At 33.9% G+C, this 56049-nt stretch overlaps 1 protein-coding gene and 1 long non-coding RNA gene across 2 annotated transcripts; one reads left to right on the forward strand and one right to left on the reverse strand.

Annotated features, from left to right (window-relative positions):
- Positions 1 to 25531: 25531 nt before the first annotated feature.
- Positions 25532 to 27889, reverse strand: LOC120080938. The gene is made up of 2 exons (XR_005482686.1): positions 27747 to 27889; positions 25532 to 26047 (listed from the first exon to the last, which is right to left on the reverse strand). It is a non-coding gene; the product is annotated as an uncharacterized LOC120080938 (long non-coding RNA).
- LOC120080937 (loganic acid O-methyltransferase) lies at positions 27388 to 30442 on the forward strand. Its single transcript, XM_039035623.1, has 3 exons — positions 27388 to 27543; positions 27678 to 28355; positions 29931 to 30442. Exons 1-3 carry the CDS (start codon positions 27406 to 27408, stop codon positions 30288 to 30290), a joined length of 1176 nt encoding a protein of 391 aa, XP_038891551.1. The 5' UTR covers positions 27388 to 27405; the 3' UTR covers positions 30291 to 30442.
- The last annotated feature ends 25607 nt before the right edge of the window (positions 30443 to 56049 follow it).

The raw sequence follows: 56049 nt of genomic DNA on the forward strand, positions 1-56049 counted from the left end.
GCTCGTGGTTGCCGTTGTTCGATCAGAGTCGCGCATTGGAGCGTGGAGACGTTTCTGCCTATGTACGTAGAGTTTTACTCTCTGTTCCTTTGTATTTTTTCATGCTGTAATTTCTGTATGAATCGCATAACTGTTTGTTTGAAGTTGACTGTGAATGATTTGTTGATTCATGATTGTAATTTGGAATAGTCTTGTTCCGCTGCTCATGGAAATCTCGCTTCCGATTTCCTTCAAACCCCTCACGGGCCAAGAGAAAGTATAGCACCACATTGTTAAAGCTTCAGAATCAACCTTTAAGGGAGCAATTTATCTACTTACCTAGACGTTAGGGAAGGAGTGAATTCTGTCTTGTGTAGCTGTGTTCCCAGCTCCCAATCAGACGAATTTCCAAAATGGTAGACTTATTGAGTCGACGATCTGGCAACTCTCACCCATACAAATCAAAGAACCGCCTTCATAGGCAGGAGTTCACAACTTAGTCAGGATTCAGGTCACGTCACCTATGGTCATCCTAGTGAAATGTAAGTTTCTATTATTAATGATGTTATATAACGAGACTAGTCATTTCGTGGTCCGGTATTATTCAAAGTCCTTTGTATAGAATACCCCCGCTTACATGTCTTCACATGAATGATCAGGATCAGATGATTTGTGACACTTTACAACAATTGTAACATCTACAAAACGGGCCGTATTCGTAGTGTTACCAGGATAAAGTACCCAACCTTATCCATGTAGTACAGACTATTTACGTTATCACTTAAACATGATCCACTTGTATCTATATACATGTTTAAGCTACATAAGATAACCTTAGATGTTAGTTTATTGGTTTGTGGGTTAATGCTACTAAATGTTGAATAAAACATCTTGTATTTTATTAAATAAATAAAATGTTTGTACACTACAATTACAAACTACAGAACCCACGAGATTTAGGACATCAACCCAAACATCTCCCACTTGTCTTAAAGCTAGTGGGTTATACAATATAAAAGTCATGCTAATATAAAAGTACACACAAAATAATAAACTAGCGTGCCCAGTACAAAATCTCCTACTTGTCCTAGACTAGACGTGGCCTGTCCCATAGAACCATACTTTGTAGGTGACCCTGAAACACCTTAGCCGTGAGGGCCTTTGTAAATGGATCAACAATATTGTGCTCCGAAGCTATTTGCGTGATGATCACATCCCCTTGATGCACAATATCTCTGATGAGATGATACTTATGCTCTATGTGCTTCCTGCGCTTATGACTCCTAGGATCTTGGAAATTAGCCACATCACCACTATTATCACAATAAAAAGTGATAGGCTTAGACATATCTGGAACCAATTCCAAATTAGTCAGGAATTTCCTGAGCCACACAGCTTTCTTATCAACTTTACAAGCCGCTACGTACTCAGCCTTCATAGTGGAGTCAGCAATGCACCCCTGCTTGGTGCTCCTCTAGACTACTGCCTGTCCATTAAGAGTGAACACTAATCATGATGTAGATTTCTTAAAATCCTTATCAATCTAAAAGTCAGAGTCTGTGTTTTCTATAAGGATCAGATCCTTAGAACCATACACGAACATGTAGTCCCTCGTTCTCTGTAGATACTTAAGGACGTTCTTAACGGCGGTCCAGTGATCAAATCCTAGATTAGACTGATATCTATTGACTATCCCCATTGCATAATAGATGTCAGGTCTAGTACATAACATTGCGTGCATAAGGCTACCAACAACCGATCCATTGGGGATCCATCTCATTTTCCTTAACCTCTTAAGGTGTTTTAGGACATTGTTCCTTATACAATATAACTTTATGCCTGAATGGGAGTAAACCTCTATTGGAGTTTTGCATCGAAAACTTGACAAGCATCTTGCCAATGTACAATGCCTAAGAGAAGGCTAATGTTTTGTTCTTTCGATCTCTAAAGGTCTGAATGCCTAGAACAAACTGCATCTCTCTCAAATCTTTCATTTGGAATTGGGTTGCTAGCCAATTCTTAATTTCATTTAGTAGAACTACATCATTTCCAATGAGTAGGATATCGTCTACATACAACACTAGAAAAGCTACTGAACTATTAATGATTCTCATGTATACACAAGGCTCATCAACATTTTGATCAAAGCCATAAGATTTGATTGCAGTATAAAATCTTATATTCCAAGATCGAGAAGCTTGCTTCAATCCATAAATGGACCAATTAAACTTGCAAACCTTTTGCTCTTGACCTTGGGTTATGAATCCCTCAGGCTGCTCTATATAAATGTTCTCCTCAAGATTAACATTCAGAAAAGCAATCTTGACGTCCATTTGCCAAATCTCATAGTCATAATACGAGAAAATGGATAGGAAGATCCAGATAGACTTTAACATGGCAATAGGTAAGAAAGTCTCCTCAAAGTCAAGTCCCTCAACTTGGGTATAACCCTTTGCCACAAGTCTAACCTTGAAGGTTTACACCTTCCCATCAACACCCTGTTTTTTCTTATAGATCCACTTGTAACCTATAGGTTTAACACCATCAGGTTGATCTACAAGATCCCAAACCAAATTGAAGTACATAGACTCTATATCGAGATCCACAGCTTTGATCCATTCATCTTTATCAACATCTTTTGTTGCCTTCTTATAAGTCAACGAATGCTCAACATCTCCGTCAGCTATGATAACTAAGGTTTCTGTTAAACCCATATAATGAACAGGTGGGTTCGCAACCCTTCCACTATGTCGTGGCTCCTTCAACACTTAAGGTGGATTTGACCTACTAGATGATCCAACTTCAATAACTCTTGTTGAGGTATTGAGTTGTTCAACAACTCTTGTTGAAGGTTCAGTAGTTTCATTGGAACGTTCACTCAACACAATCTTACTGCGGGGCTTATGCTCCCTTATGTGGTCCTCTTCTAAAAAGGTAGCATTTTTCGACAAAAACACCATCCTTAGGATCGAAGAAGTAACCACCTCTCATTCCTTTAGGCTAACCTACAAATAGACACAATTTTGAACGAGGATCCAATTTCTTAGGATTTGCCTCAAGCACATATGTTGGGTAACCCTAGATTCTGAAATGACGTAAACTACCTTTACGACCATACCATAATTCTAAAGGTATTCTAGTAATGCTTTTTGAGGGAACATAGTTCAAAATGTAAGCTGCAGCCTATATTGCATAACCACGAAACGAGTCAAGTAAGGAAGCATTACTCATCATAGACCGAACCATATCCAATAGGGTTCAATTTCTCCTTTATGATACACCATTTTGCTGAGTTGCATCAGGTGCTGAGAGTTGGGATACTATTCCATGTTCTATCAAATAGTTTTGGAATATAAGATCCAAATACTCTCCACCTGGATCAGATCAAAATATTTTAAATGTTTTATTTAATGCATTTTGAACTTCAGCCTTAAACTCTTTGACTTTTTAAAAGTTTCAAACTTATGTTGCATTAAATAAACATACTTATATCTAGAATAATCATCAGTAAAAGTGATGGAATATTCAAACCCTCCTCTTGCCTTAACGTTCATTGGACCACAGAGGTCTGAATGTACAAGTTCCAAGAGTTCCTTGGCTCTATGACCTTTTCCAATAAAAGATCTTTTAGTCATTTTTCCTTCAAGGCATGACTCATATATAGTAAAGAATTTTTTTCTAACTCGCATAGAAGTCCATTCTTAACCAATCTCTCAATTCTATTGAGATTTATGTTTCCTAATATTAGGTGCCATTGATGGCCATTTTCCTTATGAGAAATTTTAAGTCTTTTATTTTGAGTTACCGTAGTTTTAAACAGCTCAGTATTTAGAAGGGCTTTAGTTGCTAATTGTCTTAGCACATAAAGATTATCTTCCAGCTTACTAGAATAAATATTGATACTATTTTTGTAAATAAACACTTTTTTTTTACATTAAATGAAACAGAATATTTTTGTTCTAGTAAACACTTTACAGAAATTAAGTTTATCTTAAATTTAGGAACAACATATACATTTTCTAATAAAATATAACTATTCTGTAAAGTAAGTCGGAGTCCTCCCACTGTCGTAGTTGAGACGACATGCCCAGTTCCAACACGTGTCACCATCTCCTCAGCCTCCAATTGCCGCCTAGAACTATCCCAGAAATGAAGAACAAATATGGTTAGTAACGCTTGAATCAATTATCCAGGCTGAATCATCATTCTCCACTAAACAAGTTTTCAAAATAAGTAAATCACATTTACCTTGCTTGGCCTTCTACTTTTCTGCCAAGTATTTGGGATAATTCCTCTAGTGTCTCTCATGGTTGCAATGGAAATAGATTCCCTTTGCAGCTTTGGCCTTCTTACCCTTCTGGGTAGTAGTTGGTGGGTTAGCATTCCCCTTTCCACCTTTCTTCTTCTTCCACCTTTTGGTGCTGGAAGAAGAAATCACAGACTTAGTTTCAGAGGACGGTCCTTTGTAAAACATTTTAAAGGACATGGCAACATTTTCCTCACCCTTCTATTCCTTGGATTTCATCAAGGATTGGAATGTTTGTAGCTCGTTGAGCAAGGTGGTCAAGTTGTAGTCAATCCTATTCATAACCACATTGCTACGAAACTGCAGGAAACTTTCAGGTAAACATTCCATGATGAAGCTAACTGGACTGGCCTCATCGATGACAGACTCATTCATCTCCACCACGTTGAAGTGGACGATCATGTTGAGAACATGTTCTCTAACAGATGCCCCTTCTTACATACAGACATTGAAGATGTTTTTTAGAGTATCATTACTGAGTTATGCGGACGGTTGTCCAAACATCCCCCACAGGGACTCCATGATCTCACGAGCAATGATCATGGGCTCATGCTTCTTGGCCAAGACTTCAGAAAGGCTTCCTAATATATACGCTCGAGCCTTCTCATTTTCCCGTATCCAACGCTCATATGCCTCCCAAACGTTTTGAGAAACATTTTGAGCATGAACAAGAGGACAGTCCTTCATTAGGACAAATCTCAGGTTATCAATGATTAATATTATGTTGATTTTGTTTTTCCATGTAGCATAATTTTTTTCGATAAGTTTGTCAGCGGGTGTTGCAGAAGTCATCATGAAATTTGCTGAAACATATGATTTATTTATATTAGTATTCAAACATTACCTATTGGGAAAAACCGATCATATTTACAAAATAAGTTTAAAGCACCCTATGTGACATCTATTTTGCAATGATGTTTCAGTGAGGCAGGGTAAAAGCCACCGTAGTTTGATCAGGTACCCCTTCACTGAAATGAGACCATCTCAACCAATATTCAGAACAAATCCTTCTTATCATAAATATCAGTCACTGTTGTTCATTCCAGAAACTGTTAACTAGCTTAAAATTTTCTTGTAAGTGTAACCCCTCATTTTAGATTTCTAGAGTTCCGCCCGAATGAGCCAACCGTAGGGAAAAACCGATTGGTAAAAGAGTTTAATTAATTATTTAAGTACCATTAGAGTTTCAATCTACCGATCCATAAGGTCCCCTCTATAGCTCAATAGGGATTAATGAGAATTAATTTTGGGTTAATTTAAATTGTTCAAATTAATTGAGGAAATTAATTATATGTGATATAATTAATATAATTTATTTGATACATTATAACATAAAGTTTATTTGAGAGGAACTAAATATTTGAATATGATTCAAATATTAATTATGTGAATTGGATTCATATAATTAAATTTAGTATAAACGCGATTTATATTAAATACTCCAAATAATCGACAGAATTAAAACTATAAGTTATATTGTATTTGATACAATATAAAAGCTATAGGCTATGTGTTATATTTGATATAACATATAGTTTAATATATACTATATGATAAGNTTATTAAATAATTTTTGTTTATTAAATTTAATTAATTGATTTTTTAAAAATTAATTTTGGAGGGAGTTGTAACTCCCTCCACCTATTTTCTCTCTTGATTGATCGTGGTTACGTGAAGTGGTTTTTCATCTTCTTAATAAAAGGTTCATTGAGAACAATCACTCTCTCTAGCTTTTCTGAAGAACTCACTGCAAAAGAAAATTGCTCTCTCAAATCTTTCTCCCTCTCCCAAAAGATTACAAAGCTCACTCCTGTAAATTCTCATTCTTTAGAGAGAATAACGAGGAAGATCTTGTGGTGGTGACCATTATGTTTTTCCTTGATTGTGATCAATTAATTTGGAGAAGAAGATTCATGAACGGTTCTTCAAGTGTATGTTATTTCTAACCCTAAATTTCTTCTTCAATTGGATGCTCTAATTTTTCTGAAAATTTACATAATCTTGTTCTGTGATTTTTTTGTATTCTATGAAAATTAAAAAATTGGGACGATCCCACTTCTGCAATAGAACTTCACCATTCCTTCAATTGGTATAAGAGCAAGGTTTTGGTCCCAATTTTTTTTCCCGAATTGTTTTTACAGATTTGGTGGGTTGCATTATACAAATTTTTCATATGATGAATGGGTTTGGATTGCGAATGGTTTGCAATTATGGATAATTTCGGGATTGGACCTTAGACCTTAGATTTATCGCTTTCTTTTACAAATTGGTTTGTAATGGCCCGATGTTTTGGGCATTTAATTGCAATGGAATCTGTGATTTAAATGTTTTGAGTCGTTTGTGATCATTTCAGTGAATTTTTAGAGAAAATGAGGCCCAAATCGAAGAAGGATCGATGGATTTCGCAATTGTACAGTGGCTACTATACAGTAGTGTTGCAATGCTGTGAATGGCAAATAGAAGAATTTTTCGTAGTGTTGCAACGCTTCGAGATGGAGTTTTTTTTTCGGTTCATGTGCGGTTCGACTCGATTTACATCTAGTTCGCATTCAGTTCGCTTGGTTCGAGCAGTTCGTTTTACGTGAGATCTCTAGTGAGACTGTCGAGTATAATTGATTGTGGTTGTGATCAATTAATCGAGCATCGAGTATTTACCTGAATACTATCGAGTATAATTGAGTAAGGTTGTCGAGTCATCGAGTAATTACTAAAAGGTCATCGAGTAAATGCTACTGAGTAATCGAGCATCGTGTATCGAGTAAAGGACCATCGAGCATTGAGTATCGAGTTAAAGACAAAATGCTCGCTTTTTGTTGCAAAAATTCGATGCGTCGCAACGCTCCTCACAGCGTTGCAACGCTACGGATTTAGACGCAATTCATCCCCTGCGCCTTGCGCAACCAAGCATCAGCGCAACGTTGCAACACCCAACGCTTCTTGGCTTTTCTACGATTTTGCATTGCAACGCTGGCCTTGATATCGAGACGCTATCCTTGCAACTATAAATAGTTTTCTTTCATTTTTGTTGAAAGAGGAAGCACGATTTCAATGGAGGCTGGAATTTCTCCCTGTATCAATTAGTCGCTATGGTAATTTTATTTCCTACCTAGGTTAGATTTTGATTTTTTTTTTTTTATTTGTAATCAATAACTTGTAATTCTTCATGAATTTGTCTATGGATTTATGAAGTAATTGAATCTTGTTTCTATTTCAAGAATTTGTCTATCTATTATGCACTTGGATTATATATCATGTTTATAAAATGAAATACGCATGTTTTACTGATATACTCACTTTTAGGTATATCAATTATATGACCTACTTTCACATCTTAATATTAAATATATAAACTTACTAATACACTTTGATAATATATCAGCTTATTGATATACTTGGGTTATTATATATGTAAATTTTTTTTTTTTTTAGTTAACATATCAATTATGTAACTCATACATTTGAATATTGTAAAATTTTGTTCCATTGGATCATCAATTATGTAACTCATACACTGGATCTCGGCAGTGACTGTTCCATTGAAATTGCAGGCGAAATTGATTGAAGTGGAGGTCATATATATATATATATATTTTTTTTTCTTCTTCTTTAAACACAAAGTTGAGGTAAGTTTATTAAATGGGATAATTTTGGAACAACGAAAAAAATGAAATATCAAAACAAAAAATTTCTACCTTTTCAAACGTAGGAGATTACAAAACCATATTCTTAAATTGCCACTCGATTCAAATTTTCTTAAAAATAGGTGATTTTTGTCGATACTTGTTTTAGAATTTTACTATGAACTCAAATGGGACTTTTAATATTAATATTATTGTTTTCAAAACTTATTAGAGAAATATTGTTGTTTTGAAACTTATTAGAGAAATATTGTTGATTTTGCTCACTCCTCTTCCCTTGATTTGCTTACTGCCCCTTCATAGCTCACTGCCCCCTCGTTGCCTTCGAAAATAAGCCTTCAAAATCATCTTCCTCTCCTCCCATTTCCATTTCCATTTCTCTTTTTGTATTTCATTTAATACAAATTATTCTCACACAACTATACTGGTTCATTACTCTACTAAATTTTTATTTTTTAAGAATAATTATAAATTTTATTTTTGTTCTATATATTATTATTTTTAATTTTTTTTTTTTTTTTTTTGTAGTTGTAATCAGATAACAAATAACAGGAAAAAAGGGTGAATGTTGTCACTTTGAAGGAAAAAAGAGAACTACCGTCGAATCTGTGAGTTGAATTTATGATATTTGAAAAGTTTAGTTTATTCTTATGATATTTGATTTATTTAATATTAACTTTGATGTTTATAGTGTTAAAATATTGTTAATTGTTATGTTTAAGAAGTTGATATTTATAGTTTAATACAAAATTATTGTGATAGTTAACAAGTTTAGTATAGTTTCAAAAGTTTAATATAGTTTGAAAATTTTAGTTTATTTGTATGAAAATTATTGTTGTTATGTTTATTGTGATAAGTTAATATTTTCTAGTATTAACTTTGAAAATATAGTTTAAAATAGTTGGAAAAAGTTTAATTTAATTTAATTTTTTATTTGTATTAAATTTGAAAAAATAGTTTAAAAAAGTTTACCTCATTTTAATTTGTCGTTATTTTAAAAATAGTTATAAAAAGTTTAATTTATTATTATATTTAAAAATAGTTATAAAAAGTTTAATTTATTGTTATGTTTAAAAAGTTGATTTGTTCATAAAACTTAAAAAGTTTATGTTTATAAACTAAAAATTTTAATATTTTTTAATATACTTCTTGAATACTATCGCTACTGTGCACATCTGGATTCTGTAGGGTTGCCAGATTAGGATTTATTCAGTTGGACTGGCATCTGATAACAGCCTTGGTCGAGAGATGGAGGCCCGAGCCACATACATTTCATATGTCTGTTGGAAAGTGCATTATCACTCTACAAGACATAGAAGTGTTGTTGGGGTTACCTGTTGGCGATGAGCTGGTCATTAGAGTGATGTACGATGACTGGTCAGAAGTTTGTCAATTGTATCTCGGTGCGACCCCACCTACCTATGGTTAGGAACACAATTTCGTGAGCTCACAGATGATGCAGACGAGGAAACCGTCATAAGATATGCGCAGCATATATACTACAAATGATGGGTGGAAGTCTGTTTTCAGATAAATCAAGTCATTTTGTTCACTTGATGTTCCTATCACTGTTAGCTAACGTCCATGATGTGGGGCGGTATTCGTGGGGTGGAGCATGTTTGGCATGGTTGTATAGACAACTATGCAAACCAACAAGACCTGAGGTTCGAGAGATAGCTGGGCCTCTCATACTTTTGCAACTATGGGCTTGGGAGCGATTTCCAACAATGGCTCCACAGCTACAACATGTTAATGACGCTCAGTTAGTTGGATGAGTCTACGGTTCTCGGTATATTGTTTTAATTTAATTTAATTTTTATATCACTGATCTAATTAATTTAAATTCTAAATTATCAATTCAAAAATTTAGGTGGAGAGACAAATTTTGTGTGACTAGGACAACCACACATGTAGTTAGCCAGTATAGATACATGTTTGATCTGCTTCAACCTGAACAGGTACATTACACGGAACCTAATTGATTATTTTATACACATTTTTATTGTATTTGTCTTTAATATTCTCTAATATAATATTTTGTGTTTCAGGTTATTTGGGAGCCGTACAAAATTATTATACATACTTTGCCTAATTTTTGTACTAACGGTCAAAACATATGGCGGACGATGAGTCCTCTCATATGTTTTCACATTGGTGAGTGACATCTTCCTGTGATGAGACAATTTGATTTTCAGCAGGATGTCTCATTGCCTTATAATACTGAATCCTGCATGATATTGACCTAAGGACTGAAGATTGGTCCGAAAAAGTTGCACATTTGGTAGTGCGATGACATTATCGTGCAAGGTTTATTGTAGTGGGGTTTTTCTTGAATAGTTTGACACAGATGTCACTCCATAATATATTCATTGGTATAATAATATCACAAAGCGCTACGTCACTCGTCCGGGAGCAGCTGTGGGTCATCTGGTAATGAACGAATATTATCTAATTATTTTTAATTTAAACTTATTTTAAATATTGTCTAATTGTTTTATAATTTTCAGAGATCGAATAACAGTAGACTCCGTGAGGTTGCGAATGATCCGAACTAGGTTCTTGCTATATGTAGTGACAACCAAAGCTATATGGAGGAAATTCATTATATGTACGATATACCTATTGTTCCTCCACTANAACAGTAGACTCCGTGAGGTTGCGAATGATCCGAACTAGGTTCTTGCTATATGTAGTGACAACCAAAGCTATATGGAGGAAATTCATTATATGTATTATGAAGCGCCTGTAGAGGTACCAGAGCAACATTAAGAAGAACCCGAGCAACCTCAAGTTCGAAGTGACGACGACAAACAGCTCGAAATCGACAATGTCCGCCTTGTGAGACACATTGATTTTTGTAATTATTTTTATATAAATGAGATATTTAATTTACATTTTTTTTTTATTTTTATGAGATATTATTTTTTTTAATTTATTCTTTTTAGAGTTTAAATAAAATAATAAAATATTTTTAGAAATTGTTTTTATAAAATGGAAAATAAAAAAAAAAAGAAAGGAAGAAAGAAAGAAGAAGGTGGAATGTGTAATAATTAAAAAAGAAAAAAAAGGAAAATTTGTACGGATGACCCAAAAATTGAAGTGTACTGAGCTCTCTATCAAAATCTCGCTATCTCGCTCTCGCTCAAAATCTCGCTCTCTCAAAATCTCGCTCTCTCTCAAAATCTCACTCTCTCAAACTCTCGCTCTCTCTCAAAATCTCACTCTCTCTCTTATTGACCTCTTTTTTACCCTCTCCCAATACAAAATTATTTTTAACACATCAAATAATTATGAGTGTTATGACGAATTTGATTGGGAAGTTCAGTGGCAAAAAGAAGGAGATTCATTAGCTCGTTAGGGACCTTATGAAAATTTAGAAATACGATCTTTTGATCGAGGAAGGTCTTCGGAATGATAATTAAACAGGCTCAAAATAATAATGTTTCAAAAAGCGAAAGGGCAAGGTCGAGGGTTCAAAATTCGACCTACTTTGGTCGAATTTTGAACCCTCGAGTTATTAAAAAAAATAAATAATATTTTTACAAATAGTTTGAAAACAACAATATTTTCCTAAATAGTTTCTAAAAGAATAATATCCTTTTAATTTTCCCAACTCAAATGACTCTAGTAAGAAAATATGAAAATCATTGTAAACAAAATTATAGGAAAACAAACACGATTTTTAAAAATACTACTTACACCTTTGATTTTATTTTTGTAACATACTTACACATTTGATTTTATTTTTGTAACATTGTAGGAATATTTCTAAATTTCAAGAAAACCTTTGAAACCTCGGGAAAAAGTAATTTTTAAAATTTTATTTTAGAATTTGACCATAAATTCAAATGACTCTAGTCTTAAAATATGAGAACTAGTAAGAAAAAATGGTAAGAAAGCCAACATAATTTTTTAAAAATTGAATTGTTATCTAGCAAAATCTTAATTAATTGGAGTTAGCAATAAGCCATTATTAAAAAGGAGAAAAATAAAATAAAATAAAATAAAAAAAGCAAACAAGCAAGCCTAATCTTATAATTTTTCTATCAAACATATATTTTTAGTTTATTCAAAAGAATATATTAAATTCCCTTTCTTAAGAAAACAAAAGAATATATTAAACTAAACTTGGCTATCTCAATTTTATTTAATTGTATTAGCTTAAGAATTGGGGCATATATCTTTTGGCATAAGCCTTTTTCTAAAGGTAATATATGTTCAATGCATCCAATGCCTTCCCTGATCTCCTTTTGATTCTTCCCTCACTTTATTATTAATTTTTATTTTTGTTCTTTTGAACTATTTGTTTATTAAGAACTAGATGGTTAATTATTCGATTTTTAGACCTCATTTGATAATCATTTCAGTTTTTGTTTTGTATTTTAAAGAATTAAGTCTAATTCCTTCACATTTCTTATAATGATTTATATGTTTCTTGAATAAATGGTTGAATTCTTAGCCAAATTCTAAAAATAGAAACACGTTTTTAAAACCTAGTTTTTTAGTTTTTAAACTTGGTTTGATTTTTTAAATCATCACTAAAAAGTAGATAACAAAAAAAAAAAAAAAAATTAAAGATAGAAGTAGTGTCTATAAACTTAATTTTCAAAAATAAAAAACCAAAAACCAAATTGTTACCAAACGGAGTTTTAATTTTTGGTTTTTGAAACTTAAGTCTATATAAATATATTCATTCCACTCCTAAATTATTTACTTTGTTATCAATTTTTTATCAATATTTTAAAAAATCAAGCCCAAATTAAAATATAAAATAAAAAGTAGTTTTTAAAAATTTATTTTCGTTTTGAAATTTGCTGAGAATTCAACACTTTTATTTAAAGAAAATGCAAATCATTCAAAGAAAATGACTTAGTTTTCAAACATTCAAATAAAATAAAATAAAATGGTTATCGAAAATTATGAACTTAGTTTTAATTTGATTCTCCACTATTAAAAATTATATCTTTTGAATAAAGTAGTTGGTTGAATATGTATCATAATGTTTTGTGGCCAAGTTTCTAAATAGTTTTTTTAAATGAATTATGTTGCGATGACATTATATTATAGTAATGTGCATGTAGACATGTGACAAGTCATATGGGTTGGAAACCTATAACTCTGGATTAATTTCGGGTAAAACCCATATGACTATATTTATATAGACTTAATTTAGTAGCGAGCCATCAAGGATCGGGTTCTTTCGTCCTTGAGATGCACCCAGCGCACCTGGCACTACCAAGGAACCCGATCCTTGATGGCTCGTTACTCGTTCCTTATTGACTCATCACATGATCCTCGATGCACGACCACTTAATACACAAATGCATGGTCACTCGATATATGCATCGACACGTGTATACTTGATCATAGCCACATCAGAATCGATACTCGATTAATGTATACTCGATCATTTTGAATTGTCCGTGCCGTTAGAGGACCTGCTCTATAGTTAATGCTCATGTACGAACATACAAAAATTGAGAAATTTTCTGAGAAATTCTCACTATTCTTTCAAATCAATTTCTTGAAATGTGAAGTAATTATTTTTATTAACTAAGAACAAGTAGAACTAAAACAAAAGAGAAAATCGAGCTCACTTTCCCTCCAAAAAACCCACTTCACAAAACTTATTTTTCTTTATAGAAACCAAGTTATAAAAGCATTCAGATCATTTCACTACATTGTCTCACACCTCAAGTAAGTAAATGTGCCAGCTTTTTCCTCATTTTTTGCTCACATTTTTTACTTTTCTGATGTTGTGCGAGAAATAAGAATGTAGCAAAGAGAACGAGTGAGTGTGAGTCTGTGAGTATGCATTGAGACATGTGAGTAGCTCCCAGTGGAGTAAGTATGAGTGGAGAGAAAGCTATGAAATAATAGACATTGAGTTAAGAATATTGAGTATCGAGTAGCGAAAAGCGAGTAATGAGGATCGAGTATAGTGAGTATTTAACAATAACTAATTTTCCTAACTACTCACTTTGTGTATTGTTGTTCTTGAAAGATGGAGAAATATATATTCTTATGTTATGGTGGTACATGGGACGACACAAAAAAACGTTATACGGGAGGCTGTTTGAATGGTTTGCTAGTTTCAAGTACATTAATATATAATGAGCTGGTAAATCTAGTATATGAGACCATGCAAGTTAGTTCGACAGAGTTCAAGATTATAATAAGGGTGACATATAAGATGGATATTGATTCTCCTCCAGTATGCTTAATGGACGATGCTGATGTTAAATTTCTCCTTTCAAAGTAGGACCGTATTAGACTGCAGGTATTTGTAAATCTTGAGAAAATTGAAGAAATTCATCGCGAGGCAACATTTGATTTCCCAGAGAGAGAAGACCAACCCATGTTTGGAGTAGATGTCAATGAGCATGATGTTTGTCCATCAGGTGTCTTATTGAAAAATGACAACATCGATGTTAATATAATGAACATATTTCATTTGAATGTGACAATAAAAGAGGTTGGGATGTATGTAAATGAGAATGTGATGATAGAAGAGGAAGAGGCTGGAATGAAGAACAACCAACCTAGGTTGTTTCAGGCAGTGATGATAGAAGAGGAAGAGGCTGGGAATGAAGAACAACCAACCTAGGTTGTTTCAGGCAGTGATCCTTTTGTTGTGAATGAGAACAACGAACTCAAATCTGTCAAATGATTTTGGCTATTTTGTTCGGAGTGTACCCCGTCAAAATTCATGCAATGTGCCATCTAGTAGTAATGTCAGAACAGGGGGCTTGATCATGCATCTAAAGTCATCCATAGGATTGATGGATACCATTGAAGTAGATCAAATTTTCTTCAACAAGAATAATGTGAAGATGAGGTTAACAATGTTGGCTATTAAGAACAATTTTGAGCCGGGGGTTAAAAAATCGAATAAAAATTTGTATAGTGTTTGTTGTTTACACCCGAGTTATAAGTGGGTCCTTCGAGCAATTAAAATGGACGAATGTGATATTTTTAAGATCACAAAATACATGCCCAGTCACACATGCTCGATTGAAGTATTGAATCATGACCACAGGCAAGCCAGCACATTCGTTATTGGTCACTTAATCAAGGACAAGTTCAACATTGGTCGAGGGGGAAAAACCGCACCATATTATTGAGGATATGTGACATCAGTACGGTGTCAATATTAGTTATGACAAGGCATGATGTGCAAGAGAAACTGCTTTTGCTCTTGCAAAAGAGATGCTAGAGGAATCATATTTTGTCTTGCATGCATTTGGTGAGGCTTTGAAGATAGAAAATCTTGGAAATATATTTGAGATTGAGCTTGAATAATAAAAATATTTCAAATACATGTTCATGACACTAGGTGCAAGTTTAAGAGGTTTAAAGAGCTGTCGACCCGTGATCATTGTAGATGGTACTCATCTAAAGGGTAAGTACAAGGGAATAATGCTAGTTGGTGTTGTAATGGATGGTAATAACCAACTATACCCACTGGCATATGTAATTTTTTATAGTGAGAACGACTGAGCTTTGAAGTGGTTTATGACAAACCTTAAAACAGTAATTGGAGAATGCCCTAACCTCGTATTTGTCTCAGATCGTAGATAGAGTATAGCTGATTTCATTGATGTCATATTCCTCAATTCTTACTACGAACTTTATACCTTGTATTTGAAAAGGAATATGGAGAAATACTTCAAGGACAAGTCCCTTAGAAAATTATTTCACAATGCTTGCAAAGCATATCGAGAATCAGAGTTCAAGTGCCATTGAGTCCAAATAGTGAACTACGACATTGATTTCCTTGCTAGATATTTGGAAAATATTGATATTCAGCGATGGACATAGTGTTACCAGTTTGAGAATCGATATGATAACATGACCAGCACTAGATAATATTACGTACCCGACACAAGGACTGTAATAGGCTGGTGATTTTTGTATGCCGGCCTGAAGGACACTCTTTGGTCTATGTCATGGAGTGATGTACAAATTCTCACACCTCTCATGGGCTTTAAATGGGATGTTTTTTGTTGTAGTGACACTTGTTCATCAACTGGGGGCACATGCTCGTCAATAGGGAGCTTGTGAGACTCATTATGAGAAGGGTGAGTCTCACGCTCGTCAGTATGGAGCTCGTGAGACTGATGCTCATCGAGTTCTGACTTGTGGGATCGATGCTCGTGACTCTCGTAATCACTGGAGTGACTATGAGCATCTTCATTATGGTGTGATCTATGTGTCTTTGAGGAGCTCATCTCAGCACCAATACATTTGTATACAGGTCATTCATCAACCCTAGTGTCCTTAAACCGCCTCTCCTTATCCGGCATGATCAGTGGTGTGAGTGTGATCCTTGTCTGTACAAAACGACGATTTTTTTTTAAAGTTATATGTGGCATTCACCTTAAATCCGAGTAAATATTGATGTAATACACTAACCTCTCTGGACTCAAACACGTCTTGCTGTATTATTCTGGTCGGCAATGAGTATGTACACTCCCACCTTAGGAATTGAGGTATGATATGTCTATTCAGTCAGGTTGCAACTTTCTAGCAACCGTTTATATGATCTCGTATGCCCACACCTACCATCATTCATATACAATTATGAAACAATAATAAATAGTAAGTGCTATTGTAACTAAAATAAGTAGATCCCGTATGGCCAATGAATACCCATAGTTTGATTCTGTATGGCCAATGAATGGGTATTACCTAGAATGCATGAGGTAACCCCAGTAGGTTGTACTTGACAATGTAGTCTTTATTGTTCTTGGACCTTTCCTTTGTAGTTATTTTCCTTACCACTTAGTCCTCTTTGTAGTCCAAGTAACGCCCTCTCCCATAGCATGTTTTCCAATCTATGGAATTTAAGTAATCTAAGTCCTCCACATCAATTAATAAGGTCTTATGGACATTGGCCTTCATCTTCTCCCTTTCCATCATACCCAATTTAGTGTAATAGATTAGTGTCACTTTCACAGCATCCATGTCGTTCTCAAACTCCATCTCCTTGTATACTGTCTCTAAGATACCAATGTGAATGTCCTCGCAAAATCATTCTTGAAGTACCTACTACCCAGTGATCCAAGTGTTTCATTCGTCCTCATAACTGTTGGATTAGGTGATCGCCACAATCTCATCATCAATAGGAAGTCCTCTTTGGAGAATGTAACAATCGTACCACTCAAATCGAAGGGCATGGCACCCTTCCTATTGTCTACAACCTCCCTCAATAGAATGTAGTGGACTAATGGACTATCAAAGATAATGTTCATGCCCACGAATCGCCCAAATACCGTCTTCTTGAAGAGGGCAAGCTGAGTGAGAGTAAACTTCTCTTTCACTATCTTGTTAGTCGTCCCAATGTGAGAGGATAAACTGGTCGCTTGGCCTGAGAAATGATCCTAGAGAGGAATCTTGAATTGTCTAGCCATACTGCACAGGATAACAAAAGACACAAGAAAGTAAGCATTTTTCTTTTACCCGATACTCGATACACGATTGCTCGATACTTGATACACGATACATGCTACATAGTGTCCCTTACTCGCTACATTATATATGACTAGATGGTCAATAATTGAGCATTCTGTTTGATTTTCTACCTTCATGACTTATCCTACTCAAACCCTAAACTCTAGACGGTCCGAAATACCAAAAATATGAAAATCGAAACGAAAAAAAATTTGAGCTCCAACCAAACATGAAAGATATGAAAACCGTATTGGCCAAGTATCGAGGAACATTGTTGAAAACCAACAATATATTTTCCGAGTTTCATATTAATTATATAAGGATTTTTCTTAAATATCATTTATTACGTTATCTCTCATCAATAAGTTTTGAAAATATTTAATTTTTCTTATTATCATTATTTCTAGATTTTGTCTTTGTGTTTGTTATTTATTAATTTTGGTTGATAATCATTTAATGCAAGATATTTCAAATTAATGCTTTGTTTATTTAAGAGATTTTGTTTATCTTCTTTCATATTTTCTTAGCTAAAAATCGATCATCTCCATTAAGATCTGAAGTACATGTCAAGTATACCGATAATATATAGGAAAATGTAAATATTCATCGAAAATATCATGATTTATTTTTTGTGTGTTTACAAATATACTGAAAAATGTAAATATGCATCGCATATATTATTCAGTATATAAAGTGATATATTGTATAAATGATCTTGTTCATGCACTTATCAAACATACTCTTGTTTATTTCTAGAGAATTCAAATATATAGTGTTGTATATATCAAATACACATTTTTTTTTATTTTGAAGCTTCTCATTGATTCTTGCTTTCATTTATGAAGGCAACTGATAACTACTGAAAGGTGCTATCTTATTCTACTTAATTCTGGCTTGTTCTATAATTTTACTATTCATTCTATGATTTTGTAGGTATCGAACATCTAGAGAGTAGAATTGAATGTTCGAGTTGAAATCAGACTAAAATGAACCAAAATGGCACTCCGAGAGCAACAACTAAGGAAAAGATGAAAAATTACCAAAATGCTCCTAGGGGAGTGCAGCACAGCACTGTGCATGACACCAAAACCAAAAGTTGAGCAAAGAAGAGAGTGTCGCAGCACTGATCAGCAGTGCAACACGATGTGAGAGACTGAAAGGTCAATTTTCAAGTAGTGTTGTAGTGCTACGATCTTTGATGAATGCAGAATGGACGCATGCGTGCAAGAGTGCCGTCACACTGCCCCAAGCACCGCAATACTCTACAATGTTTATAAATACTTCTTTTTTCGAATTAGGTCAAGGGATCTCGGGATTGTAGCCTCTAACTCGTCTTTTCCTCTGTATTTTTTGTTCCCAATTTCATTTTACTTGTAATTTTGTTTTCTAAACTTATGATTTGATCTTGGTACACCATGATCGGCTAAGGTAAGTCTTTTTTTTTTGCCTTAGGGTAGGATTAAAAACTCATTTATCTTGGTTGGGAGACTTGTTATTTACTGTTGCTTGCTGAATTTTTTTCGTTTCTTAAATGTGACTTTCTGAGCATTGAATTAGTGTATGAACTGGACATTCTTCATTCATTCATTGTTGGGCTAGAGAAAAATACATTTATGTGCGTTAACTTCAAAAAGGGCAAGGGTTAAAGCATACTTGTATGTGAATTTTAGGTTGTGCATGATTAATCTATTTCAAGAAAGAAAACGATTAATAACATAGGTTACTCAAGTTGTTGATTGTCTTAGTTTAGTCCCCTTACTTAATACGGGTGTTTAATAATTGACTAGGACGCTATTGAAACCAATTAATTGAGCATCTAGACTAATTAAGAAACTAAATAATGAATTAGGGCATTTAGCTTTGATCTTCTAGGCAAGCGGACTAAGGATAAAATCAACGAGCATTGCATCTTTAGAGTTCTATGATCAACCAACTAAATAGGTAGAATCCAAATTCCTTAGGCTAGGCTTTTAATCAATTCGATTCTCAATTTCAATTCCACTCTTTTGTTTATGCAATTAGATTCTCACCTTTAATTTTCTTCCAATCACAAATCAACTCAAAACCCCCGTTGTGACCATAGAAATCAAGTTTTAAGTTAAAGTTGTTCTAGGGTCCTTGTGGAGATGATTTGTCCATACTTGTTACAAGCTTGAAAGAGTGGTTAAATTTTATTTGTTTTAAGTATCGGCAAACCTCGAACAACAAAAAATTTTAAATTTTTTGAGAAACTATTCTTATTTCTGTAGGTTTTGAAAAGAAAACCATTTTGATATGTTCATAACCATAGGAAACTTCCCTTACAAGCTTCTTTTTATTGTATTAATATTATTAAATATATTAAAAAAACTAATGGTAAGGAGACCTGAAAAGGTAAATTGGGCTAGACTTTTCGGATAAAGTAATAATCTATTAGCTACTCACATAAAAAATAGGAAAGTTTAGATAATTGTATAATTAAATATATTTATTTAGGCTAACGTGCCTATATAGACTAATGTGGTAGTCATTTCTGAGTTGATTCTTAGGATTTAACAACTCGATTTTTACTTTTATTTTTCTTAATCTTCGTGATATGTTTATTTATATATTATTTTAATTTTCAATTTTCAATTTTGCAATATGTAGTTTATATTTTATTTGAATTTTGAATTTTGAATTTTATAATGTGTTATGAATGATCTTAAATCGAAGGATGTAATTGAAATAAAGTAGGAAAAGAAGCAACAAAGGCAAGAAGATGACAAAGTTCGAGCCAAAAAATAACATCCTAGGCCCATTTTGGACTTAGGGAAGAGGATTAGCTAAGGTCAGGACCAAATCAACGTGGCCTCGACCTAGCAAAATAATTGATTGGGCATGTTTCGTGTATGCTCCGACACAAAGCATCACCCTAGAGCCAAAATTGGCCTAGGGGAGGCGCTATGCTTCGATCAAACACAAAATGGGACAGGCCCCTTGGTCTAGTGAGATGAAGAACTATACCAAATCTACTAAAAAATTCCATCGAGACAATCTAGGTCAACCATTCTTATAAATAAATCATTATAGCTCCAGGAAAAGTAAGTCCATTCTCAATTGACAAACTCTTAACTTGCTACACTTATTCGTTCTCTAACTTAAACATTAGAGTGATGGTCAATACATTGATGTGCAAGTCTTCCTATTTTGTATGTCATTCTCTTTTCCTATCAAAAAATTTATCGTTGTTTCCATGTGAAGATTGGGTGTGTTTTACCCTGTTCGAATTTTGATATATCAACAATATATACATTATTTATTATTTTAATTTTGAATTTAAACTTTGAAATATATATATACTTACATATTATTTTAATTTTTAGTAGACTTGAATCCAATTTTGTTCACTAAGCATACATTTAACTCCACTATAATATCTTACAACCATGACATTGGTAGAGAAATATAATTGTATTATATTGATATGAGTTGATATCATTTAAGATAAATTACACTAGTGAGAAACAATAATGTAGCTCAAATTTGGACAATATTTTAATGATAGAAATAATGGTATTATTGTTGTTAATCTTGCATGAGGACTTATGTATATGAAATAATTAATGTAAGTTGTTGAGTATTATTTTTCATATATATTTTAATGATGCGTGTAATATATATTTTTATATTATGAACATTAAAAAAATATAGTTATCAAACAAATTTTTATTTTTATTTTTTTTCAAAAAACAGAAAATGAAAAATAGAAAGCATGAAATGAAAATGTTATCAAATGGAGCCTAAATTGTCGTTTAAGCTAAACTTAATCTATAATTTCCTTATCATTCACAATTTTTTACTCATAGAAATTAGCAGGAGATCCAACAATTAAATTTAACAAAATACTTTCTACTTTAAAGACTATTTTAGTGCATGTGTTGAAGCGATTTAAAGTAAAAAAATAATTTTTATCATGTTTAAAATCATTATAAAATACGTTTTTTAAAAACTTAGAATTGTTATTAATTACTTATATTTTCATAGGTCTAATCTCCAGCCGATCGAGGTTTGTCTCAATGATCGACCTTTTTTGTCTGCAGGAAGAAAACAAATACTTTTGGTTCGAGGAGGTCTGGACTCATTACAAGGACTGTGAAAATGCAATTCATCAAAGCTGGAGATCCACAAATGTCACTATCTTGTGTTGTGTCTCATTGAAAGCATCAAGCATACGACCAATACTCTTAATCATTGGGGTTATTCTAAGGAAGGACACTAAAAGCATAAAGTTAAGGAGGCCAACGACTGCAATCATCAACTGCTTAGCGGCGAGTATGATGGGGAGATTATAGGTCGTCTGAAACTAGAAGAGCAACGGCTAGATCACATTCTTCTTGAGGAAGAGTGACTTAAATGGGGCGACAAAAACACGAATTGGTTCCAAAGTGCCAGAGCCCAATGGTCTCCCAACTTTGTTTTATTAGAAAATTTGGCATGTGGTTGGGTGACATGTCATTGCCGCTTACCTTAGTTGTCTCACCAATGGCTCTTTTCCTAAACATTTCAATCACACTTCGATCATCCTTATCCAAAAAGGAAAAGAGGCTAGACTGGTAATTGATTCCCGTCCTATAGAATTGTGTAATGTGTGCTACAAAATTATTTCGAAAGTTTTAGTAAACAGGCTTAAGATAATTCTTGATCAAATTATCTATGTGAATCAAAGTGCTTTTATTCCTGGTCTCCTGATTGCTTACAATATTATTGTTGCTTTTGAATGCTTACATCATATGAAGATTTCCTCTAATAGGAATGATTTTGCATCTTTAAAATTAGATATGAGTAAAGCTTATGATAGGGTTGAATGACATATTCCTATGTAATCTTATGAAGCAGATGGGGATTAGTGGTATGTGGGTTCATTTGATTAACTTATGAATAAGTTTTGTGTCTTTCCTACTTCTTATGAATGGTGAACATATAAAAACTTTCAAGCTCACTAGAGGTTTAAGACAAGGAGACCCTCTATCCCCTTATCTTTTTCTTCTTTGTGCTAAAGATTTAACTAGCCTCCTCTATAAAGTTAAATTAATTTGACATCTGGTTTATGTGTTACTTGTTTTGCTCCTACCATTTCCAACCTCTTTTTTGCAGACGACAATCTTATTTTACTTAAAGTTGTGGCATCTGAGTTTTTTGAGATTATTAGGATTCTAAATGTATATGAAAAGATCTCAGGGAAGATTATCAACTATGATAAGTAGCTTTTGGCCCCCAAATTCATGTTGCAACAACAACAATCTATTTATCCTCATTACTGTTAAATTGATACATGATCATGGGAAGTATATGGGTGTCTCTTCTTCCTTATCGAAAAAAAATCGGGTATCTTTATCATACATTAAGGAAAAAATGTTTAAAACTTTGCAAGGTTGGAAGGGGGCTTATGTCTGAAAGTTAGCAGTTGCTCAAGCCATTCCAGCTTATACTCTCACTTGTGTGAAACTGTCCCTGGGATCTTGCCACGAACACAACTGACAAATTTATGGTGAGATGGTTATGAAAAAGGCAAGAAAATCCAATGGCTTAGTTGGAAGCGTATGTCATCCTCCGAGGAAAAAGGTGGCTTAGGATTTTGTGACATTCAACTTTTCAACTAAGCTTTGTTGGTTAAACACTCTTGGCATATCCTTGAAAGACATCATTCTCTTATCACTTGAACCCTTGAGGTTAAATATTTTTTCAGTAAATATTTTCTCAATGTAGGTTTGGGTTATCTACCTTCCTATATTTGTTGAAGTATTTTATGGGTCACGAGTTTGCCCTTAGAGGTGATTGATGGTGGATTGGGGATGATCAATCGATTGATATCTATTCTGATTGTTCCATCATTAGAGAATCCATATTTAGACTTCCTTTATTGTCTCGTCCTCTTATTGTGACGATGGTGGATAGTCTTATCTGTGAGGGGCATTAGAATCAAGCTCTAATTTTTGAGTTATTCTGTCCGAAAGATGTTGAGATCATCAAAAGTATTTCCCTCTATTCTTCACCTCACCCAGATAGCTTTCTCTAGGATTGTAATAAAAAAGGAATCTACTTGGTTAAAAGTGGGTACATGTTGGTTGAGACATTGTCTTTAGAAGCTTCTCTTTCTTTATCTCTGATAGTAAAAAGGTTTGGAAATTGTTGTGGGATCTTACTATCCTGCAAAAGAAGAAAAATTTCTTGTGGCGTGCTTCTCTCAACTCTCTCCTAACATGTAGTGTTCTTGCTAGTCGGTCATCATTGTTTGTGAGGATTGTCCATTATGCCATCGTGCTTCTAAGTCTAGTATCCATGTTCTTTGGTTTTTCAAGGGAAGTAAACACGTTTGGTCTTAGCTTTAGTCTCCCAATTTTCCCCTTTTTGACATGTGCTATTCTGACGTCTTTTCTCTCTTTTGTAGGACCTATGAGATTTTGACTCCAGTGGATATCAAGATCTTCTCGCTCATTGGTTCTACAATATGGCGCCGACACAACCTTATTGTTTTTTATTAGCATACCTCTCCTAAGTTTAACCCTATTCAGTGGGCATTGAACTTACTCGAATCTCTTGACGATCAGGGTATTCGTTCACAACTTTTTGGCCCTCCTTCGATCCCTGAGGATGCTAGCCATTGGTTTGCCCCTCCCCACCGTTCCTTCAAGGTGAATTATGATGTGACGTTCCTTTATGGTGAGGTGGAGATCGGAACAATTGTTCGTGACTCAAAGAGAGAGGTTATGTCGACCATGAAAAGACATTTTACCATGACTCGATTTGTTGATCTTGCTAAGGAAAATGTCATGTTTGAAGGTCTTTCCAAAGCTCTTAAAGCTAACATCTCCTCTCTCTAGGCTTAAACTGATTTATGAATCGCTTGGAACCTTTTGAAGGTCTCATCAGGTGTTTGTTGGCTCAATTCGTGATCTTTATCACTATGGTTCTGTTATTAGATTCTTATTGGTTAATCGCAAGAACTATATTGCTCATGATTTCGTTGTCCATACTCAAAGTTGTGTTTTTGAGCAATCTGACTTGAAAACATTTCTTCTTTGTGGAATTATGCTCTTTCTTTTGTCCATAATTTTGCATTGGTTTGTTTTGTTTCCTTCAATTGTACTCAACAAAATCTTAAAAGTAATTTAATATTAAATTTTGCAATTTCATATCATTAAAATTAATTTGGAAGGATTTAAAATATACTTCATATTGATTGTGAAAATGAAAAAATGATTTTAACCGTTTTAGAATCACTTCCGAACATGCTCTTTAGATTTCTTTAAACTCATATACTACAATGAATTTACGATGAACTTAAAAGCCTATTTCCTTATATTATCTTGATTTGTTTTCATTCATTGTTTATTTATAACGAACATATTTGGATTATATGACTTGGAAAATATAAGTTTTGAAAACTAACCCTTACATGTTTTTAGTGTCTTACATATTCCGTATTTGCCATCAAACACATGGTGTAAGAACTGAGTGAAAACATAGAATAAAATTTTGTTTTTCATTAAATTCCCCCTTTTCAATTTTATGTTTATAGATCACTAACAAAAATACACATTTTTTTTTTAGGGTTTGTTACTTCCTTTTACAGGTGCCTTTATGATTAATGATCCAAGCATACAATTATATGAAATCTGACCTTCTGCTTTTATATAGTATTGCGTTAGGGATGATCATCTTTATCGTAGTCTAATGTGATGGTCATCTCTATCATATCTCTATTTTCATTTCATACTTTCGTGCACACAACAATCAATCAACTTACATTACATAATATAAAAATTTTAATGAGTGGATAGAATTCAAAAAAAGAAAATGGTCCTATAAGAGAAGAAAACTCGAAATACAGAACAAAGTAGGTGCTAAATTTAAAACCAATAAAAGATTTTTTTGTCTTTTGTTTCAAAAGTTGCAATTATTACCCTTAATAATTCATAAATATTTCAAAACTACCTCAGAGTAAGAATCTTGATGAAAAATGGTCTAGAAATGAATGTGGCGATGACTTCGAACCGTGTGACGTTATTTGGGTTTCACTTATCATTCCGATCACGACTATACCTGTTTAAGATCTCAATTTCCATCCAACTAATGAATTTGTACTAAAAAGTAGCTTTGAAATATTTATGAAAAGTAGGAATACTATCGCAAGTTATTTTTTTCTTTCATAATTTAGTCTATTCTCTATATTAGTAAATAAACTAATATGGACTTTATATATTTTTATGTTTATACCATCCTCTCTCTCTACTATCTATTTAAATCCCTCCCCACAACACTATAACACATCCCTTAAACACCAAAAATCTAAAAAACTTTGAACTAACCTTCACTTATTATTTTGCATTCCTATTTTTCATTTCTGTTCAATGGTACTTCAACATGATACTGTATTCTTCACATTTTTCTTCTTGTTTGTCATTTTTTCTCCATCCACGCTCATGGGAACTTCTAGAATCATGCTTGATTCAGTATCTGCTCAAGCAACTTTGAAAACTACAATTCCTACTTTTAAAGAATCTATTGTCGACGTACTTGAGTCATCAATCTCCCTTCCTCTAAGCTCTCACAAGTTTACTACTTTTGATCCTAATGGAATAGTTGCAAGGGCACACAACCCCTGCCTCAACCTTCTTAAGTTGCATGTCTAAAGTACCGATCAGATGGTCTGCTCCAAATCCAAAACACAAGGATATGTTAGAATCAACTATATGCACAAACACAACATGAAAAATAACACATTACTAATTAATTATAATAATTTGTAATCATTTTTTCCAATACTTATATCAGTCTCATTTATTAAAAACTCACAAGCAGAAATTTTTTTCTTTTGGTATATGAACTGGGTTTGGTTATACCCAATCAAAATATATTTTCGAGCCCTTACAGGCTTGGGCTTGTAGCTCTAGCAGGACCTGGTCATCTCCGTGGGAATCAAATAAGTCTCTTAAACTAATATTTGAATTCAATGGTAACAATTACCTTAACGATAATGGGCATCAGGATTGTTGTACTAAAAAAATAGAGGCATTTCCTTCCCACCAACATTAGTTGTACTAGTTTTCAATTAGTCGACTTAAAAAGAAAATTATGGATGCACCGGTCTCATAAATTTAAACTACTTTATGAGATAGTCAACAATCGATACAAATTAATACATAAACTAAGATATTGCTTATGATAGTTAGAAAATATCATTGACGTACCTATTATGTATTAATTTATAGTAATACTTTATGAGATATTTTTCGAGTTTCACTGGACTAGAAAGCTCAGGTGGGGTGTTCCTTAGGGATCAATCAGAAAAAATATGTCATCTTAAGTCTATATTTTAGCTCCTTTCTATGCCATAAATTAGAGAAAATGTGTCATCTTAAGTCTAATGGTCTGTTTAAAAGTATTTTTTTTTAAAAAATCATTTTTATTTAGACTCTTTTTGATAAAAAATGTTTAACTTGCACTTTGAAAATGTTTCAAAACCTATGTTTTCTATGCCTTACATATTCTAAATTTGTTATCAAACACATTTGGTAAGAACTCAATGAAAACATAGAATAAGTTTTTGTTTTTCATTAAATTCACCTACAATATATTTTAAGCTAATTTTGTCTTCTGTTTCAAAAGTTGCAATTATTACCCCAAATCATCTATAAATGTTTCAAAACTACCTCTAAGTAAAATCTTGATGAAAAATGAAGGCTAGAACTAAATGTGGCAGTAACTTAGAATGGTGTGGCGCTCTTTGGGTATCGATTGTTATTCCTGTCACCACCATACCTCTTCAAGACCTCCATTTCCATCTAACTAATGAATTTGCATTAAAAAATAGTTTTGAAATATTTTTTTCAAGGTGAGGTACTATTGAAAAAGACATATATATATATATATATATTTTTTTTTCCATAATTTAGCTTATAACATATATTCGTAAAAAATTAATATGGACCATATGTGTATTGTATATATATATATTCTCTCCCTATCAAACTATATTATTTAAAGACCTTTCTTTTTCATAAAAGGATGATTAGAAGTTCTATAAAATGGGAAAGTGATGGCCAAAATGATCATGGTGGAGCTATGAAAGGAGCTTCTATTGATTCCTGCCCTGCAAATGGAGGCCATGGTTCCCATAGCTACTCCAAAAACTCCTATTATCAGGTTCTTCTCTTTTATCATTTTTTTTTCTTTTCAAAATCTTATATTTATTTAAGTTAAATCTTTACAATTTTGAATGAAAAGTACAAACTTGAGGGTACTGTTCGGACAATTTTTCATCATTGTTTCTTTTGCAGAAATCATCTGTAGACATAGTGAGGATCAAAATCGAAGAAGAAATCAAAGAAAAATTCAGCACAACAAACCTAATTTCTTCTTCTTCTTCATCGTCGAACACGATTCGTCTTGCCGATTTAGGATGCGCAACAGGACCAAACACCTTCTGGACAATGCAATACATAATCGACGCCATGAAATCAAATCTCAAATCTCCTTGTCCTAATTCCCCTAAACTTTCCCCCAATTTCCAAGTCTTCTTCAACGACCAAATCACCAACGATTTCAACACCCTGTTCCTTTCTCTGCCACAACAACGAGACTATTTCGCCGCCGCCGCGCCTGGATCCTTCTACGGCCGCCTCTTCCCGGACTCTTCTATCCACTTCGTTCACACAGCGTACTCGATCCACTGGCTGTCGGCGGTGCCGGCGGAGGTGAGGGATAAGAGATCGGCGGCGTGGAACAGAGGGAGGATTCACTATATAGGGGCGGCGGAGGAAGTGGTGGAGGCTTATGCGGGTGGATTTGCGGCGGATATGGAGAGGTTTTTGGAAGCTAGGGCTGAAGAAATGGTTGGTGGAGGAATTATGGTGATGATTTGTTTAGGGGTTTGCGACGGCGTTTCTCCTTCTCAACTTCCTTTCCGGATTCTTTATGATAATTTGGCTTTTGCTCTCATCGACATGGCCAAAGAGGTATATATTCACCATTTTCTCTCTATTTCCACTTAAATTATTTGGAAAAAAAACCACGGTAATTATTTTACATGGTAAGATTTAGGGTTATTTATCGGTTCGGTTGGATTGAAGTCGTTTTAAACCCAACTCATACAAAATGTCGGTTGAGTTTAAAAAGACATTCAACCCAATGTTCAATGGTAAATTTCTTCAATTCAAATAATTCTTATTAAAGAATGAACCCAGTCTAATTCAACGATTAAATATTTGGGTGGGATTGGTTCGGGTTATTCGGGTTATTTATTTAAAATTTTTTCCTAAAAAGAAGTAAGATATAAATATGTAAAAACTTGATATAATTATTTTCTTATATTGAATTAAGATTAGTCATTCAATTTCAACTTATATAATAAAATTTTTCTTTTTAAAATACTAAGAAATTATTTTTAAGAATTATTGAAGAATAAATTATTCAAAAAATAATTAAAATAAATAAAAGTAAAATCAATATATGTATAAATAATTGAATAATTTATTTTTAAGTTGATGAAATCAAAAGATTAGGGATGAAATTAATATAATTGCTCAAGTTTAGAGTAAAAAATATTTCCTCCTAAATTATACACATTACCTCTTAACTTTGGGATATGTTTTCATTAGAGTTTATCATTAATTTATTATTAATTATTGTTTTTAGAATTAGCTTTTTTTTTTTATAACTACTCTTAAAATTGTGCCCATGTACTAAAGTTATTCTCTGTTTTCTAAAACATGAAATATCTCTTCTAACTCACACAATAAATGACATAGATATTAAGAATGAAATTATGTACTTAGGTTGTCATTTTTTTATTAATTTATTTTTATTACCTTTTATTATTAGATTTGAAGCTTAATCAACCTTTAAAAATAATTATAAAAAAAAAAACAACAAAACACAACAAAAACCACTTTTAGTACAATAAATAGGAAATGTGAGGATTTGAACACCTTAAAAAAATAAGTATATGTCAATTAGCCCTAAAGTATGCAGTTTCTGTTCACATTGCCTTATAAAACGGTTTGGAGGCTTAGAACTGAAAGATTTTTTTTTTAATATTATATAAAATTATATTCAATAAATAAAAAGCTTAACCAGATTAATCATTAGATTATATTCAATTAACCCAAAAGCTTAATCAGATAAATTATAAAATATCTTACTAACCTTGTTAAGGAACATATTAATCATCACACACACGTAAGCGCACACATAATCTAAACTTTAGGGTTAAAATTGATTGAAAGCTTAAGGGTTATCATGTTTGTGGCTTCTAAGATTTCATGACGTACGCAAATAGTTTCTTATTCCAATTCACTAGGGTTTTGATACTACTGGGTATTCGAACGTTTTTGGTATCAAATATATAGCATTTTGTATGTAAACATCTTTGATATCATATCATTTGGTATTGACCAAATTAAAAAGTCATAGATTTGAATTCTCCAATCCATGTATTGTTGAACTCAATTTTTTACAAGTTATATTATTTTCACAACAGGCTATTGCTTATAGACTTTAGATATAATCATTTTTGTATTTTTTGGTCTTAGGGGCTTCTTAACGAAGATGAAGTGGACTCATTCAACTTACCAATGTACATCACATGCCCAAAAGAGATGAGAAAATTGATAGAAAAAAATGGGCATTTTAGTATTGAGAGAATCGAGCTAACAGAGTCAGCGACGTGGGTGAAAGAAAACATAGACATTCGAGTGTGGATCAATCATGTAAGAGCTGCAATGGAAGGAACCTTCATCGAACACTTCAAAAAGAAGGAATTAATGGATGAAATGTTTGAAAGAGTGATAAGAAAACTTTCAAATTACCCTGAGGAGATCAATGAAAAGCTTCATGAAAAGGTCCAACTATTTGCTGTTTTGAAGCGCAAAGAAGATGCTTTTCTAAACTAAAGAAATGGGTTGAGAGAATCTATAGTTTCAACGTCCCCTTTGTTTATGATGTGATCAATAAATACATTGTGTTGTGTATATAAAACCTTGATTGCGCTTCTTGGAACTGTATGGTGCATTTGGAATAAAGGGTATTGTAACTTTTTCTTTCATAGTTTTATTTTACATGTCTTTTTCTTATCTATTTAAACATGAACCTCGCTATGATTGATTTTTGGACTAAATGATAGAAGTGACATAGCAAAGAAGAAGAAGCTACCGGGCCAAAGAAAAGATATTAAACATATAAGAAATTGGGTTAAGAGGGTGAGATGGACTTAAAGAAAAGGACTAATGATAACTTGTGATAACTTGTAGAAATACAAGTTATTGTAGCCTTTTATTTAAAATAATTAAGAAAAGTAAGAAGAAAATGCGTTAACTTGAGATGAATTCATAAAAATAATTCAACCTACGTGATCACATGTTTACAAGAGAACAATATCCTAAAATTTATAAATTTTGATATCTTTTTATGCAAGATTCGATTACAAAAAAGTAAACGCCTCTTGAAAGCGATGCCAAAAACTTGTTCGATGTGTATTGTGTATGTGTATATATAATCTTTAGCCTTAAGCCGTGCCTAGATGAAGTATGTAATGAACATAATGACGTAGCGCAAGTTTTCCTTTTTTGAACCCAAGTATAAATCCAAACAAGGTTTCCTGGTAAGTCCAAGGTCAAACACATGGATCTAGTAACGTGACTTGTTGAATGTTTCAATAACCTCTTGTAGTGAAGTGTGAATCATAAGCAATGTTGATGTGATTCTAACTAAGTATACTGATAACCACAGGGATGATGATGTTAGAGTATATTAACGTGTAGTGGAGGAAAAACAGAATCAATAAGCACTCTAATCATACTTAATTTGAGTGTAAAACATGCTTCAAAGTAACAGTTATAGAAAAGGGTTTGCTGAGCACAATACCTTTACAGTATCATTTTCAAGTCCAGTTGAGTTCCACGTGAATGGACTTCAATCTTCAAGTAGATTACAACCAAGGTCTTCTATACTATTTTCTTGCAAGGATTGTGTGGTGGAAACACTAAATTGAGCTGGATGTATATGAGATTTGAAGAAGGTTTGGAGGTTTCTGCAGAGTTCCTTTTTAAGTTCTTGTAAGCATGAATCCAATATTCAACTCAACACTTCAAAATTATAGAGCTTTCACCATGCAAATTCATGGCTTACATGAAGGGCAGCTCATACTTTATGGAGAAAATGAAGTTGTGAATAAGGTGGTATAAATTATAGTGGAGATTTCCAACTTTTGAAATCTCCACTTTGATTTTCAAAATGTTTTTTTTTCCCAAAAAATGATTTCCAAAATCATTTTTAAATTAAACTTATTTAATTTTATTTATTAGTTTTATAAAATTAATTCAACTAATTAATTTTTAAATAAAACTAATTAATTAAACCTTTTAATTAAATTTATTAATTTAATATATGATATTAAATTAATAAAAAACAATTCCATCAAAATGAAATTAATATTTTAAATCATATTTTAAACATTAATCGTTTCTCTAATTTCGTTTAATTCCGATAAAATTTCATTTTAATTTTATCGAATACAATAAATAGAAACCCTAATTGAATTTGAACATTTCAAATTCTAAACCCTAATTTCAAATCTTATCAAGATTACTCAATTTACTAATCTAAATTACGAGCTAGTAGAGGGACATTATGGACCTATAGATTATGAGCTCCAACGACTTGCAATTAATTGGTTAAACTCTTTAAACTGAATTAATTACTATTCGTTAACTACCAAGACATTCCATTATAGCTCGATAGTTGCACTCTCCTCATTGTAGATATATTTCTGTCCATTTTAATCATAATCGGTAAGTCAATCTTTCACCAGTCGTTCGTATTTATAGCTGGATCAAAGATTACCGTTTTACCTCTGTAAATATATCTTGCTCCTTAAGCTCCCACTGATCCTCCATTGAACAATTGATTTATAGTCCAACTTATAAATCATAATCTTCTCTTTCATGAGAGAGCGGGGCCTCATTGTTCAAGCTAAGACATTAACGCTTAAAAGAACAACCCATCTGCTAACCCTAAATCAGGTAGGAGTGAATTTCATATTGCATAACTATGTCCCCAGCTATCTATCCAGTCTTATCCATAAAATGGGAAGCTTATTGAGCAGTACTGTTGGACTACTCTCACCTATGCAGATCAAAGGATAATCTCGAATAAACAGGAGTTCATTGTTAGCTCAAGATTAAGATCGAGATACCCTAGGTCATTGAGTTTGAAATAGTCAGTTTTAACAGTAAACGGTTGTTATAAAGAAAAGTGACTATTTCAAGGAGTTTTGGATCACATCATTTGTATTAGTATACAAAATGGGTCGCATCCAATAGTGTCACCAAGATGCAGTACCAATCTCATCCGTATACTTATAGACCATTTTGGCTACATACTAAAACTTGATCCATTTTATGTCACCACATAAAGTTAAAGTATTCATGTTATAGCCATGGATTCGTTTATTGGATTTTCATAGAAAGATGCAATATCAATAGTAATTTATTGAATAAAAAACTCAACAACATTTTTATTGATAAATAGAATATGTTAAAAACATTTACAAACTACGAGTTTAGGCCATTCCCAATAGATGATGATGAGGCGGTGAGTGTGATGTGGTGTTTAGGCAATCACTAAAAGTAGCAGGCGATGAAGTGAGGTAAAAAAGCAATGAATAAAGTAGGGGTAAGAAGATTCACTAACATTTCCATAAGCATAACATACATAGACATTCATGCTTCAACTTCTTGCAAGGAATCCACCTCTCAGTGTCAAAAGCCACATTTGTTTAAAATATTTGCTTCAACTTCTTACAAGGAATTCACAAATGATCTAACTTTATCTCTAAAGCTAGGTCTTTCCTTGTTTAATGATGTCTAAGTCACCTCTTGAGTAGTTGACTACTTGTTACCCAATCAAGTTCTCACTGAGTTAGGCATTGAGTTAAATGCAGAATAAACAAGATGAACTTTTACGTATGCATGCTTTTGGAAAATGTTAGTTTATCTTTTTAACCCATTGAAAATTTAGTTGCACATGATGAAAGAGATAGAAAACATGAGTGAGATGAAATGTGTGGTAATTATATTAATATTAAAATAACAGAATTCTCCATGATTCTTAATACAACGTATAAAATGAAAGACGAGTAAAAGTGATAGAAAGAGATACAAAGTCGTCGGTTGCAATCTCTTGCTTCCTTTAGGTCTAATTTTGTCTACGACTAGTGATTGCTCTTGAGATGAAGAGTGAACACTCTCTCACTTCCCAGGGAAAAGACTAAGCTTTCACTTAGAATCTTCACGTGAAGTTAAGAGGTTAAAGATTGAGGTATTTTGATAGAGCTTTCACAATCTCCTGTAAAGTCTCTATGTCTTGCATAAGCTGCTATGGACTATTTATGTTGGGATTGATGCCTTAAATCTTGTAGGGTCCTGTAGTTTATAATTGTATTGTACAAACATTTTATTTATTTAATAAAATATGAGATGTTTTATTTGATATTTAGTAGCATTAAACCCACAAACTAATAAACTAACATCTAAGGTTATCATCTATAGCTTAAACATGTATGTAGAGACATACAGGTGGATTATGTTTAAGTGATAACTTAAATGGTCTGTAGTAGATGGATAAGGTTGAATAGCTTATCATGTGACACTATGAGTACGGCTTGTTTTATAGATGTTACAATTGTTGTAAAGTGCTAATATCTTATCCTGATCATTCATGTGGAGATATGTGAGTGAAGGTGTTCTTGTCGTGCTAAAAAAAGATTGTTGTATAGAAACCTCTAAAGACATTAAGGTAAATTCTCTTGATCTAAGATAGCAATCTTTCATCTAGATTATTAAGTCTAAGTCATACCATAACTTTAGGATTGTTTCCTTTTTGATTCTTGCCCATAACGGTGAATATTAAGTTGTTCGGGGATGACGGCTTTTGTTTTTTAGAAAGCATTCCTTGAAATTGGAAGATTATTTTTGTGTTTAAACTAATCATGTAAATAGATTTCTACCTAAAAAGAGGACCTTGTTTAATTATGCATGATATTGTATAATACTTTAGTCTTAATTTATGATTTAAGGTAAGCAAAATAGAATCCTTCTTAGTAAGAATACTTGATTATATTCTATGTTCGATCTTATTCCTTGGCATATATCTTATGATTTGTGCAAGTTTCGAGATAATTATTGTATGTTGATCCGTGTTGTGGAACAAATGTTTATGCCATAGTATGTTAAAGCCGCATTTATGGTTATGTCATTAAATGTGATAGGTTGAAGTGTGCCATGCATGAATATGGGCTAGGGCTTGTTGATGCTTGCCATGATAGGAGATTTTCTATATATATTAAAGTGTGATAAAAGTATGGTTTAGTTGGATAAATTGATTATGCATATATCATGAGATTACATATGAATGGGGGTTGATATCACCTTAATTCATTGATGCGGCTAAGGGTGAGTTTTGTTCAAGCATATCCATGTTGACTAAAAATCATGCGTAAGACCGGACCAAGAAATAAGTCACTCTTATTTTATAACGCTGTTTACTGTTTAAGATTGATTATTTCGCTTAGATGACCTAGGTAACTCGATCTTAATCTTGAGCTAAATATGAACTCCTATTTATTTGGGATTATCCTTAGATTTGCATAGGTGAGAGTTGGCTCAACAACACCGGCTCAATAAGCCTCCCATTTCAAGGGTAAGACCGGGTAGATAGCTGGGGATATAGGGTGCAATAAGGAATTCACACCTACCCGATTTAGGGATAGGAGAAAGGTTGTTCTCTTAAGTACTGAATCCAAGTCTTGAACAAGGAGCCCCACCCTCTCATTGGCCCGAGAGGGATCCGGTTTAGTGATTGGATCACAAACCACTTGTTCATTTGAGGATCAGTGGAACTTAAGGAGCAAGATATATTATCGGGGGTAAAACAACATATTAACCCAACCGTTATTACGAACAACCTGTGAAAGGTCGACTTACTGATTATGGTTAAATCAAATGGACACAAATATTGTTGGGGTTGATGTCCTAAATCTCGTAGGGTCCTGTAGTTTGTAAACACTTGTATGAACAAACATTTTGTGATTTATAATATATGATATTTTATTCACATTGTCTATGAAATATTTGGTATTTTAGTTGCATTAACCACAAATCAATAAACTAAGATCCATGGTTATCATTGTAACTTAAACATGTATGTGGAGACATATAAGTGGATCGTGTTTTAAGTGATAACCTAAATGGTCTGTAGTATATGGATAAGGCTTGATACCTTATCCTGATGACACTATGAGTATGGCCCACTTTGTAGGTGTTACAAATATTGTAAAGTGCTACAAATGATCTGATCCTGATCATTCATGTATTAGACATGCGAGTGGGGATATTCTATATAAAGTATTTTGTATAAGACCAAACCATGAAATGTTTAGTCTCATTATATAACGCCGTTCATAATTGAGACTTTCATTTCACTAGGATGACCATAGGTAACATGACCTTAATCCTAAATGAGTGGTGAACTTCTGTATATGAGGGTGGTCCTTTGATTTGCATGGTGAGAGTGGCTAGATCGCCGACTCAACAAGCCTACCATTTTGGGGATTCGTCTGATTGGGGAGCTGGGAACTCAGCTACACAAGATGGAATTCATTCCTTCCCCAAAGCAGGGGTAAGTAAATAAATTACTCCCTTAAGGCTGATTCCGGGGCTTGAGCAATGTGTCGTCACACCCTCTCTTGGCCCGAGAGGAGTTTAGTCATAGTGGAACTATGATCTATTGTTTATTAGAAGGATCAGAGATACTTAAAGAGTTAGATGTAACTACAGGGGCAAAACGATAATCTTACCCAGCTGCACTTACGAGCGACTTGTGAAGGATCATCGTACTGTTGATTGGTTATATCCAATGAACACATAAATATATCTACAGTGTGAAGAGTGTAACTGTCGTCTTTAGTGGAGTGCCCAGCAGTTAACGGATGGTAGATACTGTGATTAAAGAGTTTAGTCAATTATTTACATATCGTTGAAGCTTCAAGCTACAAGTCCATAAGGCCCCCTTGGTAGCTCAATGGATTCAAGTTGGGAATCAATTTTTGGGATTAATTTGAAATGTTCAATAACAAGAAAAAAATTTGATTATATATGATATAATTAAATTAATTTAATTATATATGATATAATTGATATAATGTATTTGATACATTAATGTTTGATTGGAGAAACTAATATACAAATATGATTCAAATATATTTTTTATTAATTAGATTCATAATTATTAAATTTAATAAAAATATGATTTATACTAAATGCCATAAAATAAAGAAAAAAGAACCATGGTTTATATATTGTATATGATGCAATATTAAAACTATATCTTATAAATATAATATGATAAACTAGTTATCATATTTATTTATATTAATTAATTATTTGATAATTAAATTTTTTTCTCAAATAACCACCCTTAGTGGGTAGTTATTAAGTTTTATGAAAAAAGTGGGATAAATAAAATGGTTTTAATTATTCCAAGAGACAAGTGAGAAAACAGACGCTTTTAGAATCGAGTAAAAGAGTTTTACTAAATGATCACTTGAGAGCCTAAACGATCGAGTAGTTAGTTTATGCTATAGACTTCATCTTCTACACGATAGTTCCGTTGTTTACTCAATCGTTTTCCTCCTCCACTCTAAATCTACCCTCAAACCAAAATAAGCTAGAGTCCACCACTCCTGGATTCTCACACTGAGAATACCAAGGTAATCTTGTGGTAGTGTCCATATCTGTTCGAGGATCGAGTTTCTACTTGCTGCTGTTCGAGGGAGATCAAGTTGTTCACTGTGTTCATGAACGATCAAGGGATTATACTTGAAGAAGGGTTCTTCAAAGGTATAGTCTCTTATCCTTTGTATTTTATTCAAAGCATGCTGTAATTTAGTTTATAATGCACAATCTATTCTGTATGACTGTAAATGTACGTGTTCATTTACAATGGAGTTTGAACGATCCGCTTCCGCTCAAAGGTCCTCTGTAATTAGAGTTCTTTCAAATATATCTCCAGTGAGGAGAGTGCAACTCTCGAGCTATAGTGGTGTGACTTGATAGTTAATAAATACTGATTAATTTGGTCTAAAGAGTTTTAACCAATTAATCTTAAATAGTTGGAGCTCATGATCTGTAGGTCCAAAAGATCTCTCTACTAGTTCGTAAAACATGAACAACTTGAATTAATAAATTGAGTGAATATGGAATGATATCAATTTGAAGTGTTCAAATTGAATTTCAAATTGAAATGTTCAAATTCAAATTAGGGTTTGTATAATTATATTTGATATAATTAAATGTTTAATTTATCGAAATTAAACAAAATTGGAGAGTTTATAATATTTAAATATTTATTAAATATTAATTACATGAATATGATTCATGTTTAAAATTGGGTGTGTGATTAATTTAATTGTTATTTAATTAATTAAATATGTTTAATTAATTAAAAATCAAATTAATTTTCAATTTCAATTCTATTTGAGAAACTGAATTTTGATGTTTTAAATTTAATTAGTTATGAATTATTAAATCAAAATTTATTTGATTTTTGAATTAATTAAAATTTGAGTTTTAAAATACAAAAATTAGAAATTGGATTTGAGTGGAATCTTCCCATATTTTCACCAAATTGAGGTGTTACTCCCATATACACACACAGATCTCATTTTCATACATGCAATTGAGGTGACCTTAAGATGTCTCCTTTAGTGCCTGCATGAAAAAAGTGGATAAAACACTTCAATTTGTAAGGATCAATAAGAAGAAGTTGGAAGAACTAAAGTAAAAAGTTTCAGTTGAGTTCTTCTCCTTTACCTGAAAACTCATCCATTTCCCTTTACCAGATTCACTTCAATTTGGAGTTCCGCCACTCAAATTCAAGGCTGAGGATAGCAGAGAATATCTCTTGGTGGTTCATTGTTGAATTGGAGATGGGATCACATGAAGAGCACTTTGGAATTGGGAGAATTCATCAAAGGTATGTTGTTGAGAAACCATTTTCTTAAATTTCTGTTTAAGCATGCTTTTAGAACTCAAATTAAATGTAATTAGAGTGCTTATTGATTCTGTTTGCTTCCATTACATGTTATCTTATCCTATCAGTTGGTATCGGAGTGTGATTTAAGCACTCAATTAGTGTTAGTTTGGTTTTTGGTGGGTGTTTTTCACAAGCTGTATGAAAATGATCAACTGATATGGTTTTTCTGAGTTTTGGCATTGTTTTCTCTTCAATTATGTTGTAATTCTTGTAATTGACTCTTGATTGATGAGCCTTAGTGTGTGATTAAGTGTCTATAATTCGATTGGAGTCATTAGATTGCAATTAGGATGTAATTGAATAAAGGAGTGAAGAAGGTCGAGCAGCAGGAATTGGATTTTCAGCCACTGCCCAATACTCAATGGTATTTGAAATACTCGATGGTATTTTGTGAAATACTCGATGCTTGATGTCATACTCGATGGTACTCAATGGCATACTCGATGGTATTTAGTGAAATACTCAATGCACGATGATACTCGATGCTTGAGGGCATACTCGATGCTCGATGGCATACTCGATGCTTGATGGTACTTGATGGTTTTTGCCCGATTCAGCCCAATTTTGAGCATTGGAGGTCTGGTTAGAGAGGTTCGGGTCTTGTTCAAGGGGGTTCGAGCAATCCAGAGATGTTTTGGAGCCGGTTTTTGCTTTTTTTTTTTGTTGTAATAATTAGGCATTTGTTTGCTTGAAAATGCCAAAACTAAAACCATATTAGTCTATGTTTAATTATTTATGCATGTGATGTATGTTATAATTAAATAAATCTTGTATGTACATAAAGTATGCCATGTAGATTTAAAATCCCACCATAGGAAGCATGTTACATGCATTGAAAGTATGTTATAAAGTGTTATAATGTATAGTATGCATGCATAGGATTTTAAATATTTTAATATAAATATTATATTAAATGTTGAATGCCTTTGATGTATGTTATTGATGCTCAGCATGTCTAAAATTTGGTAAGTTTTTATAAAATTGGGTTAGACATTTAAAATCCATAACTAAGTTGCATGCTCACGTAGGTTAACCACCTATTTTAATAGTTAAAATAGGTCGACATCTTGTAAAATTTGGTTACAAACTCAACGGGTATATAATCCTATCTAAGGCTAGGTTTACTTAAGTTGACGGTCTATGAAACACCTCCTACCTAGGGATTATGGCCGACTAATTGAGCGTTGTTAACTAGTTTTATGAGCAACACGTGAGTGGTGTGAGGTTTTAAGACTGGTTTATCACCTTGACATCGTAGGTTAAATCCAAATATAAACATTATACTTGTATAAACACCTAAACTTAGATTGTTTAATTAGCCGGAACAAACCTGAGTAAAATTATACCCAAACAAATATTAGGACACTTTAGTGGGATTTTAATAGCATATATGATATGTTATTAGAACACTTCAATGGGAATTTAAGAATGCTTCAGTGGGAGATTAATAATATTTATGATATGTTATTTTTAGCTCTCATGTCCCTAAGAATTCACAATCCAGATTCATGTGATGCTTCGTGTCACCCTGGGAGTGACCTCTAATTGGAAAATGTTTACATAAATCGAGATTATGGTGAATTTGGAAAGTTGTTCACAGTAAAATCAAAAGTGATGTTTTGATTTTCATTCTCACATCCTAAGAATTTCACACCGTGAGATTCATGCGACGCTTCGTGTCACCCTGGGAGTGACCTCCATTCGGAAAGTGTTTGCATGAGTCAAGATCAAGGTGAATGGGGGGAAGTTGTTCAATGTAAAATCAAATATACGATATATTAATTTTGACTCCCACATCCCTAGAAAGTTCACACCGTGAGATTCATATGACGTTTCGTGTCACCCTGGGAGTGACCTCCATTCAGAAAGTATTTGTATGGGTCAACATCAAAGTAAATGGGGGATGTAGTTTATAGTAAGTGAGTGAAGAATATGTGTCAACATGTACTGCGGTCTCTTCCGTTTGTTTAGACCATGAGATTCCTATGTTGCACCTTCTTATCGTCTTTAAGTCGACATTACTAGTCGTTTAACGATGGCTATCCCCTTGAAAGGTTGTAACATAGGATTCAAAACAACTCTCCAAAAATGGATAGGATTTCTTAGGTCGTTTTTCAACCTTGACTTTCCAATTTGATAGCATTGTTGAGGCCGACCTCTGAGGTCTGAAAATGGAGGGTCACACTTACGAAATTACTAAAGTGTTAGTAAGTTCTAACAAAAAACGGTAGCTAAATGACTAACGAAATATAAGTTATTCTGGAGATAGTATTTAATCAAGATTGTCAAGTGAAGGAGTATTTGACTGCCCCTCGGTAGCACTTATTCTGACTCACTATAGTATTGTTGCAAATAAATAATGATTATGGGTACATTATTACTTTTTGCTAAAACTTGATTTGGATTTAGTTGCAATTTACTAATAAGAATATGTTTAAAATTTCAGCATGACAAATTCTTCTAAAATACTCACTTCCGCTTTAATTAACGATAATAACAATTCAACATGCAAATTACTAGCAAATGATGATTCAAAACAAGTTTTAACAGATGATTGTCCTCTATCTCCTAATTCATCTAAAGTTTTGAACAATATAGATGAGAATGAAAAATTCAAATGATAGAGTAAATGTGATTTACTAGTCATCGAAACATGCTTTGTGGAAAATGATAAAAAGACCCGGATAATAGATTTATGTGTCGCTAATCATATCTGTATTTTCTCTCAGGAAACTAGTTCCTGGAGACAACTTATAGAAGGCGAAACGACCTTTAAGGTAGGGAATGGAGAGGTTATTTCAGCTAAAGTAGTGGTAGATATGAAGTTATTTATAGGAGATAGATACATTTTACTTGAAAATGTTTATTATAATCCTTCTATGAAAAAGAATTTAATATCCATCTCATGTTTGCTAGAATGAAATTACAAAGTTTCTTTTGAAAATAATGAAGTGTTCATTACTTCAAAAGATATTAATATTTGTTCTGCAAAATTAGAAAATAACTTTTACATGTTAAAATCGATTAAGGTAAAAGTTGTTTTGAACATGGAGATATTTAAAACAACTGAAACTCAAAATAAGAAAAGGAAAGTTTCTCTAAATACCTATCTTTGGCACTTGAGACTTGGTCACATAAATCTCAACAGGATTAAGAGATTGGTTAAGAACGATCATCTAAATCAATTAGAAGACAGTTCATTACCACCGTGTGAATCTTGTCTTGAGGGTAAAATGACTAAAAGATCCTTTTTTGGAAAAGGTCTTAGAGGCAAAGAATCCTTAAAGCTGATACATTCAGACCTCTTTGGCCCGATGAATGTTAAAGCTAGAGGAGGTTATGAATATTTCATCAATTTCGTTGATGATTATTCTAGATATGGGCATATTTACCTAATACATCATAAGTTCGATACACTTGAAAAGTTCAAGGAATATAAGGCAGAGATTAAGAACCAATTAGATAAAAAAAACTTAAACACTTCGATCAGATCGAGGTGGTGAGTATATGGACTTGAAATTCTAGGACTATTCGATAGAACACAAAATCCAGTTACAACTCTCCGCACCTGGCACACCACAAAAAAATGGTGTGGCAGAAAGGAGAAATAGAACCTTGTTAGACATGGTTCGTTCTATGATGAGTTATGTTAAGTTGCCAAATTCTTTTTGGGGACACGTAGTTGAGATTGCGGTGTATATTTTGAACATGGTTCCCTCAAAAAATGTTTCTAAAATACCTTACGAGCTCTGGAGAGGACGTAACGGTAGTTTACATCACTTCAGGATATGGAGATGCACAGCACACGTGTTGGTGTAAAATCCTAAGAAACTGGAACATTGTTCAAAGGTACGCCTATTTGTATGTTACTTTAAAGAGACAAAAGGTGGTTTCAATTATGATTCTCAGGAAGATAAAGTATTTGTATTAACAAATGCAACTTTCTTAGAGGAAGACTACTTTAAGAATCACCAACCTCGCAGTAGGCTACTCATAGATGAAATGACCAGAGAAATGATAAATGCATCAACAAGAGTTGTAGATCGCGCAGGCCCATCAACAAGAGTTGTTGATGAAACTGATACTCCACGTACTTCTTAAGAGTTGAGAGTACCTCGACGTAGTGGGAGGGTTGTGCAACAGCATGATCGGTACATGGATTTAACAATAACTCAAGTCATCATACTTGGTGATGACTTAGAGGATCCATTAACTTTCAAACAAGCAATGGAAGATATGGACAAAGAACAGTGGGTTAAAGCCATGGATCTTGAAATGGAGTCAATGTACATCAATTCAGTCTAGGATCTTGTAGATCAACCAGAATGGGTAAAACCCATAAGTTGTAAGTGAATGTACAAAGAAAACGAGACCAAGTTGGAAAGGTATAGACCTATAAAGATAGGCTTGTGGCAAAAGGGTTTACCTAAAGAGAGGGGGTCGACTATGAAGAAACCTTCCCCCGGTTGCCATGATAAAGTCAATTAGAATACTCTTGTCCATAGTTGCATTTTATGATTATGAAATCTGAAAAATAGATGTCAAGACAGCCTTCCTGAATGGCTATCTTGAGGAGAGTATCTATATGTCTCAACGAGAAGGATTTATTGAACGGGGTCAAAAGCAAAATGTTTGCAAGCTTAATCGATCCATATATGGATTGAAACAAGATCTTGGAATATAAGATTTGACACTGCGATCAAATCTTATGGCTTTGACCAAAATGTTGACGAACCTTGTGTTTATAAGAAAATCGTTAATAAAACTGTCACTTTTCTGGTTCTATATGTTGATGATATTCTACTCATAGGAAATGAAGTAGAATTTCTGGCTGACGTCAAGAGATGGCTTGCTACGCAATTCCAAATGAAATATTTTGGTGAAGTGCAATATGTTATTGAGAGCCAAATAGTTCGAAACCGAAAGAACAGAACTTTAGCATTATCTTAGGCATTTTATATAGACAAGATGTTGTCTAGATATAAAATGCAAAATTCCAAGAAATGAATATTGCCTTTCAGACATGGAATTCATCTGTCTAAAGAACAAAGTCCTAAGACACCTCAAGATGTTGAGGTTATAAAACGACTTCCATATGCATTAGTAGTAGGGAGCTTAATATATGTCATGTTGTGTACTCGTCCCAACATATACTATGCAGTCGGAATAGTCAGTAGATTTCAGTCCGATCCAAGATATGATCATTGGACTACCGTTAAGAACATCCTCAAGTATCCTCGGAGAACGAGGAATTATATGCTCGTGTATGGTGCTAAGGATCTGATCCTTACTAGATATACTGATTCTGACTTCCAGGCCGATATTGATTCAAGGAAATCAACTTTGGGGTCAGTATTCACTCTGAATGGAGGAGCAATAGTGGAGGAGTATCAAGCAACATTGTATTATTGATTCCACAATGGAAGTTGAATATGTAGCTGCAAGTTTAAGTAGCAAAAGAAGCAGTATGGCTCAAAAAGTTCCTATATGATTTGGAAGTGATTCCAAATATGCACCTGTCAATCACCCTGTATTGTGATAACAGTAGAGCAATTTCAAACTCAAAGGAACCTCGAAGCCTTAAACATGGAAAGCACATCAAATGGAAGTGCCATCTCATCAATGAGATTGTACATAGATGAGATGTGATCGTCACACAGATAGCCTCACAAGACAACTTAGCTGATCCATTTACGAAAGCCCTCTCGGCTAAATTGTTCGAGGGTCATCTTGTAGGACTAGGTCTACGAGATACTTATAACTAGGGCAAGTGGGAGAATTTATGGGTATTTGATGCCCTAGTTTATTTCATTTATACTTTTGCTTTTATTCTCTCATTGTACTCAACAATGTATATATTTATCCACTGGAGTTTTAGTCCATGTGGGAGTATTGTTGGGTTGTATGTCATAAAACTCGCAGTTTGTAAAGTTAAACATATTTCATTATCAATAAAGATGTTATTCGAACATTACTTTAATTAAATTGTTATTGAATCTATAAATTGCACTTATAAAGTCTAAATCAAATAAACTAAGATCCATGGCTAATATGATCTATAGTATACGAATAAGGTTGGGTGCCTTATTCTGGTAACACTATCGGATGCGACCCACTATGTAGTTGTTACAATTTGTTGTAAGGTGCTACAAACAAAATGATCCTTATTTGTTCATGTATTGACATGAGAAGTGGGGGCGTCCTATGCAATGAGTTTGCGTAATATCGAACCAAGAAATAAGTCACTCTTAATTTATAACGTTGTTTACTATTTAAGACTGACTATTTCACTTAGATGACCTAGGTAACTCGATCTTAATCCTGAGCTAACTATGAACTCCTGTTTGTTTGAGATTATTCTTAGATTTGCATAGATGAGGGTTGGCTCAATAGCGTCAGCTCAATAAGCCTCCCATTTCAGGGGTAAGATCAGGTAGATAGCTGGGGAACATAGGGTGCAATAAGAAATTCATGCCTACTCGGTTTAAGGATAAAAGAAAGTTGTTTTCTTAGGTACTGAATCCAGGTCTTGAACAAGGGGCCCCACCCTCTCATTGGCTCGAGAGGGATCTGGTTTAGTGAATGGATCACACATCAATTGTTCATTAGAGGATTAGTGGAACTCAAGGAGCAAGATGTAATATTGGGGGTAAAACAACATATTGACCCAACCGTTATTACGAACAACCTATGAAGGGTTAACTTACTAATTATTGTTAAATTAAGTGGACACAAATATATCTACAGTGAGGAGAGTGCAACTATCGAGCTATAGTGGTGTGACTTGATAGTTAATGAATACTGATTAATTTGTTCTAAAGAATTTTAGCTAATTAATCTTAAATCATTGGAGCTCGGTCCATAAGGTCCATCTACTAGCTCATAAAACATGAACACCTTGAATTAATAGATTGAGTGAATTTAGAATGATATCAAATTGAAGTGTTCAAATTGAAATGTTCAAATTGAATTTATGGTTTGAATTTGAATAAGTTCAAATTCAAATTAGGATTTGTATAATTATATTTGATATAATTAACCGTTTAATTTATCGAAATTAAACAAAATTGGAGAGTTTATAATATTTAAATATGAATAAGATTCATGTTTAAACTTAGATGTGTGATTAATTTAATATTTTGATCTTAAATTGTTATTTAATTAATTAAATATGTTTAATTAATTAAAAATCAAATTAATTGTCAATGTCAATTCAATTTGAGAAATTGAATTTTTATGTTATAAATTTAATTAATTAATAACTAATTAAATCAAATTTTAGTTAATTTTTGCATTAACTAAAATTTGAATTTAAAAATACAAAAATTGGAAATTGGATTTGAGTGGGATCTTCCCACATTTTCACCAAATTGAGGTGTTCCTCCCATATACACACAAATCCCATTTTCATACATGCAATTGAGGTAGCCTTAAGATGTCTCCTTTAGTGCCTGCATGAAAAGAGTGGGTAAAACACTTCAATATGTGAGGATTGATAAGAGGAAGTTGGAAGAACTAGAGGAAAAAGTTTGATCTACATATACTCCATCCTTTGACAACACATGCCCTAGAAAGGACACTTGCTTCAACTAAAACTCACATTTAGAAAACTTAACATATAACTTATTCGACCTTAGGGTGTTCAACACTTTCCGCAGGTGTTCCTCGTTCTCTACCTCTGTCTTGGAATAAACCAAGATATCGTCAATAAAAACTATAAGAAAAGTGTCCAAAAACTCCTTGAACACTCTCTTCATTAGATCCATAAATACTGTAGGAGCATTAGTCAAGCCAAACAACATTACGATGAAATAATAATGTCCATATCTAGATTGGAAAGCAGTCTTAGGAATATCATTGTCCTTTATCCTCAATCTGATAACGAAGTCTATCTCTCGATACGGTGGTAAACCTAGGTGATCCTCTGGATAATCTCTCACCACTGACTTTGAAGTCAAGGCAACCTTAGCCTCTCTGGTGTCAACCACGCTGGCCAAATTACTCCAAGTATCTTGGTTAAGCAACTTGTTGGCTTTTATAGCTAAAATTAATTTGGACAAGACTACGGTCCTAACACCTTTAAACTTAAAGCTTCCTTTCATAGAAGGGTTTTAAATCACCTTCTTAGGGAACAACCTATATTGGCATGATTGACAGCCAATAAATACATGCCTAATATAAAATCAAAATCATACATGTCCAAGACTATGAAAGTCACATCTAGCGTATGATTTGCTATTACAATCTGACATGTTTTTATCTTTTTATTTGCTATCATAATTTCTTCAGACACTGTAGAAGCTGATAAGACATAAAGTAAAGGCTTTACTTATAACATAGCATGCTTCACGATTATTGATGATATAAACAAATGGGATGAGCCCGAATCAAATAACACTAATGCATAGTATTCCAAGATTAGAAGTGTACCTATCACCACTGTGTCATACTTTTTGGCCTCTTCCTGAGTGGTAAAATAAACACGACCTTGCTGACGTGGACAGTTTGCACTCCCCTGATGAGCACTCGAAGGCTGATCTCTGCTTCCAGTAAACTGAACACCTAGGCCTTGCTTAGTAGTATGCCTCTCCTGCTTGCATTTAAAGCATATCTCTATGCGAGCCAAATAGTGCACCCAGTGTTGATTTCCACAAGTCTTACAAATAGGCTTTTCTCTCCAAGTCCCTCCCGACTTAGTAGCCTGTTGCTTGAAGTGTCAGAACGACCTATATGAATGCTGACCTTTCTGCTGAGGCTCAGAAGCCTTTTACTCTGCCTTTCTTTTGTGTCATTCAAAGGTTTCTACTCCCAACAACCTTCTATCATCATCCCCCTCTTGGGAATCAACATCAATCCTCACTACTACAAGAAGCACTGAGACATAGGTTATGGGCTCATAATCCGCTCCTCAGGCCTTGAAAGAATCTTTCCGTCCTTTTTCGCCTCAGTGGCCACCAACTCAGGGGCAAAATGTGACTTGTCATACTCTTATTCATACTCCTCCACTGACATAGCCTCTTGCTTCAAACTCATAAATTTTGTCTGCTTGTTGTACCGTGTGTTGACAGAGAAGTATTTTTCATAGAAATGCTCTTTCAACTGGTCCCACAATGCTAGCCCCCAATTGGTATCTATCATATTTTTCTTGAACACCACCATTTCTCCGTGTTATCTGTCAACATAAAAACTACACACTGGAGTTTCTGGTTCTCTGGGCACTTCATATAACAGAAGATTGTCTTAGAGGGAAGTCGTAAGTTCCTTCAACGACCTGTCAAAGGTGCGAAGGTTGTACTTTTTGAAATTTCTCAATTTTTTAGCTTCAAGGGACAGATCCTACACATTCTGGTTCTGAGGTTGGATTGGTTACACCTGAACTGGTGGTACCGGTATCTACTGAGTCTAAATAGTTTGAGCACCTACTTTGCCATTGCCCGTCGAACTAGTTCTTGTATCCTGTCCATCATAGATGATGTAACAGCTTACCTAATTCGTGCTGCCATTAAATTCTCATCATCCTGTGCATTGGGGTTGAAAGCTACCGAAACATTCTAACTCCCACCAGCTCCATCCTCTTGCGCTTCCGACGTGGAAGGGTCTTGGACCTAGGAATCTCAAACTTGGGGCCCTGGACTTGTGGATCTCGAACTTAGGAGCCTTGGACTTGTGGGTCCTAAGCTTATGGATTAAAAACCCCTCCTCTAACCTTCCTTTTTACTCTGAGTTTGGTACTATATCTTAACATTCACACATAGTCAACTTATATCAAATTCCTTACCAACAGAAACAAGCCAATTACGACTATAAAACAATATTCCATGCATATAGTTCTAAAGAATTTTCCTTAAAGGACATACCTGACAATGATGAAGAATCCGTTAATGGCCAATGGGATAATTTGGACTTACATAATAAGTTAGTTTATATAATCTATAAACTTAGTCTCTGATACCAACTGTAAGGACCCGACTTTAAGACTGTTAATAGATCGCAACTACATGATACTGATCTTATTACAATCTTTTACTCAATCCAAAATGAAAAGAAACATTTTATTAAAAATGTATAAACTGAATAAATTCATTTGTTTCAAAGAACACCAAACATTTTCTCGGATCCCCCTAAAAACATAAGTTCAAATAAGAAAAATAATTTAAACATCCAAACATTTGACTACTAACAACTGTAAGATGAAAAATATGAAAAACATGTGTCGAAGCGTCTAGCTAGTCCCATAGTCTCGGTCACAAATTCTTCTTGTCATTCATCAGTCTATCATTGTCTTTACCAAAAAAACATATAAGAGGAAAGGGTAACTATATAATACTCAATAAGTGACCCACTACTGGGTCCACTAGGTGAACTTGTCAAGCTTCCTATTCGGGCACATGTGTACATTTAATAACATGATAGTCGTGGTGATCACAAAGGAACAAAAATCATTCATAAGTGGTGATCCCGAAGGAACTCACAGATCGATCATAAGTAATGAATCCGAAGGTACACAAATCAATCACAAATGGTGAACTTGAAGGTACACAAATCAATCATAAATGGTGAACTAGAAGAATCACAATCAGTCATATGATGTACACAACCCAATGAGAAAGGTAACAGTCACCATTTAATCTAGCATGCATCAGTCGACCTATTGACCTCATATCAAAATGATAGTCACATTAACATAGCCATCATATCCAACATGTAGAATGCAAACATAAGATCTCGTATCATGTTCATAACAACATAGCTCATAGATTACCAGAACACCCACATAGTCCTTTCATCATCGAAGCATAGAAAATCATTCCATAATATTTAATAGCATGCTTTTATGGTATATGCTTAATCTTATCAACAACAACTTGGTTAGGGTGCTTTGCTCGTACACAAACCGATAGTAAGACACGCACCTCGAATTCACACCCAAATATCTATCCAAGCAATCGAACCCTTCTAATTTCCACAAACTTTGAATTAGATCCTAAGCCGCGAACAAAAATTAATTTTAACATTTAGGCCTAAATTCATTTATCAATTTATCCAAATCAAATAACTTACCCAAAGTGTGTTGGTCCAAACATCACCTCAAGCTACAAAATCAATACGACCCAACAATTCTAGAGCCAAATTCAACGTTTAATCTCGATGGACAGTGGCTTTAATCCTTTGAATACAACCTTTTATATCTCAATTAAATCAATAATTAAGTCGGTACTTAGTGGGTAATAAAAATTTATCAATAAAGACCCCAAAACTTACAAAAGTGTTGCCAAAACCAGTCTCGAACCAAGTAGACAACACCTCTACTCCATTCAAAAACTCCAATCCAACCTTCAAACATCAAAATCAAAAGATTTTATGCCTAATTAATTGAGTATTCAAGAACCAACCAAAATTAACCGGAAACACCCATAAATTTACCCAAAAAACCCAAGTCCGGTAATTTTAGGGGCTTCTGACGGCAGATGGTGATGGCGAAGTACTTCACGGCGGTCTAAGACGTGTGGCAACCACTTGGGTAGTGCAGTGGAACTCTATGGTGGCGAACGAACAGTAAACACCATAACCGAGAGAGACTGTCGGAGAGAAAGAAAATGATGGACAGGCCAAACGGCGTGCGACAGACAATAACTTGCGATTGTGGACGACTACTGGCGAGGTCTGCTGGACGAAGAGAGGGGGCTGGTTGTTTTTGGGCTAAAAATCATGAGAAAGAGGAAGGAAGAGAGGAAGGAAGAGAGGAAGAAGAAGGGTCTCTTAGGCTCTGTGCAGCTCAAATAGCTTCGATTTCTTCCCTCTTTTCCTAATTTAAATATAAATATATTTAATTCCAAGTCAAAGCCCTAATCTTAACTTCCTAATAACATTTAATTTTCTTTTCCTTTTCCACTTTAACTCCTTAAAACATTCATAATTTAAATTTCAAGAACCCGAATCTTTGATCAAAATCACTTCAAAAATTCCAAATCTCTTTAAATTAATTATCTTCTCACCCTACCTCAATTCTGATTCCAAAAGCCAAAATTAAGAAAAATGAAATCCAATTCAATCGTGAGCTCAATGGATTCAAGTTGAGGATCAGTTCTTGGTGTTGATTTGAATTGTTTAAATTGACAAGAGATAATTCGATTATATATGATATGATTGATGTGGTGTATGAGATACATCTAATGGAGGGTTGATATAAATGAGATTTACATTAAGTGTCATGGAATAGAAAAAGAGCTATGGTGGTTTATATGTTTCATGAGATGAAATATTAAAAATATAAGTTATAAATATAGTATGGTAAGTTGGTTATCATTTATATTTATAATAATATTAATTATTAGATAATTATCTCTTTTTCTCTAATAACCAATTGAGTGGGAGGTTATTGGTGGTTTCATGGTAACCGTGAGATAAAATAAAAAATGTTTTCATAAAATTATGAGTTGTGATTTGAGATTTCCAATCTTGAAAATTAGTTGTCAAGCAAATTAGATTTACTAAACGACAACTTAGAGATACTAGAAAATTGTGGAGTTTTGTTACACGATAGACACTCAGCTGGATGACGAGCTAGACGATCGTATAGCTTTTGCTAGACGATCGCATAGCTTTTGATAAACGATTGGGCATCAACCTATACGATTGACTTTATCTTCTCCCACTTGCTCAATCTTTTAACGATCGCTCTTCCTCCGATTTCTCACCTCTGACCAAGTCCACACATAGCCCACACTCTGGATTCTCACACCGAGAATACCGAGGTAACCTTGTTGGTGGTGTCATACTCAAGTTGACACAATCGAGGTTCTGTGGAGACCATTTGTGGTGTTTGTGACTTTGTGATCGCTTTGTTCGAGTTTGTTGTGATCATGCAGTGTAGCGGTCGTGTTGTACGAGCATTCGAGTGTTGCAGTGTTGCAGTTTGTTCGAGCGTTCGTGATTAAGGAACTTGAAGATGCGTCTTCAAAGGTTTGTTGATTCTTTCCTTTGATTTGTAGAAAATAATGGAACACGAGATATACGCAGCGGAATTAGGACCTAATTACACTCTAATTGCTTCTAAACAAGAGGAAATTAGCATGCAAAATGAAGGAAAAAAATAGTAAATTAAAATTACCTTTGAAGCTCTCGAAAATCGCTTTTCCTTGCTGAATCTCGATCCGAACTCTTCTAGACCACCACTAGAGTTGACCTACTGTCCTATGGATTCAGAACCGGGTTGTGGGACCTGGTGGATGAAGAAACCGAGAGAGAGTAAGAGATGGAAAAGAAGATTGAATTTTGGGTTAGGGTTTTTTAATTTTTCAGCCCAATTATGAAAACCTTTTTGCAAAAAATGGCAAAAGTCTTTTATCCAAATTTAAAAGCCCATTTATAGAAAAAAGCCATGCAACAATTGCATGAACCAAATCCATAAATACCCAACACCTATAATCCACTATCTTAGTGGGCTTAATGTCTCCACTATAAGCCAGCACCTAGCTCACGATTTTGTTAGTGGAATTATCCAATAAAATTTTGGATTTTCCCACTAACTTTAGTCAAAGGGCAAAATAGTCATTTGGTCAAAGTCAAACTTTGACCAAAAAATCAACATTTTGACTTTTTATGATTTTTTTCGTGTTGACTAATTTTGACCTCCCGAGCATGAATCCGCATTCATTTTCTCGTAATTCAAATCACATTTGAATATAAGGTTGGTCAAAGTTTGACTTTTCAAAGTCAAAAGTCAAAGTCAACTCTTTGACTTTTTACGTCTTTAACCATTTCCATTATTTTCGAGCTTCCAAATATGAACGTATACATATTCTTGATATTTAAATCACATTTAAATATTAAAGTTGTATCTTTAAACTGAAAAACCCGATCACTATATCACATATACTTGTCGGTTTTTCTCTCTTCATCTAAGTCGAACAATTCGAATTATTCTATCATACTGTTCTAAGTTTATTCCATATGAGCTAGTAGGGGAACCTAATGGACCTATAGATCATGGGCTCCAACGATCCGAGATTAGCTGGCTAAACTCTTTAGACGGAGCTAATCAACATTCATTAACTAACAGGTCATTCCACTATGGTCCCGTAGTTGCACTCCCCTCACTATAGATATATTTGTGTCCATTTGATATAACCATGATTAGTAAGCTAATCCTTCATAGGTTATTCGTAATCTCGGCTGGGTCATAAAAACCATTTTTCCCCCAAGACTACATTTTATTCCTTAAGTTCTACTGATCCTCTAATGAACAATTGGTTTAAGGTCCAATCTATAAACCGAACCCCTCTCGAGCCAAGGAGAGGGTGGGGCCCCTTGTTCAAGACCTGGATTCAGTACTAAAGGGAACAACTTATCTACTATCCCTATAACGGGTAGGAATGAATTCCGTCTTGCACCCTATGTTTCCAGCTATACACCTGATCTTACTCCTGAAATGGGAGGCTTATTGGGCCAGCGATGATGAGCTGCTCTCACCTATGCAGATCTAATGATAATTTCAAGTGAACAGGAGTTCATAGTTAGCTCAGGATTAAGATTAAGTTACCTAGGTTATCAATTAACGAAATAGTCAGTTTTATACATAAAATGACATTTAGAACGTAAAAAGTGACTATTTCATAGTTAAGTATTATGCAAACTCATTGCATAGGATGCCCCCATTCACATATCTCTATATGAATGATTCAGGATCATATCGTTTGTACTAACTACAAAGTGGGCCGTATCCATAGTGTTCCTAGAATAAGGCGCCCAACCTTATTCATATACTATAGACCATTTTGGCTATATATTTGAACTTGATCCACATTTACGTCGCTACATAAAGTTCAAACTACATTAAATAGCCTCAGGACCTTAGTTTATTAGATTCAAGATTACAATTTCAATAACAACTTTATCGAAAAACAAAACAGAATATGTTTATTAATTTATAAACTATGAGTTTTAGGACATAAAATCGAACAAACTCCCACTTGGACTAAAACTCCTAGTGGAGTATCACAATGTTGAATTTAAGTGAGAAACATATGAGTACAATAAATATATGAATACAATAAACTAGGGCATATACCCAAAAGTTCTCCCACTTGTCCTAGTTTACAAACTTCATAGACCTAGACTCTATAGGTGACCTTCAAACACTTTGCCGTGAGGGCCTTTGTAAAAGGATCAACAATGTTTTGCTCAGAAGATATTTGGGTTACTACAACGTCTCCATGATGTACAATCTCCCGGATCAGATGGTATTTGCGCTCAATATGCTTACCGCGCTTGTGGCTTCTTGGTTCTCTTGAATTTGCAACTGCACAATTATTATCACAATATAGGGTGATAGGCAGATGCATATTTGGAACAACTTCCAAATCTGTCAAGAATTTCCTCAACCATACTGCTTCCTTTGCTGCTTCACAAGCAACAACGTATTCAACTTCCATTGTTGAGTCCACAATACAGTTTTGCTTCACACTTCTCCACACTACTGCTCCTCCATTCAGAATGAACACTGATCCCGATGTAGATTTTCTTGCATCTTTATCGGTTTGAAAATCAGAGTCAGTATATCCAGTAAGGATCAAATCCTTTGTACCATATTGTTCATTGCTATCGTGATTCGAGCTAGGAGTGTGTTGTATAAAATAAATTGGAAAAATAAGTTCTAAGTATAAATGATGCATTGATGCTTTAATGCGTTTTTGTATTTGTAACGCGTTGGTGCATTAGAGGTGTGCAACAGAATGCACGACACTTCTTCTATTGACGTTCAACTTTTCCTAAATTAGACCAAAGTATAAATCCAATTTAGGTTCCTGGTAAGTCCAGGGTCGAACTCAGGGATTCAGTTAAGCTAATGCAGGCCTTGCATTGTAGCTGTTGTAGGGATTTCCTAAATGTATGAAGAGATGTGTTATTTACACTAAGGTGTTGTGCCTATGCAAGAAGATACAAAAGAGTTGAGTGGTGATTGATGGATCATGCGAAAATGGAGTTTAATGTAAATGGTATGCGTCGATCTAAGATGAATGCACACGAACCAGAATGTGATGTGGATGAGATGGATTGCTTATCTTTGTTTATGCGTTAGACTCTTTATTCGACACTTCTCAATGCGAATAACATACAAAACCTATCTCTAGGATGCATGCGTCAAACACAGAATGCAATAAACACTAGTAAGTCTATCTCTAGATGTACTAGGCGTTCTACTTGATGCGGCTTAGTTATTCTCCCGAATAGTCTAAGTTAAAGATGCTTTTACCAATTGATCAAGATGGCTTAAGCGTTTGAAATGAGATTTTGCATAAAGTAGAGATGCATTCAACATAAACAAGAAATAAACAATGGCAAAGTGTGATGGATCAAATATACGAATTTATAAAGAAGCAGATTGTCTTTACAAAAGCAATATTTAATCAGATGAAATGAAAGCGATAAATGAGATGAAAGGAACTGAGTCAAGCCGTAGAGTACAATCTCTTGTATCTCTTTGGCTCAATTCTAGTTGTGTACAATCACTTGTATAAGAGTTGGATGAAGTGTCTCTCTCAAGCTCGACTTCCTCCGCTCCTTGACCGATGATGATGGTGGTTCTCTTCCCTTCTACTCTTTTTGGCACCACAGCACAACTTCTAAAGATCTAACACCACGACTACATTAATTATAAGAGTGAGAAATTGAAAATTTTCTGAACTTCGAACTTTGGAGGGATTTCATCTATTTATAGGCGTTGGTCATCTCCAGCTTGGTGATGAGCAGCATTAAAGTCCATGCCCTGGTCAGCCGCTTGACACTCGAAAGCTTTTCAGACGCCGCCTACTGTAGGTGCCCATACTTGCAAGTGGTAATTTGACACAAACAGCCTGAATCAATGAATCTTTTCTGCATTGAATCCCTCCGACGCATGGCCTATGCATTAAAACTTTGCCTGCGATACTTCTTAATCATGCGTTAGCTTCTTGTTGAAATCCTACAATATAACGTGTTAGTGTCGTAATATTTAGTAATAAACATTCTTTTGCATGAGTTTGCTAATGTTTGAGTAATTCCATGCGTTTCTTCTAAAAATGAGGAGATTTCATCATTAAAAACCTTAGTTGTTCCAACTTAAGAGCCAAAATAACTTGTATTTCTACAAGTTATCACCACCCCCAAATTTGAACAATGCTTGTCCTCAAGCATTCCATAAATAATTCTTTGTTATCTCCCTTGTCTTTAGTGTGCAGAGTTCGCCTCTCATCATATTCAATTATAAGCTTGAGACAAGAGTTTGAAAAATGTAACGCAAATTGACTCATTTCTAAAAGGAATAATGTTTAGTTTCAGGTGCAACGAGCCTATTATCAACAACTCCTTTCGTTTCTCAAAACATTCTTGTTTTTTCTAAACCAGCAATGCGTTAGATGCTCTTTTTAAGATAGATACCAGATAAAAAGAAATTTTTTTTATAAATTTTCAATTACCCATGCGTTGCTCCAGGTATCCCACTTTCGTTTTGGTTTGCCCCCACGGGTGTCATGCGAGCATCCAACTACGGGTGAGAACCCTTCACAACTAAACTCATATCTA

This window comes from Benincasa hispida, chromosome 7 (genome assembly GCF_009727055.1).
Source record: "Benincasa hispida cultivar B227 chromosome 7, ASM972705v1, whole genome shotgun sequence".
Classification (NCBI taxonomy): domain Eukaryota; kingdom Viridiplantae; phylum Streptophyta; class Magnoliopsida; order Cucurbitales; family Cucurbitaceae; genus Benincasa; species Benincasa hispida.

Excerpts from the sequence above, each read along its gene's own strand:
- LOC120080937 (XM_039035623.1), top strand. The coding sequence starts at position 27,406 with ATGATTAGAAGTTCTATAAAATGGGAAAGTGATGGCCAAAATGATCAT. Across the intron at positions 27,544-27,677 it reads CCAAAAACTCCTATTATCAG|AAATCATCTGTAGACATAGT; the intron begins GTTCTTCTCTTT and ends TTTCTTTTGCAG. Across the intron at positions 28,356-29,930 it reads TCATCGACATGGCCAAAGAG|GGGCTTCTTAACGAAGATGA; the intron begins GTATATATTCAC and ends TTTTGGTCTTAG.